Below are 72089 nucleotides of genomic sequence, written 5' to 3' on the forward strand. Positions count from 1 at the left end.
TAGGATGTGTATCTTCCCAGCCTCAGTGAAGTCCTGGCCTTAAATGGGCTAGATCGAAAAAACAAAAACCAGAGTGGAGGACAGGTATCATAGGGATTGGATCCAGAAGGGACCTTAGAGGTCATCTTGTCCAATCCCCTGCATTTTACAAGCCAGGAGACTGAAACTCAGAAGGTTAAGTGATTTGCCTAAGGGATTGGGATTGGGATTCAAACCCAGGTCCTTTGACTACAAATTCTGGGCATTTTTGCAACAATGCCTCTTTTTCAAAAAATTGGGCAGGAAGTTACAGTAACAGTCCAGTGGGAGCCTCCCTGAAGTTAAGATAGAGGTGGGGAGTTGCTTCTGAGGCCACAGGCAGACAGGATTAACTAGGAAGGAGTATGATAAAGCAAGACTTTTGGGGGAAGGGAAGAAAGGGAAGGCAGGAAAGGAGGAGTCTAGCCGTTAGGCTCCCTGACTACCCTTGTACCCTTCCAAACAGATGTTCATCCACATTCCAGCCAGAGCATGATGGAGACATCTCTTCCAAATCCTCTGGGGGGCCCCAAACAGGGGGATCTTCTCTAACCTGGCAGAGTTCCCAGTTGGACTATGAAGGTCTGTGTTGGCTCTTGGGAGCAGCGCTGGTCAGCCCATCTCCAGTCAGGCTGAGGGTAAGAGTATGGGGGTTGGAGGTGGGGACAAAGCCTGTTACTGAATGGGAACAGGAGGTTGTTGCTGAATTTAGTGGTGTAACATGTCGAGTAGTGACTGGGGTGAAGGTTAACTAGAGGACCCCTAAACAGCAGGCTTGTCCCCCCAAAGCTCCAGAACATCTTAGAAAGGACAGGTCATGGGGGAAGCTCCCCCTTCATTTCTTGATTCCGGGGCAGAATCCAGAACTATGCAGGAAGCAACTGGTAAGCTACCCCAAGATGGCCCCATAATAGGACATAAAAAGACTAACTATGTTAGGGATCCTTGTAGCAATCTGGTAAAGGCAAAGATTTTGGGGGGCGGCCCACATTCATAATTGAAGGAAATGCTAAATTTCAATGAGACGTTTGTGAAAATAAACATGTAACGTTTTTCTGTCCAGTTCTTGGACTCTCTGAAGTCTATCTGTTGAATGCCATCAGGAACCTCTGCCTTAGTGGGTGACCTGTATAAGGAGAAAGGGGGCAGCAGATCTGAGTTCTGGCCTCAGCTGTCTGACCTTGGATATATGTCACTTTATCCTGTGCTTCTGTTTCCTCAGCTTTCAAATGGGGATAGTATTGCATGCCCTTTTAATCCAGATTCATAGGAATTTGCCCAGCCTTAACTGAGGAGATCATCCTTTCGTAGCAAGCAATCATATTTCCCCAGGCGAAAAACAATTTTGGATTAAAATACTTTATTTAAGAGAATCTGGCTTTTCTTTGGCCTCCCTGTGCCCAGTGAACATGGTGGTCAGGAAGAACTTGTGTGATACATTTAGGAAGATCCCAGCTTCCTCCCACCCAACTCCCCTCGAAAAGGAACCTGCTCAACCCATTTCACAGAAGGCCTGGGTATATAACAATGCTCCTCAGTGGGCTGGATGCCCTGTCCAGAGAGCCTGGGAGCAGGGTCTTCCTTGGAGTCCTCAGTACTTTTCCTACATCTTGACCATCATTCCCAGGGCTAAGGGCTGTCTCTGCTTGCATCCTTTTGGCATTTGTACCCATTGGTGCTTCCAGTGGGTCAGAGTGGCATACGGGGGCTCTTTGGGCCAACATCCCAGGCCAGGACATAAATTCCTGCAGTCAGGTTGTAGAAAAGAGTTGCAAGGTCCTGGGAGAAATAGGAGACTAGAGGAGGTTCCCTACACACCATTGTATCCAATGTTCTTCAAAACTGTCCCAGGCTTGGCTCTCTGAGATTCTGAGTGGCTGCCAGGATGAGAGGGCACTTGCTAAGAAAAGTCTTAATTGTTCCAGCCAATTTTCTCCTGAGACACTAGAGGTCCAGGGTTTTCTTCTCTTCCACTAAGCAAAGGTAGCTGTCCTCCCTCAGACACCCCAGTTCAGGTACCACTTCGTGGGTTCCTTCTTACCTACCCTCTTCCATTGTGAAAAGTGGGCTAGGCTAGACCTTCCCAGCTGACCCTTTCCATATAGGGCACAAGCAGCTGTTTCCTTTCCATCAAAAGAACGTTGCTCAGAGCTCAGACAAGGGATACTTTCCCCTTGAAGGTCCAGAGGTCCCTGCTCCATTCAGAAGCAAGAACGGGTAAAGGAGAGGATTCATCCACTCCTTCCTCCCCTCTGTGCTCCAGGTTCCATGGAAGTTGCTGGGATGAGGAAGGGAACCCTCCCCCTCCTCCACTGCTCCTGAGTTGCATCCCAGACCAGGGGCACACGTGTTCAGTGTTTAGGTACATCCCATGACCTTGACTCTGGATCCTCCCGAAGTCTCCTCTTTTTCTTCTTAAGGCACCAAAGTCCTGAGGGTCAGTCTCCCCGCCAAGGGAGAAGTAGACATTCAGCAGGGGTTACATTTGGCTAATAAATAGAGGGGCTGTGGTCAGGGAGGAAATTGAGATTGTGAAAGGGGCAATAAATATAAGCTGGGCAGAGACTGCTCTCTCCAGGGTCCACTGGGTTACCTTTGGGGAACAGCATCTTCGCACCTGCCCAAAACAAAATGCAGAACCGGAGTGAAATCTGGGAGTGCTCTCTTGTAAAGGGGCCTGAAAGGCAGGGTTCCTGGGTTTCTAGGTGTCGTGGGGCCAAAGCTGAGCTTTTGCATTTTAGTGCCCTGTTTGGGTCATGGAAGAGAACAAAGGGCTCTTTCCACCTAGGACCTTCTGATCTAAGTCCAGACCCTGGCTGTCATTAATTGTGTAACTCTAACTAGGTACTTCTTCTCCCTGTGTTTCCATCTCCCTAAGAACCAACTGTGGGTATGAGATTAGAGGGCCTCAGAGGTCACCTGGGCCAACCCGCTCATTTTACAGATGAGAAGACTGAGGTCCAAGGAGTGGGTTGTAAGTAGCAGAGCTGGGCTTCAACCTTAGACCCTCTGACTCCAAATCCTGGGCTCTTTCAATTTCACCATGATTGGATGGATGAGGGATGAAGGGCCATGGAACCTTTCCCTCTACCGCTGGCTTCTGCAGCCTCTTCTGAGTTTGAAGGAGGTCATTCCAGAGGGAGTAGAAGAGATAAGTGCTTCAGGGTATAAAGACCAAGATCCCCTAATTTCCTTAGCAATTTGGCAGACTGTTTCAATATATGAGCTCTAGGGTGACCAGGTGGGCTCCCTGCTGCCCAGATACTCTTCTCCTCCTCACCAAAGGATTCTCTCTAGACTCTGGCTCCTCTCTTCCACCCCTACCAGCCCCAGAGGCCCCAGCCTCCTTGTCTTCCCCTCCCCATCCCACACTCACTGATGACAGTCTCTGGGTCTTTGCTTCTCTCTCTTCCTCTTCCCTCTACCCTTGAGTCTCCTCCTGTGTAAGAAACCAAAAGGGTCAGGACACATTGGCTCTGGATGGGACTGGGGGAGAAGGGTAAGGGCCGTCCTGAACTGGAGCCCAGCTCACTTGCATCCCAGACCAAGGGCACTCACCTTTCTGGCTTCATCTTCTCCCTCCGAGGCCTGGGTAGAGAAGAGAAGGGAAGGAGATGAAGATGAGTTGGGAGAGATCATGTCCTCAGGGCTGGTCATTGGCACTGGGGCCTCTAGAGAGAGGGGTGGGCTGGGAAACCCTAATTCCTGGGGTTTAGTTGGAGTCGGGGGCAGAGAGCCAGCCTGCATCCAATACGGATCATCCCTCTCCAGCTGGAATGGAGTCAGATGGCTGAAGGGGAACGACCAGGTCTACCCAGCCTGGGGTTGGGTTTGGGGGTGGAGATAATAACAATCATTGTGATCAGAACTCACATTTATATGGTGCTTTAAGGTTTACAAAGCACTTCCCTCACAACAACCCTGTGAGGTAGGCTGTACAAGCATCATCATCCTCACTTTACAGACAAGGAAAGTGAGGCTCCCAGCAGGGAAGGAGACCCCCAGGCTCTCATGGCGAGCCAGTCAGTGGCAGAATTGAAATTCAATTCCAGTCTCTTCCCAAGTCCAACACTCTTTTTAGCAGCATCCCCAGATAGGGAGTTCAGGAGGAAATGCTGCCCTTCCCCTTCCCCTCCCCCGTCAAAGTGCAGAATGCTCCCCAAAGCAGCCATCGGCCAAGTGGCCGAGTGCCCTATCAAACCAGCTTCCCCATTCCCTAAGGCGCCAGGGGCAAGAAGTCCGGGAGTAGGTTGAGTGTTAGCTGTTTTTACTAAACATGGTCTTTGTTTATAAGAAAGGCAAGGCTCTTGGAGGCATCATGACTCAATGGAAAGGGGGGTTGGCCGTGCAGTCAGGAAGGCCTGAATTCAAGTCCTCCCCCTCACACACACACACACACACACACACACACACACACACACCATGTGACCCTGAATAAGTTACCTCTCAATGCCTCCAGTCAACTAAGATTTTTGTAACATCAGAGGGTGTTTCCATGTTCCACAACCTCTGCCAATGAAATCATAGATCCACACAAAAAAGGGGGAGAGGGGTAGGAAATTCTGCTGGAGAAAGGGGTATTAGAAGTGATAGCCATATAAAAAATAAATCAATATAAAACATTTTAAAAAATTAAATTCTGGGAGTGCCAATATTTCTGTTGGTTCAGTCAGTGGCTTCACACCTTTATCTCCCTTCCGTTTAATACCTTTCTCATTTTTTATTTCTAATCCTTTGTTTTTTATAAAAAGGATGCGTAAAAGATTGGGTAAATGTCTGGGTTTCAGCTCTCTTCTTTGGAAAAGGAGGGAGAGAACAGAGTCTTTAGAATCGCTAGTTTATACCAAGTCATCAGTAATATTAACTGGTTCTGAATATGAGCTCCTGGTCTACACCGGCAATACTTAGGGGCCAGAGACAGCTCTCCATTTCTTTGGGACAGCAAAGAGACATAGGGACATAGATACTGGAGGCCAGAACACCAGCCATTGTCAGGGAGTATATGAAAATCAAGAGTGTAGAGTCAGCTGTAACCAAAAGAGCCTTCATCTCTCAGGCATGTGGTGACTCGGCCTCACGGTAACTGTAGCTGCCTGACTGGAAGACAAAGTACTCCCGTTGTGTTCTCTCTTCTTGTTAAGAGGCGGAGAAGAGGCCAGCGAAGCTCAGAGGATGTGATGACATCGATCTGGTGTTCAGTTTGCAGGTGAGAGTGGAGAAGAGTGAGGGTCCTCTTAAGTGCTCCAGAAGATGCTTCAGAGGTCCTGCTCAAGTAGATGCTTCAAGGGTAAGCCTTGCAGGAAGTGAATCTGCTCTGGTGTTAAATCCTCAGGAGGTGGATCTCCGAAGAGAAGTTATAGGTGGATTGCAAATGACATTGAAGCTCTATGTGTGTTGGGGGAGGCCGTGGGATTGAGGGGAAAGGAAATTGGTCTAGGAGTCAGAAAACTGGAGCTCTCTCATTCCCACGTACTAGCTTTATGACAATTGACAAGTTGATTAGCCTCGCTAAACCTCTGTTTCCTCATCTGTAAAATGGGAATGAAAATTACACCACCTACCTCTTATGGTGGCTTGAGGAAAGCATTTTGGTAACCTTACTATGTGGCAAACGTGAGCAAAGGTCACAAAGAATGATCAGGCAGGCATGGGTTGCTATTTGCATCATTGGAAGGAATACCTATTTTACTGAGTGTGAGTTTCTTGGGCAGGTCACTTAACTTCTTTGGTTTCATTTTTAGAATAGATATCATAATAATCTACCCCCTGCCCAAAAAGTACCCCCCCACACACACAGCCCTTTAGAGGGCTGTAGTGAAAATCAATTGAGTTCATGTATTTGGAAACACATTGAAATTGGTTATATAGATATCGGACAAAATTACTAAGACCAGATCATTTGGCTGAAAGGAATCATGGCATAGTGGATAAAGGTCACTACTTTGGAATCAGGGTAGCCTGGGTTCCAGTCCTGCTTCTGAAACCTGCTGCCTATATAACCCTGAGCAAATCACTTAACCTCATGATACCCCCAGGAAATCTTTGAAAAAGTTACAGAAGAACTCCTTATCTACAATGATAGAGGAAATTTCCTGACCAGAAGGTTCCCTCCAACTATGAATGAAACTTTGGTCTAGACTGACCCCTCCCCAAAATCATGAGGTGTATCACCAGAGGATGGAATAATAGCTAATCTAATAGTGATAGCTGTCCTATAGTGCTTTAAGATTTGCAAAGTGCATCACATATATTCTCATTTGTTCCCCACAGTGACCCTGTAAGGTAGGTGTTATTATCATCACCCCTATTTTATAACTACAGAAACTGAGGTTGAGAAATGTTAAATGACTTGCCCTCATTTGTACAATCAGAAAGTGTCTAAGGCAGGATTTGAACTCTGGTCTTCCTGACTCCAGGTATAGTGGCTATATCTGCAAGGGTAGGAGAACGTATTTGCTACTCACTCCAGTCAACGCTGAGGCAAAGCCTGGTCCTGTGCAGCTCTGAGTTGGCACGGTGAACAAAGCAATGGTAGTGATAGGTGTAAAAAGGGGAGGGGGAGACAAAGGCCCCATCAAAGGCCTTGCACTGGATGGGAACCACAGCTAGACAATTTAGGGGTACCCCGAACTATTGGATTTGGTTACCTCTAGCACAGAGCCCAAGGAATAGCATCTTCTAGCAACTCTCAGGAGTTCCTGATTCCCGAGGATGTCAACTCTTCCTGGCCCCTTGTACTAGCAATAAGGTCTGCTGGTCTACCCCCTGGGCCGCAGGCACAATGAGCCATTCTTTCTATGCCTCTTGAGCTCAGGCGGGAGTTCCAGGGGCCCTATGATTCAGGGGGAGGTTTTGGCCATGGCCTGGAACTTTAAAGAAACCACATGTGTTTCCCTTTGACCTAACAATGAGTCCCTTCCCAGGGTGGGCTGTGCTCAGATGGACTTGTCCTCTTATTCTATCAAGAGCCTATGGAACCTGCTCCAATTTTCCAACCATAATTGCCCCGGAGCTCTGATCAGCCTGCAACACTTTTAAGCTCCATCAGGTCCCCAGCGAGTGGCCGCAGTTTGTGCTTGGTTGCTAGGGTTCCCAGGCCTACAGCTTCCTCCCAGCCCCCCCAGGGCTGAGCACCCCAGCACTTGTAAAGCCCTACATGATTAGCAGTTGTTCAAACTTCTCTTTCCTGCCTTTGGGAGAGGACTCAAAAGTCCTCTTCCCATTCTGTCGCACAGCTGTAAACCAGCTGTTGGTTCTACCTCTCAGGCAAAGGCTAGAAGGGGAGGATGGGGGTGGGGGATGGGGGGGAAGAGATGGATAAAGGAGTAGGAAATTAAATGCAGCTGCAGCCAGAGTGCCTCTTGGTGAGTTAATTATTTCCCTGTCTCCAAAAATCCAGGAAACCAAATGCAGGAGGCCTCAGCAGAGACCTGACCACCCCTCTGTCTCAGCCACTGATTTGCTGATCAAGAACAAATGGAGGACACTACGCTTTAAGCAAAGGGCCTTGGTTTCCAAGCAGAGAGAGTCTAGGACCCTGAGGACAAGCTCTCAGAGAAGTTAGTGAGCAGTCCGGGTTGTGGGGCTACATCCGTGATGCCCTCTGAATAATGGCCCACTGGGACAGTAAGTGTCCCCCTCTGCTGCTAATACCCACCACATCTCCCAGAATCACAAGTCTTTAACTGGCTCTTAGGAGCTAGATTTAGAAAGGACCTTACAGAGATCGCTTAGGCCAAGCCCCGCCCCCCTTTTTCTACAGATGAGGAGAACGAGGCCCAGCAAAGGTAAGTGATTTGCCCAAGGTCATATAGGTAAGTATGGACAGAACCAGGATTTGAGTTCTGTGAGTTTCTACCATCCCGTCTCCCATTCCCTGTTGTGGGGAGGGGGCGGCGGGGTGGGCAGAATGGTAGGAATGCTAGTACCCTCCAGGGCAGGCCCGAGAGTGCCCAGGGCCTTGGTCACAGCCTGTGCCATGTGGGTGGTGAGAGGCAGGGATCCCATACCTGCACTCACACCGCACATGCTCAGTGAATGCTAACTCCATGTAAGATGGCTGTTCCCCAGACTTGATCTTCAGAAGCTGGAAAGGTGAAAAAGAAGTTGGTTATAAGATTTGAAGGAGAAGGTGGAATGCTACAATTCTCCATCTATCTCCCCTCTAGAATAGCGGATCTTTAACAGTGGTCTGTGGATAGATTTCAGAGGATTCAAGGAAGTTGGAAAGGGATAAAAATAATAAATTTATTTCCACTGACCTATAACTGAAATTTCACTTTTCCTTCAATTATGGAGGCAACAAAAATTATTCGGAGACAGGATCCATGGGCTTCATTAGACTGCCAAAGGGGTCGATGGCACCAAAAAAGGAGGGGAGGTCAAGGACCCCTGGTCTGGAAGAGCCTAATTTCTCCTCCCCCCAAAACAGAATTTCTCCCCATTGCATTCCCTCCTGCTTCCTTGGGAAGAAGAGACAGAGTGTGCCTCCTGAGTCCTTTACACCATATACCCCTGCCGAGTGCCAGACAAGCAGCTCACCAGGTGCCAGACAGTAGCAGCACCTACAGTGGCAGACTCAGGCTTCATCAGTCCCAGACATTCTTCCAGCTGATCCCATTATAGAGAAAACCAGGACCAGCCTGAGGGAGTTTGTCCACCTGCCCCCAGCTAATAATACCATCAATTACTGCCTTATACAAATTGGGGGGGGGATGGAAGGGGGAAGCTCTAGAACTTGGGTTTTTTTAAAAATAGTAAATATTTAATAAAATGCCTAATGAATGAATGAGCGCATATTTCAATATCTAGGACTGCTGCGGGACGGGCAGTGAGGGGCAAAAAACTGAGTAAGTTCTGATGATGGGGAAGGAGGAGAACCTCAGGAATGGAGCATCCTGGCCTCAGAACCAGTGTCAGAGTCTAAGGGAGCAGGTAGAGGGTCCAGAAGCAGGGTGGTGGGTGTACCTGCATGGTGACATTGGTTGTCTCCACTGCAACACAGTGGAGGTTCTCATCTCCACAGCAGCCAGTACAACGCCTCAGTGAGACACAGGATGGGCTGAACATGTGCTCCACTTCCCCTGGGTACTCTGATGAAACATCTACCAGCTTCTCCAGCGAGCGGCAGAAACTTCGACCCCACACCTCCTGGAAGGGCAACACTACAAGTAGACAAAGAGAGTTAGGGGCTGAGATCTAGAGGAGAGGAAAGATTCACAAGCACCGAAGTCGAGGACAGGGTAGGTTAGACACACTCAGGCCTTATCCGTTTTCTTCACAGACTCTTTCAACATATTGCTTCCTATTTATTCCCCTACCCATCCGTATACAGTACTTTGCACATGGCATACGCTTAATAAATATTTATTGAATCTAAATGTATATTGAATCCTATGAGGCCCGATTCACTTGACATTTCTTCCTTGAAATCTTCCCTGACTGCTATATCCACACTGACTTCAAGATAAACATATAGAGTGAGAATAGCAATTTTGGCTGCTGGTAGAAAACAGAGAAGAAGTCATCAGCTCCACCTGGCTCAACATGCATGGTAAGCAGGGGCATTAAAGGAACTTGAAAGGAATTTCCTCCTCCCAGTTGATTGGCAATTTTGCTGAGTGGAAATGATTTTGAGGGTACTCAATTTCCTGCCAAGGGGATATAATAGGAGTTAAAAGGATTTCAGACCCTGACTCAGATAAGGGTCAGACTGACTCATCCCAAACACCAGGAGCAAAAGAATAGGACTTCAAGAGGCAGACAAAAACATCTAAAGCTTTCTCTCGCTGACTGGCCAGGATTTGAAGCACAAAAGAGCAAAAGGTGGCCCCTGGAACTATCAATCTGAGGACCTGGCATACCATTCCTCCTATGGGGAAAGAGACTGCACAGTAGCCAAGGACTGGCAGATGACATCAGAGTGCAGAGGCAGAGATGTCTGTCAGAAAGCAACATGGCTAGGAGAACTGAGAGACAGAATATATAGTCCCAACAGAGGAAACACAACCTTGATTATATCAGTAGGCAGCTCTGGTGGTTCCACAGTATCACATGTTCTCTATACATGTGCCTTTCTAATAGTGGTCCCTGGTCACATCACAGTTGTGTCCTGCATATGTCCACTACCCTGTTGTATAGTATAAGCCATGGTGCAGTGTATACCTGGGTTTATAAAGACTCTTTTTTGTTATTTATTTTGCTATGTTATTTAAATGTCCTTACACATTATCTGCATCTTCTTCCATAATCTCAGCAGCACCCAGCATATACAGTTGATTCCCGATAAAGATATTGTAGTGAACTGAGTTACTGAATTGTTTTCTTAGCCTGAGTTCCATTGGGCTCCTCTAGGATGGGTGTGAAGTTGAAAGCTCTTCACCTTTAACCATTTTTCACTTCAGATACTGTGCCACATGCATAAGCCCATATCCTTCTCACCTGCTTAGAACCCACCATGATAACTGCAAACCTCAAAATGCCATGTAAACAGAAAACTAATATATTTATGTACATCATCACATGTGATCCTCACAATAACCCTGAAGGTACAAATTTACTATCCCCATTTTACAGCTAAGGAAGATGAGCCTTAAAGGAGTTGTGACTTTCCTAGAGGTCACATACCTGTCAAGTGGCCAAAATGGAACTCAAACTCTGATCTCAAGTTCAGGGTCCCAAGTTCATTTCCCCACCCAGCAAATGTACAACACAAACGGCTGCTGAACAATTTTTTTTGTGGTAGCAAAAAACTAGAAACAAAATGAGTATCTGTTGATTGGGAAACAAATTGTGGCATATGAATGTAATGGAATATTACTACACTGCAAGAAATGATGATAATGATTAATTCTGAGAAAGAAAGGAAGACTTCACTTAGGATTTCAGAGTTGGAAAGGAGGTCAGAGGACATCTAAGCTAACTCAGGAAAGGTAGTATATGAAGCAGCCTGTCAAACTCAAACAGAAATGAATCCCTTCAGGCCCCATACTGACTTAGAAAACCACAAATTAGCATTATCTATGCCATATTGTATTTTTATTTATTTTGTTAAACATTTCCTAATTACATTTTAATGAGGTTTCTGCCCCCATTTGGCTGTGAGTTTGACACCTCTGGTGTAAAGGATGAAGTGCTGTTGTTTTAGAGTCAGAGAGACTTAGGTTCAAATTTTCAGTACCTGGCCAAGTCACTCAACCTATCTGAGCTTTAGTTTCCTCATCTGTAAAGTGAAGTCTCTTCCAGCTCTAAATCTCTGGTCCACCCTGAAAGAGCATTCTCTCTAGAACATATCAGATACATTGTAGCCAATGATGTAAAGAGAGGCAAGGGGAGCAGAACTATTAGAACAACATACATCACAGCTACAACAACGTAAACAATAAGAACATGAAAATGAATTTGAACGCTGAGTAGCTACAATGACTAACACTGGCTCTGAAGAAGAGATAAGTAAACATCTTCCTCCTTTTGGCGGAGAGGTAGGTGATTATGAGCACAGAGTATATACAGCATTAACTGTCAAGTGTGGTCACCATTGGGGTGTATTTGGTTTAAATGTTTTTCTTTAGTACAAGTGAGGGCTCTTTTGCCCAGAGTGGGAGTATATAAAAAATGAAAAAAGAAAAGAAAAGAAAAAGCATCAATAAAATTTATTTTTAAAATAATGGTTAATGAACTCCGAGGATTTTCTAGCCCCAATCTGGTCTGTTATAAACGCTGTAGGGTTCAGTTGAGAGAAGCCAGTTGGGCTCCCTGGTCCTGAAGACCTTGAGAGAGTAGGTCTCAGATCTCCCTGGGAAGGTCGGGAGCGGAGTGCCATGACCTCTAAGCATCATGTCACCCCCCAGCTCAAAAACCTTCAACAGCTGTTTCCTAATAAATGAAGTCTGGATTTCTTTGTCTTTCAAGGCCCTTCAGAGTCTGGCCCCATGCTCCCTAGCCAACATAAACTCCATGGTCTAGCCTGGTCATTCTCCTTGCTATCACACAAACACACCATGTTCTATATAATCTATACCAGCATCCTGTTCTCTCTTATGTGTTTTCCTTCATCATTCCAAATCCCACCATCCTCCAAAATCCAGTTCAGCTTCCATCTCCTCCACTAACCCTAACTCTGAACTCTCAACCCAGTGAACTCCCTCTCTGTGAGTGGACACTCTCGTCTCAGCTCTCAACCCAGTGAACTCCCTCTCTGTGAGTGGACACTCTCCTCTCATCTCTGAACCCAGTGAACTCCCTCTCTGTGAGTGGACACTCTCCTCTCAGCTCTCAACCCAGTGAACTCTCTCTCTCTGTGAGTGGACACTCTCCTCTCAGCTCTGAACCCAGTGAACTCCCTCTCTGTGAGTGGACACTCTCCTCTCAGCTTTGAACCCAGTGAACTCCCTTTCTCTGAGTGGACACTCTCCTCTCAGCTCTCAACCCAGTAAACTCTCTCTCTCTCTGAGTGGACACTCTCCTCTCAGCTCTCAACCCAGTGAACTCTCTCTCTCTCTGAGTGGACACTCTCCTCTCAGCTCTCAACCCAGTGAACTCTCTCTCTCTCTGAGTGAACACTCTCCTCTCAGCTCTCAACCCAGTGAACTCTCTCTCTCTCTCTCTGAGTGGACACTGTCCTCTCAGCTCTCAACCCAGTGAACTCTCTCTCTGTGAGTGGACACTCTCCTCTCAGTTCTCAACCCAGTGAACTCCCTCTCTGTGAGTGGACACTCTCCTCTCATCTCTGAACCCAGTGAACTCCCTCTCTGTGAGTGGACACTCTCCTCTCAGCTCTCAACCCAGTGAACTCTCTCTCTGTGAGTGAACACTCTCCTCTCAGCTCTCAATCCAGTGAACTCTCTCTGTGAGTGGACACTCTCCTCTCAGCTCTCAACCCAATGAACTCTCTCTCTCTGTGAGTGGACACTCTCCTCTCAGCTCTGAACCCAGTGAACTCTCTCTCTCTGTGAGTGGACACTCTCCTCTCAGCTCTCAACCCAGTGAACTCTCTCTCTGTGAGTGGACACTCTCCTCTCAGCTCCCAAAATGCTTATAGCCTATTGAGAATATGGTACTCATATGCATGAAACAACAGAGAACATTATAAGACAGTAAGTGCCATCTTCATTAGCATAGGCATGATGGTATAGTGCAGAGTTTGCTGGATTTGGAGTCAGTTCTTTACTACCTGGGTGACCTTGGGTAAGTCATATCTTTTTCATGGGTAGGGAAGAGGGGAGATAGATCAGGCCCAAAGCAAGTTGTACTTTGGCTAGAATCTTGGTTCTCCAATTAATAATTCTCCAATAGAGATCTGGAGCTGGAAGGGACCTCAAAGGCCACCTAGCTCAACCCTCTCATCTTACAGATGAGGAGACTGAGGCCAGAGGAAGTTATGTGACTTGCCCAAGGTCATAAAGGTAGCAAGTGTCAGAAGCAGAATCTCAACACAGCTCCTCAGACTGTAGAGTCAGTATTTTTTCCCTTGTTTCATGCTGACTCCTTTCAGGGAAAAGGATCCCCATGTGTACTAGCTACACAGATACATGTATCATCCTTTATTGGTACCCAGTTCTTTCAGCTATCTCAGCCTCAGTTTTCCAATCAATACAACAAGAGGGTTGGATCAGAATTTAAGCCCCCTTCCAGCCCTACACCTTTAAGTTCTCTAGTTTATAAGTTCTTTCGGGGCTGGAATGAAGTTTTATATTTCTTCTATATCCTCTCCCACGTTTGTAAAATGAACAATCAGCCTTGGGATCTCCAGGCTAGCCTGCTTCCCAGTGAAGAACTATTGAAAATCTCCAGTGATCCAGAACCACCTACTTGCCTCTGAAATGATTTATAACACCCCGAAACCTAGACCCAACCAGAAAACAAAATGGTTCAATAAGGTATAGTAGGAAGAGCTCACTCTCAATCGAGAGTCAGTAGATTTGACTTCTAGGCTCAGTTCTGCCATTACCCAAATGGACAAGTCTTTGAATCTCTCTAAATCTGACTTTCTTCCTCTGTAAAATGAGTGGATTGACCTAGATCAGGGGCTCTTAATCTGGGGTCCATCAGCCCCCAAGGGATCTAGGGATAGATTTCAGGGAGTCTCTGAACTTGGATGGAAAAAAAATCTATCTATCCATCCATCCATCCATCCATCCATCCATCTATCATCTACCTATCTGTCTGTCTGTCTTTCTATCACCCATCTATATTATATGTATATATACATACATACATACATTATACATGTATATGTATATCTTTATTTCCATTAACCTCTAACTGAAATTTAGTATTTCCTTCAATTATTAATGTAGGCAGGGCAGTTAGGTGGTTCAGTGGATAGAGCACCAGCCCTTGAGTCAGGAGGATCTGAGTTCAAATCTGGCTTCAGACACTTACTAGCTATGTGACCCTGAGCTAAACATTGCCTCCAAAAAAATTATTAATGTAGGCAACAAAACACAATTCTGAGAAAGGGTCCATAGACTTCACCAGATTGCCAAAGGGGTCCCTGACACACAAAAGATTAAGAACCCCTGGATTAGATAAATTAGATAAGGTCCCTAAATTCTGTGATATTCTATGAACTAGGACCAGACTAGTCTTAGGAATGTAAGGAGGGAAACAACTATTTGACCCATCATACCCAATGGTGGCCATGCCCACTTTGGACATCCCCCTGGGGTGCTGGTGGACAACTCTGAGTCCCTAATGCCTCACCTCCTGCTGAAGTCTCCCTTCTCTGCCCCTGCCCCCCACCCAGCCAACACCTCCCCTTTGCTTGCTTGTTATTCGGAGACAATGGAAGGGGCCAGAGTCCGTTCCATCGAGCAGATGATGGCATGGGTCTTGGGGTAATCCCTGAGGAAAAATAAACCTTGGTCCAAGCAGAGGCCATTGGGAAAGGAGGAGAGTCCATGGAAAATACCCAGGACACAGCTGTCCACGTGGCCTAGACAGCCTCTGCAGAGCCAATGCACTGATGCTTATCTGGGTGTCAGTCACACTCTAGGGCTATGCTGAGGGTCAGAGAGAGAGAGAGAGGGTAGACCAGCTATCCCTGGCTCTGCCTTCCAAAGGCCCAACCAAGGCTCTCAGCATCAGAAGGGTGGAAGGGTGGAAAGGTGGGGGTAGGGGGGAGACAAGGATCCTCTCTGACCAAAAGAATGGAGCTGGGGGCCCTTGACATGACCCATAGAGCCTTGGTAGAGAAGAAGGGCAGCCTCCAGAGACAGGGAATAGCACTTAACATTTTTAACTTCACAAGCTACATGTTTAGTCTGAAGCCCTCATGGCACATTGACGTTATTCTGAGCATTTAATCTCGTTGAACTGAAAATATAAATAATATTTTAAAAAAAGATACAGAGACTAAAGCAAATTAGACAACACTTCCTGTTGTCCTAGGACAGATTTTCTTCTAAAAGTGGCCTCTACAATCCAAAAAGAAACATTCAGAACTGTCCCCAACCCCATCCTCCAGTTCACTTTGAGCTGGCGACAGCTTTTCATACAGCCATGGCCAGAGCGGAGCGGCTGGGTTAAGCAAAAATGACTGTCTTAGCAGCGTAAAGAGACAATGATTTCCCTTTTCCTCTCTCTTTCAGTGTACATGCAATTTCAGCAGCTCCTGTAAGGCCTGATTTCCCCAGGTGAGAGGCAAGGAAGCTTCAGAGGGCAGAGGTTGGGGGGAGGGGCGCATAGTCCTCTATTTTACCAGGACCATTCACAACACTGAGACAGATGAGGCGATTCCTCCCTCAAATCCCTGAGACGTATTTTTGGAAAGTGAAGGTAGCAAGGAATGTGGGACAGACACAGGTATCACTGACCCACTCTGGCCTTCCCAAATAATAGTAGTAGTAGTAGTAGTTGTGGTAGTAGTAGTAGTAGTAGTAGTAGCAGTAGCAGTAGCAGCAGTAGTAAATAATAATAACAAGAATAGGGACAGGACTGATGATTTAATCAGTGGTGGTTACACCCAAGTGAAGAAACTCCATCTACCAATGCATCTTCTCTGCAATATATGGTTTCAGAAAGTAGTCTAGGATACTAGGAAGTTAAGTGACTTAAACTACTAGGGTCACATAGCCAGCATGTATCAAAGGCTGCACTTGAACTCAGGGCTTTCTGGCTTCAAGGCTGGCTGTCTATCCATGATGCTATACTATCTCTATAGACTCCATGAACTTGGGTTTTTGCTTTTTTTAAAAAAAATTGTGATAACTGCATTTCAATATAATTGGTTTCCTTTGTAATATTATATATTTTATTTTATACCTTTAAAATATTATTCTGAGAAGGGATCTATAGGATTTTCCCCAGACTGCCAGGGGGTCCACACTTAAAAAAAACCCTCAAGATAAACAAAAAACCCCCAATTTAAGAATTCTCAATCTACATTACTAATAATAGTTCCCAGTTATACATTACTTTAAGATTTGCAAAGTGCCCTGCATACATCACCTTTGCTAATCTGGGAAGCCACTCTGTATGGTGCTTTCTTCTCCTATTCTCTCTCTCCATTTTAGAGTTTCTTGAAGCTCTTCCCAACTCACCCCCAGACTCTTCCTCATAGACAGACAGCTGGCTACACTTGGAGGCAGGGAGAGCAGAGAGTGCCAGGCAGGCCTGCTTGGTGTCTGGCTGGTTTAGAGTGACCAGGGAGCCCCCCTGAGAGGGATTTTCTTGGTGTAACCAGAGGGTTTTTCTATCTCTCTCCCCCTTACACGAAAGCCTCCTGCTGAACCCATCTGGCTCCAGTTTCCCATCCCTGCTGGGCGGAGACCCAAGAAGGGAAATGTTCAGTGCCTGAAAGAAAACTTTTCATGCTTGTTGCCTGCCGGGAGGGAAGGGAGAGGGGCTGGGCGGGGCTGCTGGCTCCTGGCCTAGTGCACAGCAGGTGTCCCCGTGAAGAGATGTACCAACCCAGGCCTGACATGGAGAGAGCCTCCCACAAGAGTGGATACAGTTGGAAAATCTTCCTGCAAAATCTTTTGTTTTGACCTAGGAATCTTTCTTCACTGATAACATCATATTCCTCCAACTCTCTCTTTTCATGGATGGGCAAGAGGGGGAAGCTAGGTCAGGCCCAAAACATAATGTACTTGGGTTGGCCAGAATCTTGGTTCTGCAATTGACTGTGCGGTCCTGGGATTATAACAGTGTCAGTCCCAAGACAATAGACTTAGAACTAGAGGGCACATTTAATACAACCCTCTCTCATCTTATGGATGAGATTCATGGCTTATCTAAGATCACAGGAATATTATGTGTCAGAAGCTGAATCCGAACCCAAGTCTTTGGACTCCTTTCCACAACACCACACTGTTTCAGTAAAAGGAAGCAGACCTTGCTTCTTTATAATGTGGACTGTGGAGGTGCCTCGATTCCTTTATGCATTTGCCTCGATGAGTCCTGAACTGGGTTGTGAGTATTTCAAAAGCAGGAATATTGGGCACCTCCCCATACCTCTAGGGTGCCTAAGTCAGTGACAGGCACACCTGAAGTGCTCATTAACTTGGAAGATTTGGTTGGCTACTTCTCTCACTTGGCTGGGTTCAAGAGGGTCATAGAACACAGAGCAGGTAAGTCTGTCTGGGGAAGGGAGAGGAAGGGAAGGCAGGGAGGGGATGATGCCGGCAGGCAGAGGGTGTTTCCTGATCTGAGACAGGATATTATTCTGAAGGGGAACAGCACGCGTGTTCGTGTGCCTGTTTGTACATGCTTCCTCCCTCACAGAAATGTCTCATTTTGGGGGTGGGGGGAGTGACTCTCAGGGGTTAAAGCGGTGGCGTGTGGACACTCAGCACGTTTCTGTGAAGAGCCTGGCATTGCACAGCCGACTTTCTGCACGTATGCCTGCTTGGCAAACGCCTGCATGAGCTTTGAAGATTCCCTCTCCACATAAGTGAAGGAGGGTGTTACTAGGGTTTTGTCTGTTTGTAATCAATGGGAGGTTCTGGTCAGACTCCCGAGGTTGGAGGTGGGAACACTCATCCCCTCCTGCCCCTCATCTTTTGCCTTATTGACACCCTGGCCCCTTCCTACCCTGCCTCTGACCCAGTGTAGGGGTCATGGAAAAAACTCTAGACAAAAACTCGGGAAAACTAAATTCTGGATCCCACTCTGTTACCAACTAGCTGCCTGACCTGGGGCAACCCATTAACCTCTCCAAGCTCAGCTTCCTCCTCCGTAAGAATGAGGGGGACGGAACAACTCAGCTTTTCCAGCTTTGCCACCACTTTAGGATTCACAGATTTTAGGGCCCCTGGACAATTTCTCTTCTTTTTACCCTTTCAAGCCAAACCAGTGTGGCTCTTTTACCCCTGTTTCTTACCCCAATAAGCATTTAGGGGGGAAGCCAGAACATGAGTCCTGGTGGGCGCAAGTTTGGAAGGGAAAAGGTTAACTCCCCATTCATCTCCATGGCCAGCTTACCTTCTACTTCTGCTGTGCTGTTCTCAGGAGGTACATCCCACTGCTAAGGAAAGAAATGCATGGGAATAAGGAAAGGTTAGTGTCAGGCAAAGAGTCCCCCCACTGCAGAGCACTGGGGCATGGTTGCTTTGGCAGGTGAGTGGTCAGTTATTTATTTACAAGGCCTTCTCAAGAGTTATTTGGCATCTAGACACCTGTGAACCTCTCCTTCTTCCCCAACTCCTTTCACTTGCACATTACCTCCTATATCCCCCCTCCCATCTTTCAGGCCTTGGCCATGGCCAGCTGTGAGACCTTGGGTAAGATGCATCAACCGACTGGGCCTCAGTTTCATCACCTGTTAAAAAATAATGGGGCTGAGACTAGATGATCCCAGTGGCCCCTTCCAACTCGAGCATTCTACAGTCTATAGCTGCCTTCCCCCTCTGCTTGTGCTCTGCCTCCCTTCTACCCAACCCCCTTCCTGTGCTCTCCCACACGAGCCTCTTGGCCCCTTTAATGTCCCAGCTTGGCTAGGTGCCAGAGCCCTGTGGGGAGGGAGATCAGCTGGTGGGAGCAGGGGGCCACTGGTGCTGGTAGCTGTAGAAATGCTATAACAAGGCCACTCGGCAGCCTGGCTCCCTCAGGGCCATCCAGGGAAATACAAGTCACTCCCCCACTCTGCTTGGGAAGTGATCCCCTTAGTTTCCTGGCCTGTCTCCCACTCTTCTTCCCTCCCCTCCCCATCCTAGCCTCCCAACAGCCCTGCTTTCAGCATTAAGGACCTGGGTGGGAAAGAGGACTTCCCTAGGCAGTGGGAAGGGACGTTATTGCCTTTGGCAGGACGTCTTTACCCAGGCTGGAACTGAGCCAAGGCCCTGAGCCACATGCCCTAGCTCCTGGGAAAAGAACTTGGGAGCTTCTCTTGGCCCAGGGACTCAGGACCTCTGGGTCAGCTGCCAGCAGATGGGGACCTTGGGGCTGGGCTGACCCTGGAGGAGTGAGGTCAGACTCAAGAAGAGAGAGCATTGTCTCCTTAGACTACCTGAAACCCTTCCGGGGGGCTTCCGACCCAAGACCAAGCCATGGAAGAGGCATTCCAGTGTCCCCCTTTTCCCCCAGGTCCCTCTTGTCCAGGTTGGCCCCCTTGCACTCAGCAGTAACTGGAGTGATCAGGCATGGGGCTGGGATATTCCCCAACCACCCAGGGAGTCTACCTCCCTGGTGACCCTGCCCCCTCCAGTTTCTCTGTTTCCCCAGAGCCTGGCTGGGTCAGAGGTCCCAAAGGCATTGGGCTAGTCACTAGAGCCTCGACCCTGACCACAGGGCCAGAGCCCAGCCCTGGGATTAACTGGGAGATGCTTTTAGCAAAACCACCAAGGCCCTGGGGCCAGACAGGAAGCCTCCCTCCCTTTGCTGTGGTTTCCCTATAGTCTCACCCCTTCACCCCCTCCACCCCCTCCCAGGATAGAAACCTTAACTAGAGTTGGTTTTCCTCTAGGGGGGCTGGCTTAACCTGAGTTCTTCATTCAGGAGGTGAGGAGGGTTCCAGCTTCTAGGAAGTACCTGGAGACCATGGTTATCTTTTTCTCTGGGGTGCGGGGGGTGTCTGTGTCCATGGAGGTGCCCTCTCATCTCTGCCCACAGCCTCTTCCTGGATTCTCTAGCCCACTGCCTGACAGATGTTGGGGATGAGGAGGGAGGGGGAGCTAGGTTTGGGGAAGAGAGGATCCTTACCTGGGGGGATGCAGCAGGCAGGGACAGACCAGCCAAGAGCTGCAGGAAACACGTGAACAGCCGCATGGCTGACATCGCCTCAGAAGTCCTGGGGCATGGGGCTTGAGATCCAAAGGAAAACCAACATACTCAGCCCCACGGAGGACCCCAGGTGGGGGTGAGAAGTGGGAAGGAGGAGAGGAGATACCAAGGCAAACTTTTTCTTGCTGGGATGGAGTGGGGGAAGAGACCCTGGAAAGTCCACTTCACTTGGGTCTGTGAGGCAGAGGGACCAGCACCCATAACCTGAGCATCTTGAAGCGGGTTCTGGGAAGCTCCAGGAGCAGGCAGGTGAGTGAGGTCGTAGAGAGATCTTTAAAGAGAGCCTGCAGGGAGTTTGCGGATGACTGTCCCCAGGCTGGTGCCTCCCTGCCCAGATGCCCGATTGTCAGTGAGCGGCTCCCAGCTCAGTCCTGAGCGCCTCCAGATTCCCTGCCGCCTCAGAGATCGGCTCCCATCTGAGAGCCGCTGCTGTCTGCGACTCTGTTTCATGGGCTGGGATCTGCCCGAGGGTGGAGCTCCTCCTCCCAAGTCCCTCCCCTCCTTTCCCTGCCGCCTCTGTGGTGAGGCAAGACTCCAGCCTGCCGGCCTAGCCTACAACCCTGGTGGATGGGGGCTTCCACAGAAGCAATAGGCCCTTAGCAGAGCCTCCCAATAACAAAATAGATAGCCCCAAGGGAGGTAAGTTGGGGTGAACGAAAGGGACTCTCCCACTGCTGTGTTCCATTTGGGGTGGTCCCATTCAAAAGAAGTTCTCATTCAGGGCTGCCTGGCCTGCTGTAGACGTGGGCCAACCCTGCACACATCTTTATAGCTGATCTTGAGGAACACACAGGTAACTCAGGTGTGACCCGTACCTGGCCTGGCCTCGGGCTGTGGGTGGTGGGGAAGAACAAGACTGTCCTTTTCCAGGGTACTCTCTCTCTCTGCCCTGCTCAGCACTGCCCCCTGGCCCCCTCTATCTCACCCTTCCTTTCCTCTGATACTCCTGCCACCCCTCATAGCCCCTCCCTTCTCAGTGGCTCCCCAGAGCACCCAGATGAGTACTTCAGACTTTGTGCTGTTTGGTGGGAGCCCCAAGCAAGGGCTGGCTCTGGTCTTTGTCCAGAGCCCTGGGAAAGGGAAGGCACTCCTTGTTTCAGGTAACTTCACACAGCTGAGGACAAAGCTAGGGGACTGGGCAGGAGATGTGGGGGATAGAGTATACCCATGTGTATGTGTGAGGGGAAGGCATGAGGTACAGAACGCACCTCATTACTCTTACCCTTCCTTAATACACATGTCATGTTATATCTGTAGGTTATCTGAGATACGGCCTATGAGACGCTAGGCAAATGCAGTTCCCAAAGCAGGAGTCCTAGCAGGATCAGATTTGGTACAATGGATAGAAAACTAGATTTAGAAGTCAGGGAACCTGGATTCAAATCCTGACTCTGAAACTCAATACTGTGTGTGACTACCCACTTCCTAATAAAGAAATGGTAGACTCAATATTCAGAATAAAGCATGCATTTTTTTGGACATGGACAATTTCTTTTTCTTGACTATTTGCCACAGGGGGTGGTTTTCTTTTCTTTTTTCCCTCAGGGGAGGGGATTGGGAGAGAAAATAAGATACTTGTTAATAACAAAACAAAATTTAACTTAAAAAACCTATGTGACCTTGGGCAAGTCTCTTAAAGTCTGCTGTCCTCAGTTTCCTCATCTGTAAAATGCATAGGGGTAGACTAGATGACTTTAAGATTCCTTCCAATAACTCCAAATCTATGATTCTGTTTCCATGACCCGGGAGCAGTAAGATACCAGGAATACTAAGCTGGTAGGGAGGGTTCTTCAAGCTCTCTGCCCATGGCTGCTTCCCTGTCTAGTGCTGGGAATGTGAGAGAAATGAATGCACTTGATAAGTCAGGCCACTAGAATGAGGCCTCACTGCCCTCTGGGTCGGACCGTTCAGCTCATGTAAGTCTTAGGGGACAGTGAGAAGCTCCAGGACCCAGAGGTCACCAGGGTTAGGGTTAGGTCTAGAAGGGTGAACCACAGGGGTTGGAGGGCAGTTCATTCCTAGCAGCCTGGATCACATCCCTCTCTTGGTCTTGATTTTCTCATCTGTGTAAAATCTTTATCCCTGCAAAGTGTTTCATGAAGAAGAGAGGAGACAAGCTCTATGAAGAATGCCCAGGGCGGCCAGAAACACACCTCAGGGCACCTGGCCTGGGAGTCAGCCATCTATTTTCCTTTTTCGGAAATGGGTTGTCTCCCTAGCCCTTCCTGCCTGGGCTAACACTGGGTGGTGAGCACTCCTAATGAGGCATTTCCTCCTCATCCACAGAAGGAAATCCTCTGGCGAGTGCATGTAAGGGATGCTGCTCTGTCCTCAAGATCAGTGTGAAGATGTGTGTGTGTGTGTGTGTGTTTGTATACATGGGAGAATTATGCAGAATCGTGTGTGTGTGTGTGTGTGTATGTATGTATGTATGTATGTATAAGTGCTCTCAGAGAAGCATACGTGTGTGGACACAACCCCAGAATGGTTGGTGTGTGTGTGTGTGTGTGTGTATGTGCATGTGCACACTCCAGCTGTCATGGTATCATTTCACAGCTACCCTGACCCACCTCTGCCCCGTCCCCTCCTCTCCCCAATTCCCCCATGTCATCCTCCACCAAATGTGTTGGTGGGCTCTAGGTCAGAGGGTTGGACTTGGGATGGGGGCGGGCCCTGGAATAGAGCTTCTGCAGGCATACATTCCTGTGGGAAGAAGGACAGGCAGGGCCAGACCTAACCCTAACCCTGGTGACCTCTGGGTCCTGCTTTCCTGCCCACCCACCCTGTGGCTTCCAAATGCACTCCACATCCTAGTCCCTGAACCCAGAGTGGGGGAGGAGAGGAGCATGAAGAGCCAAGCTGGGCCAATGACCAGCTCTTCTGGGGCAAGAGAGATTCATTTAGAGAGAGAAATTCCAACAAGTTCTGACATGCTGGGACCTTTAGGAGTTGGTTAGACAGACTCCCAGAGGCCAGGGCCAGGGGAATGTGGGTATGTGTATGTTTCTGTGTGCAGTGTGAAGGCACAACGTGCCCATTCCCTTACCAATTATCCCAGGGCTGTCGAAGGCCCACAGTTTTCTTGGTCTGTGCCTCAACCTCCCACTCTGTAGAGACTCCTCCTCAGTATCTGGTTTCCTGGGTTGTGGAGTTTGGAAGCTGAACCAGAACAAATGTCCTCTGTCATTAGGCACCCCTCGTTTTCCCTCTCACATTTTTTACCTTCTTTTGCCTCAGTAGAGCAGCCGTATTAATTTTCTTAAAGCCTTAAAGACGTGTACAGGACACCACTACTTAAAATTTTCTTCAAGATGTGTACGAGACACCAGTGTTCTTCCAAAGGTGTGGCCGCTGGCGGTGGAAGTGGGTGTGTACGGGGGCGGGTGGGAGGATGCCACGTCCTGGGCCTCACCCCCAGCCTGACGCTCACTTCAAACACAACGCCTTCTCCAGCCCTTTTCACATCCCATAGGAAGGTTTGGGCAGAAGAAGCTTAAGGACAGCAGGAAGAAGTCATTATTTTGTCCCAGAGAAGAGTAGTCCTGCCTCCACTAAACATGGAAACAGCAACATCGCCAAGTGGAGTCAAGAGATCTGGGTTTGAATCCTGCTGGCTGCATGACTTTGGACAAACCATGTGGTTTTTCTGAGCCTCTCTTCATCCATAAAATGGGTACAATAATTTTTTTTTTACTGTTTTTCTCAAAGAATTGTCAGGAAACACGTAATAAGCATTAATGAAGCGCTTACTGCTTACTGTCAGGCAGGCCCTGCGCTAAGTACTGAGGACACACACAAAAAGGCAAACGGGTCCCCTGCCTCAGGGAGCTCAGAGTCTAACAGGAGCGTACGAACACAAGATGAAAGGTAAACGCAAGGTTAAGCCGAGCAGAGCCGTTGTTCGGCGGGTGTGCGTGTGTGCGGGACCCCTAGGAAGGCACCTTGAAGAAGGCAGGATTTGCACCAGGAGGCAGGGAACCAGCGAAGAGGCATCACGGCGTCCAGAGATTCTCGTGCCGGGAGCAGCAAGAAAGCCGGGAAGGAATGGTGCAAGCACAATCGGGCTGCGTGGGATGGTCAGGCGTCGGCGTTCACTGAGCTTCAGCTTTGTGCGCAGCGAGGTGCTGTGGAGGACTCTCCAGGTCGATGTAGTGCTGCTCCAGGTAGTCCTTCCTTACGCACGGCCGCATTTCCTATTCCCTATTCATCTTCTCTCTCTAGGGAGGCTGCAAACTCCCAGAGGACAGGAAGCGTTCCACGTTTCATCCGTGTCCCTTAGAGGGCATGACACAGGGCGAGGCAGATGCGTGATGACCTGGATGGATGCTCGTTTGATGGCTCGATGATACAAAGGATACAGGCATCTCTCTCATCTGTCCCACTTTCCCTTTCCTCTGCCATCATACTAGTAACAGGACCTCATTATCACCCTCTTTGGACAACATTAATTAGCTTCCTAATAGGTCTCTCCACCTCCAGTCAGTCCATCCTTTTTCCATCTTCCTAATTCATCCTTCTGTTGTTTGTCCTTTGTTCTCAGAGAGGACCAATGACATCAGGAGGGCTGTGTCTTGACTTGTGAGTGAATTGGATTTAAGTGAGGCAGAGCTGTGCAAAGTCACCAGCCTCACTCTCTCCTCCAGAATCATCCAAGTCCGGTGGCAGGACAGTCAGGACCACTGGCGATGGCCCAGTCCTAATCCATCACTTCAGTCACAGAACACCCCAGCTCAGAACCTCCCACTCTCTTTCCCCGTCTCAGTCTTATTCCATATTTTAATCTTCCTCACTTATTCCATGTTCTAGTCAAACTGGACTACTCAGTGTTTTCCTACTTATATATCTTCAACCATGCTTATTTCCTATGCCTGAGGTATCCTTTTATTTCTGAAAACTGTAACTCTCCTGTCTTTCCTCTATGGGGTCTTCCATGCCAGAAGTATTCTTTCCTTCCCTAGGAAACCTATTTTTTTTTTTTTTTTGGAGAGGGGAGGCGAGGCACTCAGGTTTAAGTGATTTGCCCAAGGTCACACAACTAGTGTCAACTGTCTGAGGCTGGATTTGAACTCAGTTCGGAAGAACTGAGAATGACTCCAGGGCTGGTGCTCTATTTACTGCACCATCTAGCTACCCCCAAAACCTCATTATTCTTACCTTCCCTTAATACATATGTCATGTTACAGTTATTTGTGCATAGCTCATCTTTCCTATTAGATTATAGGCTTCTTGAGAGACAGAAACAATATTTTATTTATTTCGGTATCCTCAGCACTTAATATACATTGAACATAGAATATACTTAGTAAATATTTATTCTGTGATTAAAGAATGAATGGAGAAATATGAGGAGTTTATGTTCTAATGGTTGAGGCAACATAAACACTCAAGTACGGACAATATAAACAGACCTTACCATCTCTGATTTTTCTAAGGATTACCTATGTGAGGTTCCTGAAAATGCATGAAGGTGGTAAAGGAGAATAAAGGCTCCTGTGTCTTGGTTGGGATGGGGGAGGGGAAACCCCTCCATGTGCTGGGTGAGAGGCCTATTTACAGGTGTAGTGGCTGTGTGGAAGTTAAAGAGCAGCTCCCAGTGATTAGGAAGTCATTGCTGGAGTGTGGCTTTCCCTTCCCTCTGTTTCCTATGAGGGAGGGCCCTGCTGTGAAGGGCTCCTACCAGGTCCACTCTTTGGAATAAGGCCTGAATCCTGTCCCCAGGACTCTCCTCTCCGTGCTCCCTCAGGGTTCAACGACCAAGGGTTGATACCAACCAGAGGCCCTACCTTCCTTTCCAAGCCCCTGACTTTCTGTGCCTCCCCACTGGGGAGGAAGCCTGCTGTGGAAGTAGAAGACTTTGATTTAAGTCACTTTTCTGACTTAGGTTCCTCATTTATAAAATGAAATGACCAGAAAGGTCCTTTTCTTGCACTGACCTTCTGAGATGGCCCAACCTAACCCTCAAACTCGAGTATTCTGAGTTGTGTGTCATTTTTTCCAGGCCCTGTGTGGTGCAGGGGAGCCTGGGAGAAGCTGGTTATGTTTGCAGTGAGGGAGGGTAGTGACTTGGGTCCAAAAGGTCCCCATAGGGCTTGTGAAGTACACAGGCCCAGCACCGGCTGCGTTTCTGCTATCCGATAGCCTGGCAATCCCAGCCCAGCTGTGGGCCATCTGGAAGGCCTTGCCGTCAAGGAATTGGGGCTCTTTGTGCGTATCCTCCCCTCCCCCATCCCATGCCCCTAAACCCACGTCTTTGCTCTCTTTCGTTTCCCCTCCTCATTTCACACCTCCTTTTGTCTGAGTTCTTCCCTCTCCCCAGCAGCCCCCCTTATAGTCCCAGTACAGGCTCTCCTACCCACTGACCTTCCATGGTCTCTTTTTCTTCAATATTTCTCTTTTCCTTGCTCCTTCTTCCCTCTTTCCATTCTATCCTGTATTTTTTTTCCCTCACCCAATGTGATTCCCCCACCCCCATCTCTCCCTCCCTGTTGCATCTCTATCTAAGCTGCTGTGGGTAGGAGAGGGAGGGAGGGAGAGAAGAGAGCAGGGAAAGGCTCCTTTTCCTCAGAACAATCATCCCATTCTCTTTGCTGTGTAACTGATACATTAGAGGAGGAAACTATATTTGTAACTAATTGGCTGTGACTACCCAACACAGCCCCCCTTACAGTCCACCCCACCGCTATCCTGCTAATCGGAGAAACAGGCAGATAGCTCCGGGCTGTCTCCTCTGTTGGCTGGATGGCTCTTCATTACCAGTCATCACTTGTCCCCCCTCTCTCCTTCCTTTCTGGGAAAGCCTTAGAGATGGAAAAAGACCAGCTAAAGAGAGTTCTGTTAGGGAAAGAGAGAAGGGGAAGGGAGACTGAGCTAAACTAACTCTCTGTCTCTGTCTCTCTGTCTCTGTCTCTCTCTTTTTCTTTGTTTCTCTCTCTCTCTCTCTCTCTCTCTCTCTCTCTCTCTCTCTCTCTCTGTCTCTGTCTCTCTCTGTCTCTCTCTCTCTGTCTCTCTCTCTCTCTGTCTCTGTCTCTGCCTTTCTGTCTCTCTCTCTTTCTATCTCTCTCTCTTTCTGTCTCCATCTCTCTGTCTCTCTCTCTCTGTCTCTACACACACACACACACACACACACACACACACACACACACACACACACACAAATAAACAAATATATATTAGACCAGACAGAGGATCTATAGATTGACAAGACCTCCCCAAGGGGTTGGAGCGCCCTAGAGGCACATGTAAAGGTCCAACTCTGCCTGTCCAAATGGTTCTACCTTGATGGCATCTCAGATGGGCACCCTGTAAGCTGTGAAACTCACTCTGTGTGTGTGTGTGTGCGCGTGTGTGTGTGTGTGTGTGTGTGTGTGTATGATAGTGGGAGCTTTGAGAACTTGGAGGTCAATTGTCTCTCTGATCCCAGCAAACTTTCCTAGGGAAGAACTCCATTTGACTTTTCTTGTGTACCCCACAAAGGGCAGGTGGGCTCCCCTTCCTGCCATTCACCCAAAGGCTGCCTACAAAGGGAGGAAGCAGTTGCCACCTGTCACTCACAACTAGCTATACATCTCTCACTGCAAAAACCGTCCATTCCAGCAAAACTGGTCCATTCACCCCCTTCCCAAATTATCATAAGCATTCTCACCTCCCTTGCCTCTACCCAAGCATTCTATCCCGGCTGAAATGCCTTCTCCTCTTTGCTTATCTAAGATTTACCCACCTTCTATATGGTCACAGATCAACATCTAGAAGATAACTGGGAGTCCATCCTGTCCAATCACCTCACTTTCCAGATGAAGAAACTGAGGCCCAGAAAGATTAAACACCTTGCCCAAAGCCGAGGTCAAATGACATTTCTTAGGTGAAACTTTGCTTGACTGCATAAGCCTTCTTTCTTTTCCACTATTACCACTTAGTGTTGGTGCTATTCATTTGACCGTTATCGTATAATATTCTATACTAGAGTTAGAAAACCTAGTCTCTACTCCTAGTACTGCCTGTAGCTATATGACCATGAGCAAGTCACCACCCCTCAAGCCTCATATTTGTACTACGCGTCTCACAGGGTCTTTGCACTCCCCCAGGAATCTCTTTATCCTGAAAGGTCGCATCAGCCTTTGGACTCAGATCTCTTCAGCATCTTCTGCCTCTGGGGATCCTCTGTCTGGTTGAATGACTCCTCTCAGAACCGCCATTAAGGAGGATGCCTAGACTAACACGCCTTTATTCTTCTCCAGGCTATGCTCCAGATTTTCTCTACCATGGCCCCCACATCAGCTTCCAAAATCTACCCTTTCCCCTTGAGCTTCCCTTTGTGAGCTACCTTCCTCCATTAGAATATAAGCTCCTTTAGGGAGAGACTGTCTTTCCGCTTATGTTTGTCATAGCACGTTTTTGTTGTTGTTATTCAGTTGTTTTCAGTCTGGTCCAACTCTTTGTGACTCCATTTTGGGTTTTCTTGGCAAATATGTTGGAGTCGTTCACCATTTCTTTCTCCAGCTCACTTTACACATGAAGAAACTGAGGCAAACAAGGTCAAGTAACTTGCCCAGGGTCACACAGCTAGTAAGTATCCGAGGCCGGATTTGAACTCAGGAAGATGACTGACTTTAGGCCCAGTACTCTATCCACTGTGCCTCCTAGCTGTGCCAGAAAAACTGTTATTTTCAGTTGTGCCTGAGTCTTTGTGGTGTTTTCTTGTCAAAGATACTGACTTGAGGTCCTGCACTCTATCCAATGTTCCAATTAGCTTAGCACACAATAAGTGCTTAATAAATGCTTGTTGACCATAAAGCTTGGAAATTGAGTAGGTGGTATGATAACATCCACTAAGAAGTTTCTTCATAAGGTTTTATGGATCAATATTAAATCTAGTGAATCGTGGGGAAAAATGAGGTTTGTAATAATGGTTCCGTCCAGCATAGCTCATTGGTGGAATTCCCAAGGATATGTTAAGATCTATATTTGTAATGTGAAGATTTGTCATCCGTCGGTCTATGAAAGATGGAGGGTTTCTTTCTAATTGCAGCACCAAATCATGTTTTGCTAGGTATTCTACATTTTTTAAATTTACCACCTGAAGTAATTAACATGTTGGACAGATTCCACAGCTTTGCACGAATAATCTGCTTTTCTACATAATTGTTAAATCCAGGCTCCTTAAAGAAAACCCTTTTGTAATTTCTGATAACAATGGCCTAGTCCAAAATTGACATTATAATCCTTATTTCCACAAATAAATATGCGTGACTAAGACATTTGTTCACTTCTTTGTTGACATGTTGTTGACTTAGTTCATGTGGATATGTTCTATGGAGGCCCTTTTAATTCCATTCTTGGATGTTAGCCATTTCATATGCTCTGCCCAGAAGGAAACTACTTTTGGTTACATTTGACAATTCCAATGTCATCAGCCTTTACTATTGCTTGGTGAAATGATATGTACTTCTTTCAAAAGTATTTCTACAGGTTTTTGATTTGTTTGTCATGGGCTCTAAGAATGCCTAGCCATCCCTTTCCTCCTTTTTGATGAGGAAATGTGGACCTTTCAATGACTGTATTAACAGTGTGTTTGTGTTCTTTGTGTTTCATTAGCATTGTGCAGGTTTTTGTCGGGATACTTTCAAAATCTGTTATGGCGCATTTTATAGCTCTAGAAGTATACATTAAAACAAATAATGCTTTGCTGTTAATTAACTTAAACATATTCTTCCTATTCGGCTTTGATTTCAGGATGCTAGTAAGTCTCTTAACATATTCACACACAGCCTTCTTTTTGTTGTTGCAACTTGCCCAGAGGAGACAAAGGTATCTATAGGTATCACCTTCACAGATTTGCATTAATGTGACCTCCAGGTTCAAGCTTGAAGACTTTAGTCTGTATCTTTCCTCTATATACATTAAAGAATTTGACATTTACTGAGGCTAAATGATATTTTTACATCATTGGAGAAAGATTGCATAAACTTAGCACATCTAAAATTAAGTTTATAGTCTTTCCCCAAAATCCATTTTTCCTTCTGATTTGATTCTGTCTGTGGCACAACCTGTTTTCACTGGTCTTATTTATATATTTCTACATTGCCTCTCCCAAAAGAGTGTGAACTACTTGACAGCAGGGATCATTTTATTTTATTTTCTGTCTTTGTATCCCCAGATCTAGCACAGCATCTGGTACCTATTAGATGCTTAATAAATATTTATTGGCTGATTAATTGACAAAGAGGCCATTTAATGTGTGTTAGTGGTGTTGGTGGAACCCTAGTTGATGTCATCCATATACATCAAACATGTATATATGAGTAAGATGTTTTGATTGGACTCTCTATTAAATTTGGAAACCATACTTAGTTCTATTTAGGAAAAATGACGTTATATTAAAGACTTGGGAGAAACATAAAGGGCTTAACCCCTGTCTTCCTGAAAAATACCATGTTGTTGTTTATTTAGTCATTTCAGTCATGTCCAACTCTTTGTGACCCCATTTGTGGTTTTCTTGGCAAAGATACTGGAGTGGTTTGCCACCTTCTTTTCCAGCTTATCTTACAGTAGAGAAGACCGAGGCAAAAACAGGGTTGACTTGCTAGTATCCGAGGTGGGATTTGAACTCATGAAGATGAGTCTTCCTGATTCCCAGCCCACTGCTCTTTCTACTGCACCACCTAGCTGAAAAATACTACATTTTATGTCAATTGTTCTTGACTTTATTGTGTTGGTGGCATGTTTTAAATAGGGAACATCTTTCTTTGTGGATATCATATACTCAAGAATTCTCACTATACTTGGCTCTTTTTTATATATTTTCCATACATGAACAAGCTATGAGAGAAGATTTGAGTCAAAGACTTTGTAATAATCAATGAAGGTGCCCTCATACTGCTTGCTCCATAATTACAAATGGATAATACATTCTTTACGATCTTCACCAAGCCAATAGACAGCAGCTGTATAATTCTATCACACTGTTGGAATTTTAAAATATTTATAAATATAAATTTATACTTCCTAAAGAGCAATGAGGTGTAAATATTTCTTTATACTTCCTTTAATTCCTTAAGGTGTTAGCACATCAGTGTTTAGCACAGTGCCAAGAACATAGCACGCATTTAATAAATCCTTGTTGACCTGTAACATTTCCCTCAAGTCCTATAATCTCATCAGGTAGGCTAGGAGGAAATCAATTGACCAGGGTCCCTTAATCAACCCCCCAACTATATTTATTATTTTACATTGTATTTACCGAACTAAAGTACATCCTCTTTGAAGGGAGGGACCATACCTTAACCTCATCCCACTTTAGATTCTCCAGCACCTAGCATGGTGCCTTGCACATAGAGGGCATTTAGTATGTGTCTAAGATTGGATTTCTCCTGTGAGCATCTGGGCATTTGTCTAGGAATTTGCATGGGTGAGGGGAATGAGGAAGAGGAAAAAGCCATTTGTATTTTTAACACATCTCTAAGGGACAAAAGTGGCCTCCTTTTCCAAAAACAAATATAGCTTGCATTTCATTCCTACAAACATTTAATAATGGTCCACATGTGAAAGACAGCATAGCACAGCGGATAGAGTCCAGGAATCAAGACTGGGTTCAAATCCCGCCTCTGACACATTTTAGATGTGTGACTACGGGCATGTTATTTATTTAGCCTCTCAGTTCCCCAGGCAATCTCTAAAGATATAAATTATAGAGGAGGTGCCAATATGTATCAGTAAAGAGAATTTCCTCACTGAAAAAGGTGACTATCTTTCTGACCTATGAGAAAGTCACTTAACCTCTTATTGCCCCAAAGCAATTTTCAGATTCTTAAGTTACAAGCAAGGTGCCGTATGTATTAGTGGAGAGAGTTCCATACCAGGAATTTCTTAAACCAATGAAATCATAGATCTTCCACCCCCCCAACTCCTCCCCCATCTCCACCCCCTCGAAAATGAAAGGAACTATGGGTACATTACAAAGGCTTACAAAGTACTTTTCTTATAACCTTGTGGGAGTAGTTAGTGCAAGTATTATCACCATTTTACGGATAAGGAAATCAAGGCTCATAGAGTAATTATGTAGAGGTCAAGTGACTCGGCCAAGGTTGCATTCAGTGTTATTACCACTGAGCTGTGGGTCAACCAAATAATATGAGAGTTTGCCCAATGTACTCCAAGAAACAGATCTTTCCTTTAAGAAGCTTAAAATCACCACATGTAGATGAAGGAGCCCAAATCTTAGCTCAGCTGGGTGGCTCAGGCAGGAAGTACAATTGGGAGATGGCTGATCATCACCTCACCTCTAAGTCTGAGGTCCCAGGGAGCCATCAACTCCCCTTAGCAGGGCTTTGTTATGAACTGTGATAAGAGATGAGCGACTGTATAGACTAAACATCTTGTAACTAGAGCAACCTAAATCTTGATGATCCTTGCTGATTTCTGCATCTTCTCCTAACGTCACTCTTTGGAACACCGTCTGCCAAGGAGCTCGTTCATGGCCTGAGATGAGTCAGTAACATTGTCATGCATTTATTGACCCTGAGCTCAGATGCAGAGAAAAAGATGGTTTCATGACCCGCAGCAGCATCGACTGGGACTAATTAGTATGGGATACAATTAGCTGCTTTTTTTAGGTAGTGATTTGTCCTTTGGAAAGAGCATTAAGAAAGCATCTGGTCCAGCCTTCTGCCTTCAGGCAGGTGAACAGCCCATTCAGACAGATCACTATCTACTCTTTAGCAGGAATTCTTTTTTTTCTTTTTAAAATATATTTATTTACTATTTTATTTTCCCCTAATTACATGTAAAAACAATTTTAGCATTCATTTTTCAAAATTTTGAGTTCAAAATTCTCTCCCTCCATTCCCTCTAATCTCTCCTCCTATTTAAGAAGGCAAGCAATTTGATATAGATTATACACATGTAGTCACTTAGCAGAAGTTCTTAACTCAGATCTGTGAACTTAAAAATACATTGAAAAATGTATATATATAATATATAAATGTATATAATTTGTTCCCTTTGTAATATGATGTATTTTATTTTATACATTTGAAAAAATTATTCTGAGAATTTTTTTTTTATCTTTATGAGGCTTTATCAGACTGCCAGAGGTTGAAGAATCCCCACTCCAGGAGATTTCTAGGGATGTAAAGGATAGAATGTTTAGCATTTCTATGGTGTGTCCAGGTTTGCAAAGCAATTTACATTTGTGAACTCATTTGATCCTCACAACAACCCTGTGAGGTGAATGCTAATATTATCTCCATTTTACAGATGAGGAAACTGAGGCTGAAATAGGCTAGTTGCCTTGCCCAGAGTCACACAGCTAATAAGTGTCTGAGGTCACATTTGAACTCGGCTCCTCATGACTCCAAGTCCAACACTCTATCCACTGTACCACCTCACTGCCTCAGAAAATGTTGGAAAACAGGACAATTCCCCGGCAAATTAGAATGGATTTAGAGAAGAAAAAAAAAGAGATAAAATGAGTGAGAAGTCCCTTTGAGAAATGCATCATGTCTGACAGCTTCCATACCCCCTATAATGCCTAATATAATGCTTGGGTGTAGAGGAACTCAATACATTGTGACTGGTTTGTCAGGAAACCGGGATGACTTGGGTACTAAGACAATCACACACTTATGAGACAGACTCCCCAGACTCTGTGCAGTTCCCCCTAGTGTTAAATCCACTCCTCCTGACAGTAGCCCCAACACATCTTAGAACAGTAGAATGTTGTAGCTGAAATGTTGTAGCTGAGGAAGTGATTTTTCAAGGATCTTCTAATGACTTATGATTATGCCTTGCCTAGGTGGCACAGTGGATAGAGTGCTGGGCCTGGAGTCAGGAAAGACCTGAGTTCAAATCTAGCTTCAGACACTTACTAGCTGTATGACCTTGGCTGAGTCACTTTACCCTGTTTGCCTCTGTTTCCTCATCTGTAAAATGAGCTGGAGAAGGAAATGGCAAATCACTCAAGTATCTTTGCTAAGAAAATCCCTAATGCTGTCATGAAGTACTGAACATGACTGAAAAATGACTGCACAACAACAAAGTCACATTGCTAGACAATGACAGGGATGGGTCTAGAATCTTAGGTCTCTAGCAGATTTTCATCCTTTTTTCTAATTCTGAGCCTTCCATGGTATGATTCCATCTGCTTTCTGAGTGTCTGCTCCTGCTTAGAATCTTAGAATTCTTAGAAACTTAGAATCCTAGAATCCCAGAGCTGGAAAAGATTTTAGAAGTCTTCTAATCCAAACCCTTTTACGGAAGCATGAATCCCCTTTGCAACATCCTTAACAAAAGAAGTTAGTATGGCCCATTTTCCAATCCCCTCACCACTTTGGTCACTCCCCCACCCCTTGAAGGTGCTCTGGCTTGTCACTGTCCTTCCTTCAATGACATGCCTACATGACACCATTCTCCAGGTGAAGTCTGACTGGGCCACACAGTATAATAGGGATAATTACTTACCTCCCTGATTCTGCCAGTATACTACATAGCATGACATCTTTGGCTGTCATGTGTCCCTGCTAACTCATATTGAGCATCCAGTCTACTAGAACCCCCAGGTTTGTTTTGATTTGGGTAAACAAGAATAAAATTAAAAAGCCCACATTTGATATTTTTCAGTTGTTTTACAGTCATGTCCAAGTTCATGACCCCCTTTGGGGTTTTCTTGGCAAAGATACTGGAGTGGTTTGCCATTCCCTTCTCCAGCTCTCTTTACAGATGAGGAAACTAAGGTAAACACAGTTAAAGTGACTTGCCCAGGGTCACACAGCTAATAAGTGTCTAAGGCCAGATTTGAACTCAGGAATAAGGAAGATGAGTCTTCCTTACTCTAAGCCCAGTGCTCTATCCATTAGGCCACCATTAGGCTCATGTTTAATATTAGTCATTTACAGTTACAGATGAATAGAAAGCAGTGTGATGTTGAAGAATATGCAAGTGTGGGGAACCTGTGGGCTCGAGGCTACATGTGGCCCTCTAGGTCCTCAAGTGTGGCCCTTCAACTAAATCCAGACTTCACTGAACAAATCTCCTTAGTAAAAGGATTTGTTCTGTAAAACTTAAACTCAGTCAAAGGGCCTCACTTGAGCACGTAGAGGGCCACATGTGGCCTCGAAGGATTTGTTCTGTGAAGTTTGGATTCAGTGAAAGGACCACACTTGAGGACCTAGAGGGTCACATGTGACCTCAAGGTCACAGCTTCCCCACCCTTGATTCTAGTGGATAGAGTTTTACACTTGAAAGTGAGGAAGACCTAGGCTCGGATATCCTCCTCTGACAAGTCACTTAACCTCTCTAAGCCTCAAGAAACACCTCAGTTTGAACTATTAGGTCATAGACTGGCTGCATGTTCTAACATTGGTACAAGAGTTCCCTGTGCTGACGAAATAATCCTACTTCCTTCCTCTTCCTCCACAACTCAACAGCTGTACCTGCATATCTTGTTAGTATGTACACCTACATAAAAAACAATGCTGTTAGTCACGTCATTTATGGACCTTAGCAGACTGACTGTATCTCCCCAGGAAGAGCCTTGTCTCCAACAAATGTTTCAGAACAGGTGTGTTTTCCATTTTCATTGTCTTTGAAGGGGTTCCTGATGAGCAGACAGAGATCCCTACAAACTGCATTCCACAGGTGCTGAACTTCCATCAATGGGGGGAGACCAGCTGACTAAATTTTCTTTCTTTGAATGAGAGGGTGTGTCGAGATTGTTGATCACCCCTTTTACTATATCCATTGTTATTGTAAGATTATAGTTGGGAAAGAAAAAAAAAACCGAACTAAACATTGTGTAATTCTAATAATCAGGCTTGGCCACAGAAAAGAGTTAAGAAAATAAACCTCCCACCCTTCTTTACAGAGGGTGGGACTAGGAGTATGAAATATTGCATTTGTTATCAGACAAGATCAATGTATTGGTTATTTTGATGAACTGTCTTTTTGTTGTTCATCTTTAAACTTTGTTACAAGACATGTGGTAGAGGTAATCCGGTGCAGTGGCTAGAGCTTGCTTCAAGTCAGCAAGAGCTGGGTTTGAGTGTTGCCTCTGATACATGACACCCCATGCCTGGAATGCTCTACATCTTCCTCTCTGCTCCCTGACTTCCTTCAAGTCCCAGCTAAAACCCCTCCTTCTACAGAAATACTTTCCCCCTTAATTCTAGTGCTTTCCCTCTATTGATAATCTTCAATTTATCTTGAATGCATCTTATTTGTACATAATAATTTGTATGTTGTTGAGCTCCTTGAGGGCAGGAACTGTCTTTTGTCTTTCTTTGTATCCTCAGGGCTAAGCATAGTGCCTGGCACATAGTAGGCACTTGATAAATGTTTATTGACTGACTGACACATACTGACTGTGTGATGCTGGGCAAATCACTTAACTTCTCAGTTATTTATTTTTTTTAAAAAATTTCTTTATTATTTTATGCTTTGAGTTCCAAGCTGTCTCCCTCTCTCCCAACCCCACACTAGAGAAAGCCAATATTTCACACACACACACACACACACACGTCACACATACACACATGTATATATACATATATGTATACATGTGCTGCATGTGTATGATTGTGTGTACACACTTAACATGCCATGCATACATATACATGTATGTGTGTGTGATTGTGTGTACACACACATATGAGAAACCATACAACACATACTACCATATAGCAGTTATTTCTCTGGAGGTGGATAGCATCTTCCTTCATAAGTTCTTTGTAGTTGATTTGAATATTCCTATTACTCAGAATAGCTTAGTAATTCACAGTTACTCTTCAAACAATATTGTTGTTACTGTATACAGCATTGTCTTGGTTCTGCTCGTTTCACTCAGCATTATTTCATGCAAATCTTTCCATGTTTTTCTTTCCTTTTTTTTTTGGAGGGAGGAAGGCAGGGCCATTGGGGTTAAGGGACTTGCCCAAGGTCACATAGCTAGAGATTCAAGTGCCTGAGGCCATATTTGAACTCAGGTCCTCCTGACTCCAGGGCTGGTGCTCTACTCACTGTGCCACTTAGCTGCCCCTTTCCATGTTTTTCCTGCTGATCATTTCTTATAACACAGTAGTATTCCATCATAATCACATACCACAACTTAATCAGCCATTCTCCAGTTGATGGGCATCCCCTCAATTTCCAGTCCTTTGCTGCCACAAAGAGAGCTGCTATAAATATTTTAGAACATATAGGTTCATTTCCTTTTTCCCCTAATCACCTTAGGAAACAGATGGTATTGCTTTATAACTCTTTGGGCATAATTCCAGATTGCTCTCCAGAATGATTGGATCAGTTCACAATTCCACCAACAGTGTATTAGTGTTCCAATTTTTCCACATTTTCTCCAACATTTGTCATTTTCCCCTTCTATCATTTTAGCTAATCTGATAGGTGTGAGATGGAATCACAAAGATGTTTTAATTTATATTTCTCTGATCCATAATAATTTAGAACATTTTTATATGACTATATATAGCTTTGATTTCTTCTTTCAAAAACTTTCTGTTCATATCCTTTAACTATTTATCAATTGGGAAATGACTCACATTCTTATACATTTTCCAAAGTTCTCTATGTATTTGAGACAAGAGGCCTTTATCTAAGAAACTATCTATAAATCCCCCCACCAGATTTTCTGCTTTCCTTCTAATCTTGGCTACATTGGTTTTATTTGTATAAAAACTTTAAAATTTAATGTAATGAAAATTATCCATGTTCTATCTCACAGTGCTCTCAATCTCTTTATTCATAAGTTCTTCTCCTGTTCATAAATCTGGTAGACAATATGTCCCATGGTCTTCTAATTTACTTGTGATGTCTCTCTTTATGTCTAGGTCATGAATCCATTTTGACCTCATCTTGGTAAATGGTGTAAGATACTGTACTATACCTAATTTTTGCCAAACCACTTTAAAGTTATCCCAACAATTTTTACCAAATAGTGAATTCTTATCCCCAAAACTTATATCTTTACATTTCTCAAACACAAGATTACTATGATAATTTACTTATGTGTATTACCTATCTATTCTATTCTACCGATCCACCATTTTATTTCTTAGTACCAAACAGTTTTGATAATTACCATCTTATAATAAAATTTAAGATGTTACTGCTAGACCTCCTTCGTTTATTTTTTTATTAATTCCTTTGATATTCTTGACCTTTTATTCTTCCAAATGAATTTTTAATTATTTTTTCTAGCTCAATAAAATAATTTTTGGTAATTTAATTGTGATTAGTAGATTAGTTTAGGCAGAATTGTCACTTTTATTATATTGGCTTGCTTCATCCCAAACAATTACTATTTCTCCAATTATTTAAATCTGACTTTTTTGTATAAAAAGTGTTTTATAATTGTGTTTCTATAGTTCCTGGATTTGTCTTGGCAGGTATACTCCCAGGTGTTTTATATTGTCTATGGTTATTTTAAATGAAATATCTCTTACTATCTCTTCTTGCAAGGCTTAAAATGTTGATGATTTATATGGGTTTATTTTCTATCTTGATACTTTGCTAAAATTAATGTTTCAATTAACTTTTTAGGTGAATCTCTAACATTTTCCAACTATACCATCACATCATTTGAAAAAAGAGTTAGCTTTATTACCTCATTGCCCATTCTGATTCATTAAGTTTTTTTCTTATTGCTATTGCTAGCATTTCTAGTACAACATTGAATAATATTGGTGATAATGGGCATCCTTATTTCACCCCTGATCTTATTGGGAAGGTTTCTAGCTTACCCGCATTATAGATAGTGCTTGCTGATGGTTTTAGGTAGATGATTCTCATCATATTCATTTATACCTATGCTTTCAAGTGTTTTAATAGAAATAATTATTGTATTTTGTTGAAAGTTTTTTCTGCTTTGTTGCTTAATATAATTGATATAATCATGATTATTATTATTATGTTTGTTATTGATACAGTCTATTATGTTAATAATTTTCCTTATATTAAACCAACCCTGCATTCCTGTCATAGATCTCACTTGACCACAATGTATAATTTTTGTGACATTTTCATATATATTTGTGATAATGTCTCAGTTACTTGGGTAACTTTTTAAGACCATTAAATTACAGGGAAGTACTGACTTGAATTGGTAGGACTTTCTTTACCTGAGAGTTCTTTTAACTAGTGAAATCACAGATCTAATCCCCACCCCCTACAAGGGATAGTTCACTATGTAGAAGGGAGAAGAGGAATATATTTGGAAGTGAGGGTGACAGTAAAACAAAAAAATGTCAATAAAAATGGGATATACACTCCAAAAAAATGTCTATTGGTTTGATGCTTTTTTTGTGAATTGTTGACCTTTCTTTTGCCCATATGTCTCTTCAATTTTTAAGTGTCTTTGCAAGGAATAAATTGATTTTGAGATTATGGAGTTTTATATAATTGCAAACTAGATATGAGTCAATGCCTTTGTTTCCCCCACCCTTACAACATCCTCTCTTCTTCATATCAGAAATATTATTGCTACCATATTTGGTCTCCAGTATTGTTCCTGCCATAGCCTCTTTTGGGGCTGAGATCAAACAGCAGGGGATGCCCTGAATTTGGAGTCAGATGACCTAGGTTTGAATACAACAGGTAGTGTGACCATGGTCAAGTACTCTCTCCCTGTATTCTTTAGTTTCCTCATTTGTCAGATGATGAGGCTAAATTTGGTTCCAGTTTCAAGTGTAGCTGGTTGTTTCCAGTTCTAAAGTGGAGGACAGAGGGTGTGTGAACATGACTTATGGACCTCCCCTATATTTATGTCTGTTTTTTTTTTCAACGTTGGAGACATGGGGAGAAGGGGGGAGCTCTAGGGGTCTATTACCTGTCTAGAAATTCTTTCTGCACTTGATGGCATGGGGAGAATTTGTTTGAGTATACTTGTGGAGGTTTTAGGTCTCCTATTTACCACTATACTCAGCCAGAAAGGAGGCCCTGCCCCCTGCAGGCAGAAGTGAGAACTGGCTTTTCTTCTCCCAGTTTGGTTTTGGACTGCTTGTCTAATCTTGGAAATAAGTCCTTTAAAAACCAACAGCTCTGGGCCTCAGTTTTCCTACCTGTGTAATGGGGATAGTAATCTTAGTCTCATTCTTAGCTGACTGGTATAAATGAAGGAGGATAAATGAAATTAGGATTCTGACTGAGTATTCTTGAGCCTGTGGCAGGTCCTATGTTCTTCAGCTTGTCCAACTACAGCATCACATAAACCCCAACAAAATCCAGACTTTAATGAAGTCCACACTCTTTGCAAAGCCTTATAATCAGCTTACAGCTTAGGGGAAGACTGTCAGTTAATGTGATTTTGTGGAGGTGTAAGCCTCCCAAAACATATGAACCATGCAAATGCTAAGTAGGTGAAGACTGTGTTATCTATGTCCTTAGTGTCAAGAATACTGACCCCTGCACATGATTAGTTCCCAGTTATTTTGACTGCTTAATGACAGAGGGACAAACTGCCCCTATTTGGTTCAATCGACTCTGTTAGCTATTGGAATTCTGTCTTCTGCCTTTCATCAGAATTGGGAGATGGCAATTTAAAGGAGCCAATGCCCCCTTAAGAGGTGATGGTGTGCTGCAGAAAGACAGCCCAGATTGAATGGCTGAACAAGCTGTGGCATATGAATGTAATGGAATTCTATTATTTAATAAGAAATGATGAGCAGGTAGATTTCAGAAAAACCCAGAAGGACTTATATGAACTGATGTAAAATGAAATGAGCAGAACCTGGAGAACATTGTACATAGTAACAGCAACATTGTGTGATGATCAACTATGAATGACTTAGCTCTTCTCAGCAATACAATGATCTAAGACAAAGAACTTATGATGGAAAATGCTATCCACATTCAGAGAAAGAACTATGGAGTCTGAATACAGATCAAAGCATATTATTTTCACTTTATTTTTTAAATTTTTTTTTCCTTTTGGTCCGTTACTTTTTTGACAACTATGACTAATGTGGAAATATGTTTTACATGATTGCACGTATATAGCCTATATCAAATTTGTTAACCATTTTGGGAGATGGGAGGGGAGGAAGGGCGGGAGAGAAATTTGGAACTCAAAGTTTGTACAAAACCTTTTTAACTTAATGTAATCCAAGTTATTAATTTTGTATCCCATAATACTCTTGTTTGGTCACAGATTCTTTCCTTATCCATAGATCTGACAGGTAAGATATTCCATGTTCACCTACTATTATAATTACTGTGTATTTCCTTCCATTTTACTCTCCCCTCACCCTGTTCGTCCTCTCTCCTTTTACCCTGTTCCTCCTCAAAAGTGTTTTGCTTCTGATCACAACCTTCCCCAATCCACCCTCCCTTCTATCAGTATCCCCTTCTCTTATCCCTCCCTCCTACTTTCCTGTAGGGTAAAATATATTTCTATTACCAACTGAGTGTTTATGTTATTCCCTCTTTGAGTCAATTTTGATGAGAGTAAGGTTTGAGCAAAATTGCCCTTCCCCCATCTTCCCTTCCTAAAAGGGAAAGCTCTTTTGCACTTCTTTTATGTGAGATAATTTACCCCATTCTACCTCTCCCTTCCACCTTCTCCCAGTGCATTCCTCTTACTTATTCCTTAATTTTGCTTTTTGGATATCATCCTATCACAGTCAACTCATACCCATGGTCTTTGTCTAATACATAGACTATGTAACTAATAACTGCCCTAATAATTAAAGTTCTTAGGAGCTACAAGTATCATCTTGTTTCAGCAATCTGGCTAGCAGGTGTTGTGGGGGTGAAAGACCAACACAGGCCCAACAACAAGCATGCTGCCAAAACCCAGGTTCTTTTGATCTGCTTTACTAAGGAAAGCAACGTTAAGGGGTTAACAAGCTTATTTTAATCCAGCATACAAATATCACTCACTTAGTTAAGGGGAAAAAGCCAGCACCCTGAACTTCGAGAGAAAAATACAAACAACTTACAGACATTGACAGACAGATCAAATATAATTCATAGTTATCAACATCTAAGTTCAGCCCGGGAGCTCATAAAAAGGGCTGGCCCAGAGTCCCACGCGCCACCACTGTTGTGGGTAAGAGCTCCAAAAAATAGAAAGCCAACCCCTGGTTTTATATCTTTTTCAGGGTCAAGGGTGAATCACACATGCGACTTACCCACGTGACCTAGAATCATCACAGCGACTCACCCACGTGACCTAGAATTGTCACAAAGAGGTGACTTAAACCCATGTGGTCTAAAAGCCTCTGATGTCCCAAACATGTCACTCAAACTCGTGTAAACTAGGTCCTCCCCTGAGGCAAGGAGTTCACCAAGGACTCCCAAATCTAATCAAGGAAACAAAGGCCAAACTCTTCAAGGGCACTTAGCTGAACTGAGTGCTAAGAGCCCATTTTGTTTACCAACACATATCTTCCCATGTAGGAATGTAAATAGTTTAACATTATGGAATCCCTTATGATTTCTCTTTCCTGCTTACTTTTTTGTGCTTCACTTGAGTCTTGTATTTAAAGTCAAATTTTCTATTCCACTTTTGTCTTTTCATCAGGAATGCTTGAAAGTCCTCTATTCAATCAAATATCTATTTTTTCCCTGAAGTATTATACCCTGTTTTGCTGGGGAGATGATTGTTTGTTGAAATCCTAGCTCCTTTGCTTTCTGGAATATCATATTCCAAGCCCTCTGATCCTTTATTGTAGAAGCTGCTAAATCTTGTGTTATCTTGACTGTGGTTCCATGGTATTTGAATTGTTTCTTTCTAGCTACTTGCATTAATTTCTCCTTAACCTGGGAGCTCTGGAATTTGGCCATAATATTCTTTGGAGTTTTCATTTTTAGATCTCTTTCAGGAAGTGATCAATGGATTCTTTCAATTCTATTTTACCCTCTGATTCTAGAATATTAGGGTAGTTTTCATTGATGATTTCTTCAAATATGATGTCTAGGCTCTTTTTTTTTTATCGTGGCTTTCAGTTAGTCCAATAATTCTTATATTGTCTTTCCTGGATTTATTTTCCAGGTCAATTATTTTTTCAATGAGATATATCACATTTTCTTCTTTTTTTATTCTTCTGACTTTGTTTTATTATTTCTTGATGTCTCATGGAGTCATTAGCTTGCTCTTGCCCCATCCTAATTTTCAAGGAATTAATTCTTCAGTGAGCTTTTGTACCTTCTTTTCCATTTGGTCAATTCTGCTTTTTAATGAGTTCTTCTCTTCAGTGGATTTCTGTGCCTCTTTTACCATCTGGCCTATTCTGGTTTTTCTTTAAGGCATTGTTTTCTACAATGTTTTTGTGCCTCCTTTACCAAGCTGTTGACTTTTTTCATGATTTTCTTTCATGACTATCATTTCTTTTCCCAGTTTTCCCTCTACATCTCTTATTTGATTTTTAAAAGCCTTTTTGAGCTCTTCCAATAATTCTTTTTGGGGCTGAGACCAATGCACATTTTTCTCCAAGGATTTGCATGTAGTTGTTTTGACACTGTTATCTTCTTCTGAGTTTGTGTTTTGATCTTCCCTATCACCATAGCAACTTTCTATGGTCAGATTATTTTGTTGTTGTTGCTTGCTCATTTTCCCAGCCTATTTCTTGACTTTCAATTTTATGTTACAGTTGGTCTCTGCAACCAGGGTGGAAGGAGCAGTGTCCCAAGCTTCAGATTTTTCATGCTGCTATTTTAAGAACTAGTTGTGGGGGTCTGTAACTTTTCAGTTCTTCCAAGGAGGTATGATCCAAGGAGAGCCATAGTCACTGCTCTCCTGGCCTGTGCTCTGGTCTTTGAGCCACCACAAGCACTATTTTCTGCTGTGGAATTGCGACTAGGGTCCCTGCTCCTGCTAGTGCTCTTCCTCACCCTGGGATTTTGACCTAGAACCCCATATGGGCAATGCAACAGTGCCAATGCCAGCAAAGGGTGCCCTGTAATCTCTGACCTGCTGTCTGACCACCTTACTGTCTGTGGGGTGAAAGCTTCAGAAGCTGCTACCACTGATTCAGCTGCTCCCAAGGCCTGCTGCTGGCTTGCTGGGAGGTGGTCTGTGCTAGACTGCACTCCACTGTCACTACAGTGTGAAAGACCTTTCCTGCTGACTTTCTAAGTTGTCTTGGGCTGGCAAATTGTTTCACTCTGTCCTTTTTTTGGTTCTGCCACTACAGAATTTGTTTTGAGGCATCATTTTAGTGTTGTTTGGAGGGGAATTTAGGAGAGCTCAGGCAAGTACCTGCCTTTACTCCACCGTCTTGGTTCTGCCCCACCCAGCCTTTTCTTGAAGGCCTATACAGAAGAGAAACCCACTACTTCCTGAGACAAACCATTTCACTTTTGAATAGTTCCAGTTTTTCCTAACATCAGGCTGAAATGTGCTTCTTCACAACTCATGTCCATTGTCTCCCTGGCTTGGCAAGATAAGCAAAATGATATACCCAGGTTTCAAACCTGAAGCATTTGCATTTTTCAAACTGAAATTTTTATTTTCATTGGCTAGGAGAAAGATGACATAACAGTACTTTCCTGAATGAGAGGGCAGAGTTGGTTCAGGAACTTTGGAAAAGGAAGAGATATTTTATTCTTTCTTCCAGAGGTACACACATTGTTAGACTCCTTTTAGATAAAGATCCGTGGAGAAAGGATAATATTTGAAAAGCACGTATGTAGGGGAAAGTTGTTTCCTTGACATACCCATGACTTCTAGCTTCCCTTCCTAGATAGGGTGAGGGAGGAGGGTGAGGTTAGAGCCTCGGACTCTTCTACTTGGGTGAGTTCAGGGCCTTTTTCTCTCTTGGTTAGGCAAGATCTCAGCTTCCTCCCATCTAAGAAGCTCATTCATTTTGTCTAGTTTTTGATATATTCTAATCTGTACAACTTCTCTGATTTCTATTTGTTATCTGCTTGGATAAATGGGTTTACTTGTTATTTACTATTTGTGAAGTAAACTCCTTGGGTAACTAGCATTTGGTGGGAAGGAGTCAAGCCTGCAGGTGTAAGCCGGTGGTTATCCTTTTCCTTTTAAGAAATAGTGATTAGGAAAGTGACTGAACCTAAAAAATTAATTCCCCTAGACCAGCAATATTTAGGATGGTGGATACATAAAATTCTTGCTTGACATACCTCTCTCTCAGAGAAAAACAGTGGCTAGCCTCATGGAACCTTCTCTTGCCGCCCTCCAGGCAGGAACCAAAATCTCCCTTAGAGAGGGATGGTCAAGATTCTAGAAATATGCAGCAATGCCTCCCCATGAGCTACATATGGATGGCCTATATAAACATCTTACATAGGCAATGCATACACTTTATACAAGTCTAATCTCTCTAGCGATAAGCACCTCAAGATAGCTTGAAAATAGCTATCATTCCCCTCATCCCCACCCAGATCTCCCTAAATCTTGAAGGCAGTGAGAGTATAGTAGAAAGTGAACTGGATTTGTAGTCAAAGAATCTTAATTAACTGATTCTAACACTTGTGACCTGTGAGACCTTGGACAAATCACTAAATTTCTCTGGGCCTCAGTATCCACAGCTGTGAAATGAGAGGTTTGGATTAAATTACCTCTAAGGCCTCTTCCTGGGGCAACTAGGTGGCACAGTGGAAAAAGCACTGGGCCTGGAGTCAGGAAGATGCATCTTTGTGAATTCAAATCTAGCTTCAGACATGTATTAGCTGTGTGATGCTGGGCAAGTCACTTAACCTTGTTTGCCTCAGTTTACTCATCTGTAAAATGAACTGGGGAAGGAACTGGCAAACCACTCCAGTGTCTTTGCCTGGTCATGAAGAGTCAGACATGACTGAATAACAACAAAACGGTTTTTTTTCCATATCTAAACCTATGTTTTAGCTCTTGTTTAAGCTAAAACATCTTTTTCTTTCAACTAATTGTCATATGACATGATCATAAAGCTCTTCTCTATCCTTCTCCATCTTACATTGTGAAGTTAATTTTTTAACCTTTATGGAAGGCTTAACATTTATTCTTTTAAAAAATACATTTTAAATTGATATCTTTTTTACACCACCAAAATTTTCCCCAGTATCCTTCCCCCTTTCCTTTCCAGAGAGCCAAACCATATAACAGTATTTTTAAAGGAAGAAATTAGCAAAACAATGAATACATCAAAAAAGTCTGAAAATATATGCGATGTACCACGTCTACAATGGGCCTTCCACCTCTACAAAAGCATTGGTTGAACATATCTTTTTAAATCTCTTCTTTGGATTAACGTTTGTTCTTTGTGATTTTTCAGCATTCACTTTGGATTATTTTGTGGTTGTTATTTCCATTTACATTATTGTAGTAATTGTGTATATTGTTTTCTTGTCTTTGCTTACTTTATTTTACATCAGTTCATGTAAGACTTTCCACACTTCATTTATTATATTAATTGCTTCTTACAGAACCATAGTATTTTCATTATATTCATTTAATACAATATGTTTAATCATTCTCTAGTGGAGGAGCATCTACTTTGTTTCTAAATATTTGCTATCACAAAAAATGCTGCTATAAATATCGCAGAATATATCGAGACTTTCTTCTTGTCAATGATCTCCTCAGAGTATAAGCCCAGTAGTGGAATTTTGGGGTCAAAGAGTATGAACATTTTACTTATTTTATCTGCATAATTCCAAATTTCTTTCCAAAATCGTTGCACTGATTTACAGTTCCACCAATGACGCATTGGTGTGCCTATCTTCCCACAACCCCTCCTGCATTAATTTCCCATCTTTTATCATCTTTGCCACTTTGCAAGTGTGCAAAGTGAAACCTTGAGCCTTTTTTTTATTTACATTGTCTTGTTATTAGTGATTTGGAGTATTCTTTAATTTACAATTATTTAAGAGCTGTTCATTACATATATTCTTATCACATTTGACCAAACATCATAACCTGTCAATATATTTTTGGATTCTAAATTTCTCATCCATCATGTTAGCTCTTCTTTCCAATTTGGTGTCAGCTACAAATCTGATAAGTGTAGCATCTATAAAAATGATTCCATGTAATATGGTCAAAGAGCAAGTACAGATACAGTACTGGTACACTTTCTGCTAGAGACCTTCATCCAAGTTGTCATTGAACCATTTCATGATTACTCTTTGGTTCAGGTGTAGGAGTGGGGAGCCTATCGCCTTGAGGCCACACTTTGTGTTTCAATTCTGTCAAAGGGCCACACTTGAGGACCTAGAGAGCCACATGTGGCCTTGAGGCTACAGGTTCCCCACCCTTGGTTCAGGTCATTCAATCAGTTCTGAGACCACCTAATTGTGCTAGCACCTAGCCCACGCCTCCATTTTGTCCACAAGAATAACTAAAATCTAGGTAAACAATATCTATAGCATTCCCCTCATCTGCCATCTTTGAAATTTTATCAGAAAAGGGAAATGAAGAATGTGGACCACATTTGAGAAACATTGGTCTGATGGACATAGCTGCTTGGACAAGTTGCTCTCAGCTCCGTGACTCTATTTGGCCCATCTCTGACAGGAATGAATCCTATCCTCTTAGGGTAGTTATAAAAGAAAATGAGATTATACATCCACTTGTGTGCCCTGCGGAGGGAAAGTACCTCCTTGCTAGCTGTTGCTAAATCTAAATAACTCAAATCTTTTATTGGAGAATTAGGGCTCCCTTCACCTCTTCCCCTACTGATGTGGCACACAGGGGGCCAATATTTAAAATTCAGATATCAGCTCCCAGTTCTCTAGGGCCAGCCTGTCCCATCTCCTCCCTTCCCTCCAGTGAAATCTAAATGACTCCTAGGAGGCCCAGGAAGGAATTTCAATGAAGCAATGGTTGATTTCATTTAGTGACTGATTCCCTTGGGAGATGAGCATGGTGGGGCAGAAATGAAACCAGAGCCTTCAGAGAACAAATAGATGGATGTACTCTCCATCATCCTGAAGCAGACATATTTCCAAACCCAGCTTTTTTTGGTTTGCTTGTATTTTTTTTGTAGGGGGAAGGCAGGACAATTGGGATTAAGTGGACTTGCCCAAGGTCACACAGCTAGTAAGTGTCTGAGGCCACATTTGAACTCAGGTTCTCCTGATTCCAGAGCCGGTGCTCTACTCACTGTGCCACCTAGCTGCCCCCAAACCCAGCTTTTTGACAGTATAAGACAACTTCAGAGATTCCTCTCTGAAGGTTCCTCTGATGCCAGAACTTTCCTTCAGAGAAAGAAATGTGCTCAAGCCTTAATGGGTACAAGAAATTCCAAATTCCAACAGCAGAGGATTGAAGGAATGTTTATTTCAATACCTTCCCACCTGGATTTTTGACATCTTTTTCCCTGCCTGCTTGTCCTGAGAGCAGACTCCTTATTCCTACTCCCTATTATATAGCTTATTCCCATATGCCTTTTATTCTTCTAATCTCTATTCACTGAAAAATAATCCCTGCAACCACCCAAGATGTTAGCTGATATTGGATTCATTCATTCATTCCACCAATTTATTGAATGCCTGCTATGGGCAAAGTACTGTACACATATAAAAGTCTGTAAAAGTCACAGCCATGTTATATTAACCAGGATCTATGATTATGTTATATTAACCTGGATCTCTCATTTGACAAAGAATTTTGTCTTTGCAAGTTATCATTAAAATATTTTATCATAGTAAAACTAATTCTATTCTTGATCTTCTTGGAAACATGCTCATATTATATGTTAAACATAGGTCCTGCTCTAGAGGAATTCACAGTTTGCTAAAGGAGAATAAGAAAACTACACAAATAACCATTTTCTAAGCAAAGGAGAACTGTGATTAAGTTTGGGTAAGAGAAGTAGGACCAAAGACCAAGGAAATTGAGAGATGAGAGAGATCATAATGTGTTTGATACCTCCCAGGAATATTTGTATTTGAATAAGTACTAGAAGATCCTCTGGGTCCAAAGGAATTAATATCTAAAGGTAGAATTTCAGGCCTGCATATCACAAAGACAGTCACTAGGTGGGTGGAAGGAGAAAGGAGTATGTGCCAGGCACTTGAGCACTTTTACAAATATTATTTAATTATATCCTCTTATTATTGACTCCATCTTACAGTTGAGGAAACTGTATCTGTCTGTCTATATATGTATATATGTGTCTATCTAGATATTGATCTATGTATGAATGTATCTGCCTGTGTATGTATGTATGTATTTATCTGTCTATATGTGTACGTATCTATATATGTGTATGTATCTATCTGCCTGGGTATGCATGTATCTATTTGTCTATGAATATATGTATGCATGTCTGTCTGCCTATCTATCTATCTATCATTACAATAGGCAAGGCATCATGCTAGGAGCTGGGGATACAGAGATAAAACCGGAAATAGTTCCTGCCCTCAAGGAGATTCCATTCTATTGGCTTATATTTACATAGCACTTTATACTCTTCGAAGAGCCTGCTCAAACATCATCTTCAGAACTCTCACATTACCTAGGCACCAGGGCCAGAGATGACTTGCCTAAAAGCATCCAGGGAGTTGCCCCACAGGCTGTTAGGCAGTTGTCCTCCCTAGACAGAAGACAGAGCAGTGTGGGCAGAACAATCCTTTCACAGAAAGGAGGGCACTTCCTTGGGACAGATGAATTTTCTGGAATGGTGCCCTGCCCACAGTGAATATACAATAATAATTGCAGACTGACTGGCTAACAGAGGGCACTACAGGGTTGAGACAGCATTGAACAGTGAAAAGAATACTCGATTTTAAGTCAAAAGACATATATTCGGATCCCTTCTCAGCCATCTACTGCTTATGTGATCTTAGGCAAGTCACTTCACTTCTGAGGGAGTCTAGACTAGACGAACTTGAAGGTCCTCTGTATCTGTGGTTCTTGCGGGTTTTTTATTTCTCATATATTTTTGTAAATGTACAAGTTGTTTCACCGATAGAATGAGAGAAGAATTAATTTCACTACTATCCATTAACTTTTTAATCCATATCACCTAACAGTGCCTGGCACATAGTAGGAGGCTAATAAATAAGTCCTTGTTGGTTGATTGAATGGCACATTAGGCTATTTGGACCAAAGCCCAAACCTTTTCTGAGCCTCCCTTAGTACAAGGTAAGTGTTTTGTCTGGAGCCTGCAGCAGGTGCCCCATAAAGACAGTGCCCTTCCTGCCTGGCAAAACCAAGTTGGTCGGCTAGCACCTTCACAGCATTCCAACTGGCTGAGCTGGAGGTGGGGGCTGGCCCTCCTGGGACATGAACGCTTCCCGAGGAGGCCAGGTGTTCAGGGGCTGACAATTCAGGGAAGTGACTGTGCCCCCTGGCTCTGGGAGCATTGTGAGCATGGGGGCTGCTGTCGCTAGGGGCAGCAGGCAGGAAGCACCGATCTGTTTACTCACCCCGGCACCTGGAATGCATGCTGTTTGCGTTGCTCGGCAGCTGTGGGCCAGCTCTCTCGTGCTGAGGGTCAACTCCAACAGCCCCTCTAAGGGTACTGCGGAGGGGCAGGATATGTGAGGGGGAAATGTGTCTGAACCCCCGGATATCCCTTGCGGCAGCCTGCGCCTGCAGTTACAACAAGCTCCACCACCTGTTCCTCTCCTGCTCTTTGCCAGGAGCTGAGACCTCGTGATGTCAGAGAGGGAGAAAGTATCCCCTGCTAAGGCTGAGATCAGGCAGAGGGTGCCCTGGGCCCTGGGGTATGTGGATGATACAGGCCCAAAGCAGCAGAGATGCATGGACCCTTGGAGTTGGAAGGGACTTGAGGTCTTCAAGTCCCCCCGGACACGAAAGACGTTTTCTCCGTCCGCTCTTTCCCTGACAAATGGAATTCCTAGTTTCCTTCAAAGCTCAGCTCAAATACTACAGCTTCCAAAAGTCAGTCAGTCAACAATCATTTATTAAGTTTACTAATCACTTCTTTATTAACACAGCGCCAGACCCTGTGTTAAACACTGGGCATACAGTCCCTGCCTGGAAGTGGCTCACATTTTAAGGAGCTCACAAGAGGCCTTCCCAGATTTCTCTGGCATACAGAGCCTTCCCTCTTTGTATTGTCTCTAATTTATCCTGTATACAGCTTGTTTATATGTTGTCTCTCCCATTAGACTGTGAGCTCCTTGAGGGCAGAGGCTCTTTTTGCCTTTCTTTACAGAGGCAGCTAGGTGGTGCAATGGATAGACCGATGGGCCTGGAGTTAGACCTGAGTACAAATTTGACCTCAGGTACTTATTAGCTGTGTGACTTTGGGTAAGTCACTTAAGCTCGCTCTGCCTCAATTTTCTCAACTCAGAAACGGGGATCATAACAGTGCCTGCCTTGTAAAGCACTTCTTGAAAAGGAAGTAATTGGCATTGCTCACCATCCCCATCAGAATCTGATTACTACCTACAGTTAAGATGGGCTCTTACAGTTCTGGAAACCTTAATTTCATGATTTTATTTCTACAAGGCTGCTAGTATGTGAAAAGACATTTATATATTACTTTATTTATTACTGATTTAAATATTACTAATTTACTAATTTTAAAATTACTAAATTTAAATATTACTAATATTTATATATTGCTTTCTTTTTGTTTTCATTTTCATTTTCATTTTTATTTATTTTTATCTTTAAAATTAAAATTTTAAAAATTTGTTATTTTTCAAAATTGCCTAAATGTGCTATGAGAGCAATTTTTGCTAAGTTTTTTGTTTAAGTTGAAGTTACCCTTTTTATATATATTTTAAAAATATTAGCTGATCTGTTTCTAGAGAAGCAGGTACTTAGTGGATAGTGTTTTCAGTAATTCTGTACCTGAAAAAATGTCCTTTCTGTGTCAGATGCCACCCCTTTTGATTATTTGTAATGCCAGTTAATATGTACTTTCCAAAGTGAAACTTGTCATTACCCATTTTCAATTTCATTTCTTTGAAGTCCTATGATAGAATATATTTTATCACCCACGCAGGGGGGACAAAAGGCACACAGTTCTAGAGCTTAATAAATGCTTATTCTCTTCCTTCCCTTCGTATTTCCAGCACGTAGCACTCGATATGGCAAATAGTAGGTGCTTAATAAATGTTTATTGACAAAGTGAAATTACCTCGTATTTATTTTGTACATGTAATGGGGGTGATATGGATACAGGTTGTCCCCCATGATGGAGTATAAGCTCCTTGAGGGCAGAGAATATTTCAGTTTTATCTGTATCCCCATTGTTCTAGGCACGTAGTAGGTGTTTAATAAATGTTTGTTGATTCAGTCTCTGCTTGAAAATCTCCAGTGGTGGGGAACCTTCCTTAGCATTCAATGAGCTGAAATCTTCCTCTTTGCAACTTCTATTCATTGTTCCTTGTCCTGGCTTTTGGGGCCAAACAAAATGATTCCTATTCCCCCTTCCATAGAATATCTCTTTTGTTCTAGTGATGAGACCCTGTCCTCTCTTCCAGGCTCAATAACCAGAGATCTTTCAACCCATTCTCCTAAGGTGTGATTTACAGTTGTCTTCTCACTGTCCTGGTCACCCTCCTCCAGTCATGCCTCAGTTTACCAGTTCTGCCTAAACTGAGGCATCTAGAAATGGACTCAATATGACAGCTAGAGTCTGATCAGATTAGAAGGGACAAAGACTGCTGCCACCATCCACTTCCTTGTTTTGGATGTCTTCTTTCAATTAATGAAATTCAAGATGAAATTAATTTAAGCTCATAGTTCACTGAAGTCCAGGGATGTGCTGGTAAATGTTTAACAACGATCTTCTGTTAAACAAATGTATGAATAACACACAATCTATCTTGTTGACATCTTTTCGACCACTTTCTTAAGTCTGTACAATCAACACAATAATAAATCAAGTCCTGGTCTGTGGTATTTGCCCTATTTCTCCTCTCCTCCCCTCCCATCTCCACTCTTCTCTTCTTCTCTCCCTCCCCCCCTTCATTTCTCTGGCTCACTTTTTTTCACCCAATATTCCTGAGTGACAAGCACAAAAGTCTAAAACTTTTCTAGTTCAGGATAAGATAAATCTCACAGGGTAAGAGAAGACCTGAACAGGTCAGGGAGCCCGGCTCTCCTGGGTTCTTACCCATACAGTCCTGCATCATACTGGCTATCTCTCCGTATTCTTGGAGATTCCAGGTACCAGAAGATATCAGAAACGCATCCACCTCTCCCAAACATGAACCAAGCAGAAGACAGGTAAAAGAATGGGGTACTGAGAATAGCCAGGGACGTGGGTACCCCAGTAGGGTTGGCATCTAGCAGGGGGATGGGAGAGAACACATATCCATGGCAGGCCCCGGCTTTTCATTTTTTCCTGAGCACAGCTTGAGCACAGGCTGCTTTCTAAATGATTGCAGCTTGTTACAAGTTCTTGGCTGCTGGAAAGAGGACCTTAGGGAGAAGTCCAGGGGATGATGGGCTCCTGCTGACATCCGTTCAGAGTTTAGAAGGTAGAACTTGGGGTCTCCAGTGGAGCTCAGAGTTATAGGCAGAGTATAGGCCAGTGGTAGTTATCATGGGAACTTTAGTAGTAGTAGTCTCAGTAATAGCAGTTGTAGTAGTAGTGGTAAGTAGTAGCAGTAGCAACAGTAACATTTATATAGCATATATGTATGTACATATGTGTAAATTGTCATTTACATGTATTATCATTTCATCATTGGATCCTGACATTAACCCTGTGAAGTATAATTATCCCTAGTTCATAGATGAAGAAACTGAGGCTGAGAGAGCTTAAGTGAGCTGCCCAGCTAAGTATATTAGGCAGAATTTGAACTCTGGTCTTCCTGACTTCAAATCCATTACTCAATCCTGAAGTCTTGGGTCTCTCAGTATGTAAAGAGGCATGCTAGGACGGTTACTCTGCCATGAAAGGTACCTGGCATCAGGGAGAACCTCATGGGAGTACCACGGTGGACCTGGTTATAAAGTTAGCTCCTCTCCCTCTCCTCCTTCCCCTCTCTCCAACAAACCAGTTCAGTCTTTGGGCCTGTCCACTTCCTCCTCATCCTTCTCTTTTCCCGACAACATCCCTTGGGCTTTGTGTGATTTGGGCTTCCTCCAAGTTGGCCCCTCTCCAGGTGAATTTAGGGGCAGGTCCCTGAACTGCTGGGATGAGCACTTTCTGCTCTAAATGGACAACAGCCTAGAGTTGGAGGCTGAAGTGACTCCAAAATCCTCTCCAAAGTAATCCCGGCATCAAGAAAGAAGGGAGGTAGAAAAGAAAATGACCCCTGACTTTTGAAGCTGATGTATCACATGAGGTAACAATATCACCCCAATTCTGATTTTTTCTTTCACAGCCCTAGGTATCCTTCTCTGAATATGGTCCAATTTATTATCTTCCAAAAATGTGGAGATTCTCACCAATGAGGCCTAGTGTCAACTAGCGACAGAATTTCTGAGCTGAAAGGGACCTCAGAGGCTCACAGAGTCCATACATTAGATGTATCAAAAAGAGAGGGTGAATCCCAAGACAGAGGGGCCCACACAAGGTGAGGGCTGGCAGAATAGGTATCTCTAACCTCTTTTCCCCCTACCCTTCTCCAAGGGAGACTTTCATTTCTGCTGGGAGGGGAAGTAGGAAGTCAGGGTCAGAGACCACCACTCTGTTCTTCTCAAAGAGGAGATTTGGGATTAGAAGTATATCTATCTGATCCCTTAAGATTGTTAGCCTAGGGGATATGATCAGAAGCCAACTAACTCCTGATCGTTTAGTCGTTTCAAGGAAGAAGGATGACTCCAAGCTCTATATCCAAGGCTTGACCCCTTTCCCACCAAATACCAGTTCCACCATGAACACATACAGAATAGCAAAGAAACCTAATTATCCAAATCAATAGCAAAACAAAAACCAGAAAAGTTATACATGGAAGAATATATGCCAGACAATAGAGTGAAGAAGTTCTCCCATTGGGAGTAAGATAACTCAGCTTAACTGAGAGAGTATTCTAGATCTCACTGAAGGAGAAAACTCCCCAGAGTCTCTTGAGTAGCAAGCTGTATATAGGGACATGATGGGGACTACCAGCTCCTCTCATGCTTTTCCAGAATCTTTTCCTTTAGCAACCTGAAGTGGGATTGGCCTCTTCCATCTCATCTCTCCACACCAGAAGCCAGGAGTATCCAAAGTGACTCGATGATCAAAGAAAAATATTTGAAACTTCCCAAAAGGGACTAGTCCTGAAGGGTCATGAAGTCCCCACTCAAAGGGGACTCTCGCTTGGAGAGTCCCAAAAGGCACTGGTGAAGGCTGGAGCTCTCTGTCCTCTTGCCAACTGCTCCCCACCCCTCACACAGGGCAGGATCTTCATCTCCTCTAACAAGGAGAGAGTCCCATATCAATGGGCTTTGGGATAGGGATTACATAGCCACATCTGGATCAGCAGTCTGGTAGAGAGGAAAGAGTGTTGGGTTTGGAATCAGAGAAGCTGTGTCACTTCCTGGTATGCATCGTGGTCTGGTGGGCAAAGTGCTAAGTTCAAAATCCTGGCTCTGTTGTGTTGAAGAAGGACAGTGACATTTCCTCCCCACACTGGGAGAGTCTCTCAGGAGAAGGGTTGTGTCCTAGGGTTGGAGCAAGACAATGAGCAAGCTATTTGATTAGGAGTCAGAGGGGCTCCTGTGGGTGATTCTAGTACTCATGGCTGGAAAGAGTGCTAGAGACAGGGTTGAGAGCCAGAAGATAAACCACTACTAGGGTTGACCAGAATGGGGGCAGGGGAGAGAGGGAACCAGGAGTGGTCCTCCCATACCAGAGTCATGGGGCGCATGCCTGGGGCCCAGGTGAAAGGCAGGTCTATTACTGCACCCCTCCCCCAACCTTCCCACTCACCATGTTCCCCCACCAGGAAAGAAGGCAGATGCTATGCCTAAAGTGTCTCTGGTCTTTGCAGTTATATTTATCATTTCTGCCTAATTAGTTGAGAATTTGCTAGTTGCTTGAAGTGATTAATCGCAACACTTTTAAAAAAATCCTGTTTTGGCCACTTGCTACCTGTGTGATCGTGAATAAATCATTTAACCTCTCCATGCCTGAATTTCCTCCTCTGGAGTGGGAAAATGTAAAATGAAAAATGAGGGGTTTGGGCTGATGACTTCTGAAGTTCCTTCTAGCTCTAAATCCATAGTCCTATGATCCACAAAGGACCTTAAAAGTCATGTAGCTCAACCCAGCCATTTTACAGATGAGAAAATTGGAGACCAGAGTGACTTGCTTAAGGTCATATAGATAACAAGCATCAGAGGCAAGGTTTTAAACTCAGTACTTTCCCAGTAAATAGAACTTACACCTAAAAAGAATTTCCCTCTACAATATACTGGAAAAGCAGTCATCTAGCCTTTTCTTGAGGACCTCCATTAAAGGAAAACCTACTACCTTTTAAGGCATCTCTGGTTGTAACTCACCCTCTGTTCACCAGGATTTTTTAATTAAATTTTTTTCAGTTAACAAAAAAAAAATCTGTTTTCTCTCCCTCCCATCTACTCCCCCTTTAAAAAAAACCTTTGTATCCTTGTAATATGTATGCATGATCAGGCAAAACAAATTCCCACATTGACCATGTCCAAAAGCCAAATGCCTCAATCTGCACCCTGAGCTCATCGCCTCTCTGTCTGGAGGTGGTTTCATCATGAGTCCTCTGGAATAGTGACTGATCACCGCATTGGTCAAAGTTTTTAATTCTTTCAAAATCATTAGTCTTCACAACGTTGTTGTTATTGTATAAATTGTTCTCCTTGTTCTGCTCACTTCGCTATGCATCAATTCATACAAGTCTTCCTAAGAGTCCTGAAAGTGTCCCCTTTATCATTTCTGTCATCAGACTGTCCCCTTGAGCACAATAGAATTCCATTACATTCACATTCTATAATTTGTTCCAGGCTTGGCTTCTACTCAATACATCACCATGGTTATCCCAGGATTGCAGCTTAGCTACCCCGGAAAATCTTCAAGCAAGCACTAGAGTCACTTGAGCCTTTTTTGCATTTTCCCAGGACAGGGGAAGGGAAATGTAGTGGTCAGGAGTCTTAGAGATCATGTCTCAGGGTTTGCCACCGTGGAGATTTGTCGCACCTGCTTGATTGAAGTAATTTGATTCTGGCTAGAAATTGTATCCTTAGCACTTCAGGAGAGTTAAAATCTAACCAGGCCCAGAGCATGGCACCTTTGCTTACAGAAAAGCCTCCTCCTGCCTGGCTACCTGAAGCTTTTGGGCAAAATGAGTACTTTCTAGGAACCTTGGCAGCTCTATTTGCCCATTCTTCCAAATATTCAGCAAACATTTTTTTCTTTTAATTAAAAATCTTTTTTATAATTTTTATTTTTATAATATATTTGCCACATTTTATAATATAATTGCTCCCTTTTACCTGTTCTTACCCAATTTTGTTTGTTAGAATCATGCCATCATACACAGTTCAGCCCCAACCTTTCTTTCAAACTACTTTAGTAATGTTGACAGTTTTAAGAATATTGATAACATTTTCATATGTGTAATAAGTAAACAGTTTGACCTTAATAAGCGCCTTACAATTAGTCTTTAATGTTTTCCTTATATTTCTTTTGGATCTTTTATATCAAATTTTCCATGGAGTTCTGGTCTTTTTGTTATAAATACCTAAAAGTCTTTCAGTTCATCAAATGTCCATTTTTTTTCATTCGGGATTCAAACTTTTTTGAGTACTACTATATACCAGGCACTATTTTGGGGGATAGAAAGATGTATGTAGGAAGGGACCTCAGCCCTCTCATGGGAAGATGACAATATAATTATAATGTGGGAGCAGCTAGGTGACTTGGTGGAAAGAGTTCTGGGGCTAGAGCCAGGAAGATTCATTTTCCTGGGTTCAAATCTGTCCTTAGACACTTACTAGCTGTGTGACCCTGAGCAAGTCACTTAACCCTGTTTGCCTCAGTTTCCTCACCTGTAAAATGAGCTGGAGAAGGAAATGGCAAACCACTCCAGCATCTTTGCCAATAAAACTCCAAATGGGGTCATGGAGAGTCAGACATGACTGAACAACAATGACAAATTATAATGTAGACAGGCAATTTAAGAGTTTCCTCATCTGTAAAATGAAGGGATTGAACAGAGTGATTTCTAAGGTCCCTTCCAAATTGTAAGATCACAGATTTAGTATTGGAAAGGAAGGAGTCACAGACATCTTCTAATCCAGCCCTCTCATTTTACAGATAAGCAAACTCAGGCACTGAGAGTTGGGGTGATTTGCTCAAGGTAACAGAGGTAGCAAAGTGAAGGTTTTGCCACCACTCCAATTCAGTCTTTCCTTACCACTCTCACCTTTGCCTCCAAATTGCTGTCCTTACTTTCCTTCTCTCCCTCAAGATCCCTAGCCCCTCCTTTGCCAGGTTAAACTTTGGAATGCTTAGTTCTTACTATCTTCAATTTCTATTTTACCCTCTGGCTCTAGAATATCAGGGCAGTTCTCCTTGCTAATTTCTTGAAAGATGATATCTAGGCTCTTTTTTTGTTCATAGCTTTCAGGTAGTCCAATAATTTTTAAATTATCTCTCCTGGATCTATTTTCCAGGTCAGTGGTTTTTCCAATGAGATATTTGACATTGTCTTCCACTTTTTCATTCCTTTGGTTCTGTTTTATAATATCTTGATTTCTCATAAAGTCACTAGCTTCCACTTGCTCCAATCTAATTTTTAAGGTAGTATTTTCTTCAGTGGTCTTTTGGACCTCCTTTTCCATTTGGCTAATTTTGCCCTTCAAGGCATTCTTCTCCTCATTGGCTTTTTGGAGCTCTTTTGCCATTTGAGTTAGTCTATTTTTTAAGGTGTTGTTTTCTTCAATATTTTTTTCAGTATTTTTTGGGGTCTCCTTTAGCAAGTCGTTGACTTGTTTTTCATGGTTTTCTTGCATCATTCTCATTTCTCTTCCCGATTTTTCCTCTACTTCTCTAACTTGCTTTTCCAAATCCTTTTTGAGCTCTTCCATGGCCTGAGACTAGTTCACATTTTTCTTGGAGGCTTTTGACGTAGGCTCTTTGACTTTGTTGACTTCTTCTGGCTATATGTTTTGGTCTTCTTTGTCACCAAAGAAAGATTCCAAAGTCTGAGACTGAATCTGAGTCCCTTTTCGCTGCCTGGTCATGTTCCCAGCCAACTTACTTGACCCTTGAGTTTTTCATCAGGGTATGACTGCTTGTAGAGTAAAGAGTACTTTGTTCCAAGCTTGAGGTGATGCACCGTTGATTTCAGAGCTATTTCTATACAGCCAGCTCTGTCACACCAGCACTCCTCCTTCCCCAAGAACCACCAGCCTGGACTTGACTCAGATCTTCAGTAGGTTCTACACTCCTGCTCTGATCCGCCATGTAATTCCTCCCACCAGGTGGGCCTGGGGCTGGAAGCAACTGCAGCTGTAGTTCTGTAGCTGCACCACCCCTGCTGCCCCCAGGGCAGTGGCTGAACCGCAAACTCTTTTCACTCTGTCCCCCACAGCTTTTCCCACTAACCTTCTCTGTTGTCTTTGGTGTTTGTGAGTTGAGAAGTCTGGTAACTGTCGCAGCTCACTGATTTAGGGTTCTAGGGCCTGTTCCACCTGGCTTCTGGCCTGGTTGGTCCTTCTGCCACCCATGCTGGGCTCTGCTCCACTCTGCTCCCAGCTCCGTGCACGATAGACTTCATTTAATGACCAACAAGGCTGTCCTGGGCTGGATCCCTGTTTCCCTCTGCTATTTTGTGTGTTCTGCAGTTCTAGAATTTGTTCAGAGCCATTTTTTATAGGTTTTTGGAGGGACCTGGTGGGGAGCTCACACAAGTCCCTGCTTTCCAGCTATCGTTCATAAAGCACTCTACATAATATTATCTCATTTGATCATATCATTCCCTTGTTGGAAAACCATCAATGCCTCCTCATTGCCAGTTCTTTAGCTTGGCACTCAAAGTGCCCTCAAATATATCTCCAATGAATATCCCACTGAAGAGCAGTCAAGCTAGTCTTGCTGAAGCAAGGGAGGGAGAGAAAGGAGGCAGCATGTGCCAGGCAAGACAAACCAGCACCACCACCTTGACTGCCATCTCCCCTCAGACCCAAGAGCCTTGGGAATAGTAGTAACCCCAAGCCACCAGATCTATTTCCATCCCAGCCTGCATGTCATTATTGAGGGGAGAAGTTATTGTGGAGAATAGGTCCACCTTCCTCATCTCCACCAGCAATAACTACTGACCAATTGCCATCAATTGGCAGAAAAGTAAAGGAGCCAGGAATGGAAGCATCCCTCAGACATTGGTCCTGCTTCTAGCCCAGCCCTCATGGCTATCATTGAGGGAAGCAACTCCTGTGGAGAGGGGTCAGCCATTCCCACTAATTGCCAACCCAGTGCCACCCCCAAAGCAGGTGAGCCAGTTTAGCTGAAGCAGCAAGGCACCCTGAGGGAGACAGAGGAGTCAGTATGTACCAAACAAGTCAAACCAGTACCACCACCTTGACCATCATCTTCCCTCAGACTCTTATAGAGATAATCCTGGAGCCTAAGCCCAAGAGCCTTGGATATAGCAATGTTTCCAACCCAGGGCCCTCAGCCATCATCCTGGTCAGTAACACTTATGGAAATGCAGCCTGGCCACTGCTCTTGTCACAAGAGTCCTTGGCACTGTCAAATAGTTCAACATCAGAAACTAATACAATTTTATCAGTGGAAATGGCATTAAAGAAGAAGCATTTTAACTCTAATATGGTTGGATTCCAATTTTTAATCCATTATGCTATGCATTTCCAGTTTATGGGTGAGTTCATTCCATTCACATTCAAAGTTATACTACTGGCATATACTAGTAGTATTAGTTATACTATATGTGAATTTAACTTCATCTTATTTTTACTCACTATTTTCCTTCTCAGCCTCTCTTTTTACCTTATCCCTGTTACCTTATTAATGGTAGCTATCTCTAAGGCAGGAGTGGGGGAGAGGGAAGAAAAAAAAGAAATTTACATGATAATGATAATTTTATTATATATTTAAAAGGAATAGCAACTTGTACATAATAGATTTGCAATTTCATGTACAATCATCTTTTTTATTATACTATGTTACAAAAATGCTTATCTTATTCCATAAATTAAAAATAAAATAATTTTTTTAGAAAAGAAGAGGCATTGGTATCTGCTCTGCTGCTATACTATAAGGTCGATGAGGCTTTTCCATCTGAAGTATAGCTAAAACCTTACATATGTGTTGTCTCCTTCCTTAGAATGTGAGCTCCTTCAGAGCAGGGACTGTCTTTCTTTTCTATTTGTATCCTTAGCATTTAGCACAGTGATTCTTTGCCCTTAATAAATTCTTCATTCACTGATTTACTCCCAGAAGCCTCCACTCCAACAAAGCTAGTCTATTTGCTGCCCCTCAAAGACATCCCATTCTCTTCCATTTTGATATCTTTTCTTCTGTAATTTGCCCTGCCTGAAGTACCCTCCCTACCACCTCTTCCTTTTAAAACCTTTCAGGGTCCTTCTAATAAGTACAATAGGTGAACCAGTATTAGGAAGGCAGAATTTATGATTTCAAAGAGAATCTCATATGTGCCTAAAAGGTCCGGAACCCCAGGATATAAGGAATTCTCTAGGCAGAAGGCAGGAGAACTAAAGCATGTATTTACACTCCACAATAACAAGCCCACAAACCAGCGTCCCTATTTTGATATTTTCATCAAAAGCTTCCAGGCCCAATAAGTCCGCCTTATAAGGGTAACCAGGAGGCCACAGAGAAGCGAGATGGTATAAGGCAAAATCGTATACATGCTTCCCCTCTACGGTAAGAAGATTACCCACTAGCCTCTAGTCAGCTCTGCTACCGGCAGCTCAGCTTCGGCTGTAGGTGTCTCTGGCTCCAACCAGAAAAGGAAAGGAGGATCTTCAAGCTGTCCTCTCCCCTCTTATAGAGTTTTTGACATCATCAAGCGCCGCCTGAATGACCAGGGCCGATTGGTTCTTGACTTGGCCCCTCCCCCAGCATAGACCACGTTAACACACCTCCCCTCAGCCAGCGCCACGACTCATCACACAGGAAGCTCTGGTCCTGCCCTGGAAGAGCAAGCCCCAGCGTCCAGGGAAGCTCAACGAGGCGAGCTGAGTCATTCAAAGAAAACAAAGTCCATTCTGGCTACACTCCACCCCTCACAATGTTCTAGGATGCACAATCCAATCATAATTCAAATTAAATTATATATCCTAGAACATTGTGATCCAATTATGCAGGAAACTAAAACATATCATTCACAATGAAGCAAAACATATCATTCAGTGACATTCCCAAATATTGGTTTACGATTCAAATGTGATCCACCCCTAGATCCCAGCCAGATAATCTCTTCAATCAATCATCCCAAAATAATTATTAATAATTCAAATGTCCACCCCTAGATCTTCATATCCATTACATAGGATCAATAATATCATAACAATAAAACAATATAGCAAGGATAACACAAAATAAGTACACAGAACACTATCATCATCCCCCCCTCAAACAATTGGGGCTCAAAATCTTGGGGTGAGGGGTGAAGGTCTCATTTTCCATAGCTTCTTCTTGCTGAAATTGGATGTAGAGGTGTCCCTGCCCCAAAGAGTCCCATTCCAGAGTTCAGTTCTTTAGCGAGCTGGCAGGAATTCCAAGAATGCTACGTACTTAGGCAGTCACCGGAAACTGCAGGGTGCTTAAACCTGCAGGAGACAGAACTAGCGACAAGGTTAACTAAAACAGAGAACAAAAAGAGTAGGCAAGTATGGGCTATTATCCTTTAAATAAAATCATCTCCAGTTTAGTTGAAATTTCAGTTATGCAGAGATCCAATATCAGAGCCAAACTCAGATGGGAAATGTTTCTTTTTAAACGGAACACAATGAGGAAACTAAGCCAAGAAGATCCCACCCTAGATGGAGACCAGGATTGTCCTCCCAGCCTTTCCCCAGATGTACAAGGGAAACCAGGAGGATCCCATCCTAGATAGACTAGGATTGTCCTCCCAGACTTTCCCCAGATGTACAAGCTTTCATCCGTTAATCACACAAAGTCACCTTCCCTCTGAGTGGCTTGTGTCAATTACCAGCATCAGCCATACCTGTGGGGTCCGTGAATCTAATATTATAGTCCTATTAATGGTAAAATATATGGTTCAGGGGCACGATTTGGTAATTATCTTCCCCTGAATAGACAACTGTTACAGTGTTGTTCTTCCCATGGGCTATGACTTCTGCAGCCTTTGGAATATCATCTGGCTTCCGTTTTACCCATACCTTAGCTCCCAACTTTATTCTATCAATGGAGCAAGCCCCTTTTGCCCCTCTAGTAGTTATTTTGGGAGGAGGGTCAGTTTTCACAAAGGGTATTTTTTCACAGGGGATAATAATCACTTGAACTATCCTATCATTCCTACCAAATTGTACAGGTTTTTCACCCAAATTCTGGAGTGTCACAACAATTTCTTTTTGATAATTCGAATCTATCACTCCAGCCAATACATGTACTCCTTGAGCTGCTAATCCTGGTTTAGGTAATATCTGTCCAAAATGATTCTTGGGGATTCTCATACATACTCCAGTAGGGGTTTTTCTTATCTCTTTCCTATTCAACCTAAAATTCTCTATACAATGTAAATCATATCCTACCGAACCAGGTGTTCCTGGACATGGTAGGGGGACATCTTCCCTCACAGTCCAAAATTCAATATTTTGGATCTCACGTGTTTGCTGTTCTCTAATCTGCAAATTTGGGGTCATCATTCTGGCTAGAGGTGTACTCCCCCCTAAGGGCCTATTATTCAAATTACGTAAGGCAATAGACAAATTATCCTTCCAATGTCGATATGAATTATTAGAGCTTAATTTTCTCAGCTGTTCTTTCAACAATCCATTCATTCTTTCAATCAGCCCAGATGCTTGTGGGTAATATGGAATATGATATATCCATTCTATATTGTTCAACACACAATATCTTTTCACTTCTTTGCCCTTGAAATGTGACCCATTGTCACTTTGAATCTGCATTGGGGTTCCATAGTATAAACTTACAATATCTAGGGTTTTACAGGTGTTTTTCTGAGTTGCGTCCTTATAAGGACAAGCCACTAGGACACCTGAATAGGTGTCAACACACGTACATACATATTTACATCCTTTATCCTGGGGTAGTGGGCCAATATAATCTATCTGCCAAATTTGGGCTGGAACTTTTCCCCTTGCTATTTCTCCAGTTACTATCCTAGGAAGAGTTCGTTCTTTTTCTAATTGACATATACAACACCCCTCTGTTATTTGTTTTAACAACGCATGAGAGATACTGATACCCCGATCCTGTGCCCATCGGTGAGTGGCCTGGACCCCTAAATGGCCGGCGGTCTGGTGGACCCATCTTGCTAAGGCTGAGTCATCAGTTGGAGTTGGAGTAGGGACAATACATTCAGTGGCAATCTTTGCTAGTCGATCCGCGTGTGCATTGTACTCACGCTCTGGTGTGGTCAGGGTCGCATGAGCATCAACATGAAAAACTGACAAATCCGTAACCAAAGACATGTCCCATATATTTTCCCATAACTCTTTACCCCAAACTTGTTTGCCATGAATCTCCCAATTCTGATTCCTCCATCCAAGTAGCTAATCCATTAGCTACCACCCATGAATCAGTAAATATATGACACTGTCCTCCCTTCTCCATTCTGATGGCCTGATGTACTGCCATCAGTTCAGCATATTGGCTACTTCCCCCTATCCCAGAACTTTCCAGAGTTCGTCTAGTACAGGGGTTATAGGCTACTGCTTTCCAATGTCTCTTCTGTCCTAAGTATTTTGCTGTCCTGTCAGTAAACCAAGCGTGTTTCTTCTGTTCTACATTTAGTCCATCATACCCATTATTCCATTTCACTAAGGATGGCACCATCTGTTGCTTAGATTCAAGGGGTTTTTCATTTCTCTCAGTGCCAATGTTCGCCACCGATTCATGTAAAGCAGAAACTCCACTTTTGCCTGCTCTGGACCTATTCTGAATATACCACTTCCATTTGATTATGCTTGCCTCTTGTGCATGTCCAATTCTGTGAGAAGCTGGGGTACTCATTACCCAAGTCATAATTGGAATTCCAGGCCTTAATATCACTTCATGACCCAGAGTTAGTTGCTCAGTTTCTACTAAAGCCCAATATGCAGCTAACAGCTGCTTCTCAAAAGGTGTATACTGCACTCCAGATGAGGGCAGTTTCCTTGACCAAAAGCCTAAAGGTACACTTCGGCTCTGTTGTTTTTGCCACAGACTCCAATTTGCATAGTCATCTTGTACAGTCACTTGTAACTCCACTGGCCCATTTTGCATAGGCCATAAGTCCAGAGCTAATTGTATAGCAGCCTTTGCTTCCTCAAAAGCTCTACTTTGTTCAAGGCCCCAATCAAATTCATATTTCTTTCTGGTGACTTTATACAAGGGTTTTAAAATCTGTCCCAAATGTGGGATGTGGTGTCTCCAATAACCAAATAGCCCTATGAACTTTTGGGCCTCTTTCTTATTAGTAGGGGTGGGAAAATCCTGAATTTTTTGTCGAGCCTGTGGGAGAATTTCTCGCAGTCCTCTATTCCACTGTATCCCCAAGAATTTTACAGTTTGAGCTGGCCCCTGAACCTTTGCGGGGTTGATTTCCCATCCTTTGCTTTTCATATGGTCAGTTAATAATGCTAAACTCTCCCCCACTTCTTTTATATTCTTTCCCTGTATCATGATGTCATCTATGTAATGTGTAAGCTGTACACCAGGTAGCTTTAATTCATCCAAATGCTCAGCTACAATCCTGTGGCAAATAGTTGGGCTATGAATATATCCTTGTGGCAGGCGTCTAAATGTATACTGTCGGCCTTGCCAAGTAAAAGCAAACTGGTTCCATTGCTTGGGGTCTATTGGGATCGTAAAGAAGGCATTGGCCAAATCAATAACTGCATACCAAGTCCCTTCATGTTTTTGTATCCTCTCTATTAAAGTAACCGTGTCTGGAACAGCAGCATACAAGGGAGGAGTCACTTTGTTCAGCTGTCTGTAATCTACTGTCATCCTCCATGTCCCATCTGACTTTCGGACTGGCCAGACAGGGTTGTTCCACTGAGTAGTTGTAGGGACTAACACTCCTGCCTCAACACATTCTCTTATAGTGTTGGCAATTTCATCTTGCCCACCTGGCACACGATATTGCCTCAAAGTAATTACTTCAGAAGGTTTGGGCAAAGTGATTGGATCCATCTTGATTTTCCCCACTAAGACTGCATTAATGCCTATTTTCCTTACAGCAAATTGGTATTTCCCTTCAGGTAAATTTAAGGTCATACCCTTCAAAATGTCTATTCCAATGATGTATTCAGGAATAGGCACAATAACCACACTATATTCTTTCTTGGGCAACTGTCCAATTTTCATCATCAATTTAACTTGTCTGGCTGATATTTCAGTCCCTCCTAGTCCTGTGATGGTAATAGGAGTTCCATGGCTGAATTTGTCTGGATTCCCATAGATAAAGGTGGCCTCGGCCCCAGTGTCTATTAATGCCCTAGTTACTGTACTTGACCCATTTTTCCAATATATGGTCAAGTTAATGTGAGGTCTGCAATCCAGCTTACGTATTTCCTTAATTTGGGCTGGGGCCTGGCCTGTTTCTTAGTATTCCCTAGCATGTGATTCACTTGGGTATGAAGGTTCACCATCTGTAGCATTTGCAGGAGCAGTTCTTATTTCCCTATCTCTCCTGTTATCGAGTCCTTTATCTCGGTACATTCTGTACAATTCATTGGTTGGAATGCCATTTATCATTTCAAAACCTACCCCTGCTCTCAATAGAGCAGTGAACATTTCTTTTCTTGTCACTCCATTTTGGCGCCAAGTTTGCTGGCTATTCACCCTTCTCTCTCGAGATCTATCCCTTCCCCAGTCTCCTAAGTCATGTAACTGTAAAATCTTATTTATCACCTCTGTAAGATGGGTCCCTACTTCCCCAAGTAACAGATTTAAAATTAGTTGTTTATAAGCAGGGGGAGCTGTCCTAATTATTAAATTCCTATGAGGGATTCCTATGGGATCATTGTAATATTTGTCTGCAGTTTCTGTCATAATAGCAGTCTTCATTACCTCCTCCTTTAGTCTCATGATACAATCTTTAAGTGAATACCAGGGTCTGTGCTCAGTGGGCCACATAGAATCATTAGTATATCTCTTATTGCATCCCACAGCAGCTAATGCCAACAGAGTAGTCCTGCTAGCATCATCTCCTCGTTGATGATGTTCCCTAAAAGCTTGCTGAACTAGAGGATCGTGGCTGATACCTATGAATCTCATACAGTCCCTCTTATCTACTAATATTCCACCGGCCCCTTGATCACTGAGCCTTACCATCCAAGATATTAATGGTTCTCCTACACTTTGGCTGAATCTACTCAAAATATCTGTGACCTCTTGTGGTGAGAAATCTTCCTGAAATTCCCTCGTAAATAAATTTCCACCTCTGGTTTCTGTCCTCCTCCTCTCTACGGGACGAACACTTGTCTGAGTATTTAACCATCTCCCATTCTCTGTGCGAGGGATGTCCTGAACCCTAGTAGCGTTTTCTGTCTCAGCCCCTAACACTGTCTCATTTTCCCCCCACTCGCTTTCCCTGCCACCATGGCAAGGACAAAGCAGGCAGTCAGGCTTGGTCTGGGCTGAGTTGGGATGCACTCTTGGCTTATTTGGCCTCCTGTTGATCCTAGCCACATTAATAGAAAAGTTCTCATCTGAGTCAGTGGGTTCTTGAGCAGCAATTTGTTCTCCTGCTATCTGAGATTCCGCTTCTTGCTGTGGGGTAGGAGTGCCCTCATCTCTTTCACTTAATCTCAATCTTTCATATACTAGCCGGTAGGCTGATAACACTATCCAGCTTTACCTAGATAGTGATGTCCCTGACTGAATCCCAACCTCTTGTAAACACCTTTCCAAATCCTTAGGATCTCCTCTCTGTAGCCTTGGTTCCTAGTTTTCACAGGGTCCGGTTTTTTTAGCCAATTCCTTTGCTAAGGAGGAATAAAATGGATCCTCCCACCCTGGGATATTCATCTCTTCCTCTGAAGTTCTTCTGCTTCTGAACAGAGACCTTATATCTAGCGATCCCATCCACCTCGTCGCCAAATATATTAGGAAGGGAGAATTTATGATTTCAAAGAGAATCTCATATGTGCCTAAAAGGTTCGGAACCGCAGGATATAAGGAATTCTCTAGGCAGAAGGCAGGAGAACTAAAGCATGTATTTACACTCCACAATAACAAGCCCACAAACCAGCGTCCCTATTTTGATATTTTCATCAAAAGCTTCCAGGCCCAATAAGTCCGCCTTATAAGGGTAACCAGGAGGCCACAGAGAAGCAAGATGGTATAAGGCAAAATCGTATACATGCTTCCCCTCTACGGTAAGAAGATTACCCACTAGCCTCTAGTCAGCTCTGCTACCGGCAGCTCAGCTTCGGCTGTAGGTGTCTTTGGCTCCAACCGGAAAAGGAAAGGAGGATCTTCAAGCTGTCCTCTCCCCTCTTATAGAGTTTTTGACATCATCAAGCGCCGCCTGAACGACCAGGGCCAATTGGTTCTTGACTTGGCCCCTCCCCCAGCGTAGACCACATTAACACACCTCCCCTCAGCCAGCGCCACGACTCATCACACAGGAAGCTCTGGTCCTGCCCCGGAAGAGCAAGCCCCAGCGTCCAGGGAAGCTCAACGAGGCGAGCTGAGTCATTCAAAGAAAACAAAGTCCATTCTGGCAACACTGGGTCCTTCTAATAAGTACAATAGGTGAACCAGTCATCCCTGAATTGTGCCTACCATAGGTAGATATAGATCTGCTCTGAATTTTCCTATCGTGGCAAGACACTGGCTCCCACTCTGTTCTTTGAATCTTATGCTTCCTCTAAGAAGGTTTGGCACCTTTGGGGCAACTGGAAAAGACCCTGATGTTGGAAAATATTGGAGGAAAAAGGGAAAGAGGACAGCAGAGGATAAGATGGATAGATAGTGTCATGGAAGCAATGAATATGAGCTTGGATAGACTTCGAGAGATAGTGGAGGATAGGAGGGCTTGGTGTGTTATGGTCCATGAGGTCATGAAGAGACAGACGCAACTGAATAACAACAACAACCCTTAAGAGACCACTGGGGCAGCTAGGTGGCACAATGAGTAGAGCACCAGCCCTGGAGTCAGGAAGACCTGAGTTCAAATATAGCCTCAGACACTTGACACATGTACTAGCTGTGTGACCTTGGGCAAGTCACTTAACCCCAATTGCCCTGCCAAAAAAAAACAAAAAAAGAACAAGACTACTTTCTTGGTGGCAATAGTAGCCTGATCCACTGAAGCAGTCTCTGGGGATCTTCTGGGACTAGGTGGGAGGGCTCCACAGGACTAGCCTGTCTCTCTTATTAATGCTGCTACTAACCTCCGTTCCCCAGCTTATTCCTCCCTAAACTGAGATGCTGCCCTTCCATCGGCCCCATAGAAACATTGATTTAGAGCTGGAGGAGACTTTAGAGACCATCTAGTTCAACCTCTTCATTTTATGGATGAGGAAATGGGGGCCCACAGAGGTTAAGTAATTCACCCGAACCCCGGATCCTCTTAGCTCCAAGTTCAGCACTCTGTCCAGCAAACAAGCCAGGCTGCTTCTCAGGCGTCTCCAAGCTGTAAACACTCCAGAGGGCCCCAGGGAACTAGCCGAACACGCTCCAGAGCAGCTGTAATCTTCCTCTGACACCCAAAACTTCTTCCTTCCCTCTCCTTTCTCTTCCAGACCCATGCTAATGACCATGGAGCATTCCTGCTCCATGTCCCACCAGATGGTGAATTACTAGATTGCCATTCATGTGTATGCATGCGTATGCTTGTGGCTATTTAGTTATATAGGCCAAGAGAGTTCCTTGGAAAGTGGGGATGGATAAGAACAGAAAGTCCCCTTTTCCCATTAGGATCACTGACTGAAGGATTCTGATATTTTACAGTAACAAATAGCGAATTTCTGTGACTTTTCAGGTTGAAACTGTGGCAATAGAATCATAGGGTCATAGATTCAGAGATGGCAGGGACTTTAGAGAACATTGAATCCTTTCATTTTACAGATGAAAAAACTGAGGCCTACAGAATATAAGTGACTTGCACAGTTAATAAGTATCCATGGCAGGATTTGAACTAAGGTCTTCTTGACAGCAAGGCCATGCTTCCTTGTAGTAACTAGCCCTGAGCTGCTAGAGGGTGGCACATGCCCTGTGCACATGGTAACTTCTCCCCTACCTCAAGATCTCAGACCCTGCTATGGTCCCCTACCACAGTCCCACATCTAGGCTGTGAACCAGGAAGCGAGCTGTGTGGAAAGCTAGTTATAGGCTTATAGGGTCATAGATTTAGAGCAGCAGGGAACCTTAGCAGTCAGTGAGTACAAGCCCTTTATCATACAAAGAGCCTGAGGTCCAGAGCAGTTATATGACCTTGCCTGAGGTCACACATGTAGCAAGCAGAAGAGCTGAGATTCAAACCCTGGTCTACTGACTTCAAATCCAGTTTGCTCTCTTCTGTTTCCCTCTGGTTCCTGGAGAGTGGAGGGAAACCAGTTCATTCTGTGGTTTTCATTCCCAGCCCCACAGGGAGCTGAGAGGAAGAAAGAAGTCATGACCAAAAGATGGAGAGGATTACAGAAGATAAAATGGACAATTTTGATTATATATAAAATTTTAAACTGCTACACAAAAAAACCCAGTTCAGCTAAAATTAAAGTAGGTAGCTAGGAGAGAAAAAAAACTTTGCAGGAAATTTCTATGATAGGGCCTCATTTCTAAAATATATAGGGAACTGATTCAACTTTATAAGAATAAGAGCAATTCCTCAATTGACAAATGATGAAAGAATATAAATGGCAGTTTTCAGAAGAAGAAATCCAACCTACTAAAAACCACATGAAAAAATACTTCAGATCACTAATAATTGAAGAAATGCAGATTAAAGCAACTCTGAGGTTCCACTTTTCATCCATCAGATTAGCAAAATTTAGAGAAAAGAAAAATGACAAATGTTGGAGGGACTATGGGAAAACAGGTATATTAATGCTCCATTTGTGGAGATGTGAATTGATCCAACAAAAGTCACTTATCCTATGACCCAGTGATAATACTCCTAAGTCTAAAACTCAAAGAGATCAAAGAAAGAGGAAAAGGACCTATAGGTACAAAAACATTTATAATACCCCTTTTTGTAGTGACAAAAAAACTAAAAATTAAGGTGGTACCCATCAATTGGGGAATGATTGAACAACTTATTATAATGAATGTAATAGAATACTATTGTGCTTTCAGAAATGATGAAGGGGATGATTTCAGAGAATCCTGGGAAGACTTGTATGAACTGATACAGAGGGAAGTGAGTAGAGCCAGAGTAATGTATACAATAACTGCAACATCGTAAAGGCAAACAACTTTGAAAGATTTAAGAACTCTGACCAATGCAATGATCAGCCATGATTCCAGAGGATTCATAATGAAACATACTACCCCCTTCCAGACAGAGAGGTGATGAATTAAGGGATTGAGACATATGTTTTGCATATGGCCAATGTGGAAATCTGTTTTGCTTTGACTATACATAGTTGTTATATGGGTGATGTTTTTCTCTCTTTTTCAATAGGGGAGTGAGGAAAGAGAGAATAGAGTTTTGTTAATTTAAAAAAATATTTATAATAATGTGCCAAAATGAGTTATAATAAAAAGATATCTAACCTTTGAATAATAATAACTCACATTTGTAGCACTTAAAGCTCTACAAAGCTACATCCAGCAGGAGACTGGACTAAATGAATTTTGGAAATATCCTTTAGCTACGTGATTATTAAAAGGAATCAATATGACTATTGAGTACCAGACTGAGGCTTTGAAGGGTGCCTTTCCACAAAT

General features: G+C 43.5%; 1 protein-coding gene across 1 annotated transcript; it reads right to left on the reverse strand.

Moving 5' to 3' along the window:
- Window positions 1–2333: 2333 nt before the first annotated feature.
- PGF (placental growth factor) lies at window positions 2334–20232 on the reverse strand. Its single transcript, XM_036736717.1, has 7 exons — window positions 20158–20232; window positions 18442–18484; window positions 8986–9182; window positions 8028–8104; window positions 3577–3606; window positions 3395–3457; window positions 2334–2635 (listed from the first exon to the last, which is right to left on the reverse strand). Exons 1-7 carry the CDS (start codon window positions 20230–20232, stop codon window positions 2608–2610), a joined length of 513 nt encoding a protein of 170 aa, XP_036592612.1. The 3' UTR covers window positions 2334–2607.
- Window positions 20233–72089: the final 51857 nt, after the last annotated feature.

The sequence above is a fragment of the Trichosurus vulpecula genome, chromosome 8, assembly GCF_011100635.1.
Source record: "Trichosurus vulpecula isolate mTriVul1 chromosome 8, mTriVul1.pri, whole genome shotgun sequence".
NCBI lineage: Eukaryota > Metazoa > Chordata > Mammalia > Diprotodontia > Phalangeridae > Trichosurus > Trichosurus vulpecula.

Coding starts and splice junctions, on each gene's coding strand:
- PGF (XM_036736717.1), bottom strand. CDS start 20,232: ATGTCAGCCATGCGGCTGTTCACGTGTTTCCTGCAGCTCTTGGCTGGT. Junction 8,105..8,985: donor CAACCAATGTCACCATGCAG/GTACACCCACCA, acceptor TCACCTTTCCAG/CTTCTGAAGATCAAGTCTGG. Junction 2,636..3,394: donor AGACCCAGAGACTGTCATCA/GTGAGTGTGGGA, acceptor TGTTTTGGGCAG/GTGCGAAGATGCTGTTCCCC.